The sequence below is a fragment of the Marmota flaviventris genome, chromosome X, assembly GCF_047511675.1.
Source record: "Marmota flaviventris isolate mMarFla1 chromosome X, mMarFla1.hap1, whole genome shotgun sequence".
NCBI classification, from domain to species: Eukaryota; Metazoa; Chordata; class Mammalia; order Rodentia; family Sciuridae; genus Marmota; species Marmota flaviventris.
The window spans coordinates 90,698,432-90,770,520 of record NC_092518.1 but is presented as its reverse complement, the minus strand read 5'-3'; the positions used below and the strand labels follow the sequence as shown (position 1 = coordinate 90,770,520).

Here is a 72,089-nt window from a genome sequence, read left to right as displayed (position 1 = left end):
GAATTGGGTAGCAGAGAGATTGGCAACAAATCATTAGCCTAATCCTTGATAATATTTAACCAAATTGCTTTCCAAATACTTTATCCAGAAGTAGAGAGATTTATTTATCTAGTCTGACATTGCTAGAAAATCACAGCCCTTACCATCTTCCAGCACCACAGTTCATGTTTATTTTAACTTATGGCATACAGAAAGCAAGTTTAAATCCCCATTTGGATATTAAGATCTAAAGACGAAATAAGGGGCTGGGACTGGGCTGGGTGGTAGAATGCTGGCCTACCATATGTGAGGTCCTGGGTTCAGTACCTAGAAAGGAAGGAGGAGGAGAAAAGACTGATCCGGTTTCACTTAATTTTTTTTTTCCTCCAAGCTTATCAAGGTCATCAGACGTCCAGCCCAAGGAAGGGAAGGCCAAGGAGAGAGATCAAGAGTGTCACTCTGGAAATAAGTTTCCAGGGAAATGGATTATCTCCAACCCATTCTTATTCAATGTTCCACTAGGTTTTTGTTCTCTTAACACCATGAATTTAATGTATGGAAAACCAAGTGTGTAGCTGCATCATTCTCTCATCAGATTTTATTAGACGTACTTTTCTTCCCATCCAGCATATTTAAACATTTTACTTGCCAATTGAGCCCTGTTTCTGTCACAAGAGTCATAAACTGACTGTGGACTTTATCTAGCCACCTGCTCTCATAAGCAAGATTTCGCACATATGTGGCAGCCAAGTGTTCATTTACAAACATAGCCTTGCTTTCTCTGTAGTCCTAGCCCTCTGCTGTAAGTTTAATATCTCTTTTATTTCTCATCCCATAATATCCATCTATGTTGCTCAATATAGTACATCACAGGTTCTAAGAATATCACAATATAAGATATACCAATAGCAATAATATAGAGATGCTTTAAATTTAGAAGCAAAACCCTCCTTTTCCTTTATGAATTTCAAATAAATAATAAAAGAAATAAATACAATTATTTTGCTCTTGTGTCAAACTAAATTAAAATTCCCAAAATGTAAAGTCCTGCCCAATGCTTTCTTTTCTTTTTAATTTTGGCCAAAGGGGTTCCTGATGCCTGGATAGTACTGAGCTTATTTCAGCAGCTACCTTCTGGGATGTAGATTGAGTATAGTACTTTCCAAGCCTCAGAAATAATAAGAGTTGAATGTCAATATTTTATAACTCTTACTATTTTCCATGTAAAGAAAGAGCTGTACTTAATAGATTTGATTTCCATAGTTCTCTTTCATTTAGTTCATTCAATAAATACTGGATACTTTGTTTAAGGCACTAGAAATAGAGCAGAAAAAAGAGAAGCAAAAATCATATGGGGTCCTAAGCTTCCATATTCTAGGAAGTTTTCATGGGCATGAATATAAGATAAAAGCAACTTCAAATTTTAAGACAATTATCCTGTCCAATTATGTTCCTATAACAGAGTATATGGTGTTGCCAACATCCATATCAATGATTGAATGATATTTGATGAAAGGAAGGAAAGTGGACAAAATCTTGTCTTACTGTTGTCAATCATTTAATGTAACTTGCTCAGATGATAATGCCTAATCAATAACTGAAAGGGAAAAATCTCATTTCAAGAGGTCAGTTATGGAACCATGTAAATGTATGGATTAATGGGGGAGACCCATTCATGAATACATTTTTTTCCTTTTTCTTACCTAATTGGTGTGGCTAGAATTTTCAGTAAATTGTTGTATAGAATTGATAGAAGCAAACATTATTGTCTGGTTACTGATATTAGAGGGAAATATTTCTGTCTTTCACTAGTGTATATGATATTAGCTCTGAGTTTTCCTTAGATGCCTTTTGTCAGGGTGAGGAAGTTCTTTTCTATTCCTGGATCATTTTTAAAACAATATGAATTTATTATCTTACAGTTCCATCATTCAGAAGTCTGATAAGTGTCTCACTGGACTAAATCAAGATATAGGTAGGGTTTTGCTCTTTTCTGTAGATTCTAGAGGAAATTAATTTCCTTGCCTTCTCCAGATTCACTGTACTTCTTAACTTCCTCTTCCTACATTTTCAAACCAGCAATAGCAGATAGTGTTTCTTACATTGAATCACGCAGACTCATTTTTATGCCTTCCTTTTTCATTTTTTTCTCCCTTAGCTTCATTAAGGTACGGTTCACAAATAGAAATTGTATATATTTCCAGTTTATGATGTGATGTTTTGACACATGTATATATTGTGAAATGATTAAATCAAGGTAGTACATATATTCATCACCTCAGAAATATTTTTTGTGATGAGAACATTTAAGGTAGTTTTTTAAAAATTTCCAAGTATAAAATATATTGTGTTAAGTATAATCACTATATTATTCGATAGATCTCCAGAATTTATTCATTCTGCATAACTTAAACTTTGTGATCTTTGATCAACATCTTCCCTTTGCATGCCTCAGCCCTAACCTCTGGTAACCTCCATTCTATTCTTTACTTTTTTGAGTCAATTATTTTAGTTTTTCCATGAAAGTGAGTTCATGCAGTATTTCTCTTGCTGTGCCTAATTTATTCCACTTACCAAAATGTCCTCCAGGCTCATCCATGTTGTCACAAAAATGATAGGATTTTGTTCTTTGCTATGGCTGAATAGTATTCCATTGTGTACATGTACCAAATTTTCTTTACCCATTCATCATAAATACACTTTTACATTGTTTACATTTATTGGCATTATAAATAATGCTTCAGTGAAACTGGGAGTGCAGATATCTCCTTGAAAGTAATTTTATGTTCTTTGAGTATTTACTATGAAATAAGATTGCTGAATCATATGGTAGTTCTATTTTTAATTTTTTTGAGGAAATCCCATACTGTTTTTCATAATGGTTTATACTAATTTATATTCCCACCAACAGTGTATAAGTGTTATCTTTTCTTTGCATCTTCACCAGAATTTGTTAGATTCTTTGTTTTTTTGTTAATTGTTATACTAATAAGTATCAGATGATATAGCTTTATGGCTTTAATTTGCGTCTTCCTGATCTTTGGTGATGTTAAACCTTCTTTTTAAAAAAGAAATCGTAGTTATAAATGGATAGCATACCTTTGTTTATTTTTATGTGATGCTGAGGATTGAACTCAGTGCCTCACACATGCTAGGCAAGCAGTCTGCCACCGAGCTACAGCCCCAGCCCTGACTGAGCCTTCTTTTCATATACCCATTGGCCATTTGTATGTCTTCTTTGAAGACATGTCTGTTCAGGTCATCTGTCCATTTTTAAATAGAGTTATTTGTTTTCTTGCTATTGAGTTCCATATAAATTTTGGATATTAACCCTTATTAGATGTATGGTTCACAAATATTTTCTTCCATTCCATGAGTTGTCCATTGACTCTGCTGATTGTTTAATTTTCTGTGCATTTCTAGGCAGTTTCTTCCTCTGGTTGTACAATTCCCTTATGTATATTGCTTGTTTAGTGGTTATGAATTCCCTTAGTTTACACTTGATTTGGAGGATCTTTATTTCTTCTTTAATTCTGAAGGATAACTTGACTGAGATAGTAATCTAGGTTGTCAGTTGTTGATTTCTTTCAGAACTTGAAATACATCATTCCATTCTTTCTTGGCTGAATCATATGGTAGTTCTATTTTTAATTTTTTTGAGGATATACCATATGTTACTATGAAGAAAAGATGACACTTATACACTGTTGGTGGGAATGTAAATTAGTGTAAACAATTATGAAAAACGGTATGGAATTTCCTCAAAAAAATTAAAAATAGAACTACCATATGATTCAGCAATCTTATTTCATAGTAAATACCCAATAAACATAAAATCACTTTCAAAGAGATATTTGTACTCCCAGGTTCAAAGCATTATTTATAATGCCAAGAAACCCATTTTGATAGGTTTACCTTTAAATGTGACTTGGCATTCCTATCTTGCAGATTTTAATATTTTTTCTTTGTTCTGTACTTTTGACAGTTTAATGTCATGGAAAGATTCTTTTGGGGCCATGTCTATTTTGGGTTCTCAAGCCTCCTATTCATAGATGTCTATGTCTTTTCCAAAATTCATGAAGCTTTCTGCTATTAATTGGCTGAATAATTTTTCTATGCTTTCAACCTGTAGTTTTTCTACCTTGTCTATTCTTATTATCAGAGATGTGGTCTTTTAATGGTGACTCAGAGATCTTGTAGGTTCTGTTCATACTTTCCTATTTATTTATTTATTGGTATGGGGGACTGAACCCAAGGGTTTATTTTTTTAACCACTGAGCTATATTGACTCTAGCTTGCTGCTGCTGCTGCTGCTGCTGTTGCTGCTGCTCCTGCTCCTCCTCCTCCTCCTCCTCCTCCTCCTCCTCCTCCTCCTCATCATCATCATCATCATCATCATCATCCTCATCATCATGGTATCACTTAATTGCTGACGGTCTTGCTAAATTGCAGAGATGGCTTTAAATTTGAGATCCTCCTGCCTCAGAATCCCAAGTTGCTGGTATTACTATATTTTTCTTTACTGTCTGAATATGATTATTCCTTAACTTTGTCTTCAACCTGGTTATTCTTTCTTTTACTGCTCTAGCCTGTTGGTTAGGTTTTTGACTGAGGTGTTACTATGATTATTAAGCTTTTCATTTCCAATATTTCTGTTTGATTTTTTTGAAAATCTCTATCTCCTTATCTAATTGCTCATTCATATCCTGCATTATATTCCTTAGTTTATCTACCTCTTTATTTGTATCCTCTTGGAATTCATTGAGCTTTTAAAAATCATTATTTTAAACTATTTTTCTAGCATTTCATATATGTTGCTATCTTTGGAATCAGTTACTAGAGAGGTTAGGAGGTGTTACATTGCCTTGTTTTTTTCATATTTCTTATGTTTCTATGTTTATATTTGTGTATCAGTTGTAATGGAGATTTCTTTCACTTTTATATATATTGTGCTGAAGCCTGAGAGACTTTCTTTCTCTGTAGGTCTTGCAAGAGTGGGGTACCTCTAGTAGTTCAGGCAGGTCTGTGGTGTAGCCAACAGAATATATATAGTGAACCCTCTCTGGTTATTCCTCCAGTCTTGACACCAGTGTTTGGTCTGAGAGGGTATGGGAGCAACCTATTCTGAGGATCCTCAGAAATGCAAAGTCTGAAATAGTACTGTCATTTCTCTCTGCTTGTGCCATATGGTGGTGAATGTCCAGGAGTAGTATTTTAGGTCCTCTCTAGCTATAATCTATTTGGGGCCAGGTCTATGGTTTGTGGATTTTATTTCCCCTTTTCTTTAAGTTGAAGTATCCATCAAGGTTTGAGCAGCTGTAGGTCATATTTAGAGTAAAATGGTCCAGATTCTCTGAGCTGTGCTGGGAGTGTAGCTCAGTGACAGTACCCATCTAATGTGCTCAAGGGGCCAGGCTCAAACCTCAGAATTGCATAGGAATATGAAAACAAGAAAACAAAACAAAAAAGCAGATACAGAAATATGTAAAAATCAAATAAAAACAACATCAACCACAACACCACAAACAACAGAAAAGAATGGGGAAAATAATATAGAATAAACTAAAAGGTTAAAAATATGAAAAAAATAATTTAAGAAGGAAAATTAAAAAGTCATAAAGAGAAATAAAAAATAGAACAAGGCAGGATAAATATGAAAAGTGGAATGAAAAGAGAAGAAAATGTTAGATATTAAATATTGAAAGGTTAAATGTTAAATATTAAAAAAAAAACTTTGTTATGCTTATATATGGATATATGACCAGTGTAACTCCACATCATGTGCAATCATAAGAATGGGATCAAAATCATAATGAGTTGCACCCCATGTATGTATGTATGTTAAAACACACCCTAATGTCATGTACATCTAAAAACATCAAATAAATAAATGAAACAGTGTTAACATAAAAAGCAACAAAAGATATAATTTACCTTTCCACCAACATGCTTGATTGTGCAACAAAGTGTTTGCAACTGATTCTGATCAGAGCTTTTTTTTTTTTTTCATTGTTTTCTTAGGCTAAGCAACCCTTGGAGAGAGCAAATTCTGGGGATTATTTGCCCCCTTCTTTCCTTTGTGTGTCAACCAGGTGACTAAAGGGAATAGTTTGTAGCTGAAACCAGTTGGAATGCATCTCAGCTCCCTTGCACACCAGAATGAGCTAGGACAGAATTCAGAGCTCCCCATATAGTTTTACTCTGGATTTATTTTGGTTATATATTCTGAGAGCAGGTCATATTCCAACATTGTAGCATGGAATGTGGAACTTGGCTAGCACTGGTTGCCTCCTGAGTTTTTGTGCTGTGCATTCCAACGGCAGGGCTGATATAGGGTCCTACTTTGTGTCAAGTACTTTGGTGCTTTTTTGGATTGCTTATGCTGAGGACTAGAAGATACTATGGAGTCACAATTATCTGTGCAGAGGGAGTGGTGATAGCTCTGTGCTAGCCAACACCCATGACTTCAGTCTTCTGAGACATAACTCCTTCTTCTTACCCCAGACTCCTGCAACTATCTTCCCAAATCACAAGTTTTATAGGGAAAATGTCCTCTATTCCCTTACATGTCACAGTCTAGTTTCCCAACACACAGAATTCTCAGTAGGTTTGTGTCAGAAGCTTTCTCTCAAAGCTAAACTGACTGCTAAACCCGTGTGTCAACATTGCCACGGGGGCATGGAAACAAGAAAATGCAAGGGCCTTTGATTCCCAGAGCACTAAACTCAGACAAGAGCTTCTCAAGATGGTTCCGTGTTACAGTACTCTGAGACTGCTCTGGAAAGTTCAGAGAACTTCTCCAAAGCCAGTTTGCTATGCAGGCCTATTTTCTAGCAGTTGCTGCTTCCTGTGCTAGTGGTGCTCACTGAACTCTCCCTCTTTCACCTCTGTTCCCATCGTCTGTAGTGCAATAGTGTACAGTAATAACCAAGGCCTAGAAGCAATAGGCTATATATGTATCCTAGGTATGTAGTATCTATCTAGATTTGAATAAGTACACTGTCTACAATGTTTACACAATAATGAAATTGCCTGATGGTGTATTTCTCAGAAGGCATACCTATTGCTAAATGAAGTATGATTTTATATATCACATATTGGTTTTCTATTCATTCTTCCATGGGCAACCTATTTACTGTTGCCAATTTTCATTAGACTCCAAAGTTCCAAATAAGTTAATTCTGACTCTCTTTGCCAACTTGTTTGTTGCATTAGTGGATTGACATATCCTTGAAATTCTCAACTCTATAATTACAGTGACTCCACTCTAATAAATATATTTTTAACATATATTTAATGGTGAAATCAACATTTTAAGTATGCATAATGTACTATAATTTTTCAGTGTTATAATTTTTAATTGCAATTATCTTGGCTGAATGTATGTCTTTCTCTTAAACAATTAACTTACTAAATGAAAATGGGTAGTTACCCATCTGTTATGGTTTGGATATGAGGTGTACCCCAAAAGGTCCTGTTAATGCAGGAATGATCATAGGTAAATGGTTAGATTATGAGAGCTGTTACTTAATCAGTCCATCCTAGTTTAAATTAACTGGGTTAACTATAGCCATGTGGGGTGTGGCTGAAGAAGTTGGGTCCATGGGGGAAGGCCCTAGAATGGTATATCTTCATATGGCTCTCCTTTTTTTCCCTTTTTCTCTCTGCTTCCTGACCCCACTATGAACTGAGCAACTTTCCTCTGCTGTACCCTTCCTACTTGATGTGCTGCCTCAACTTGGGTTCAGAGCAATGGAATTGGCCATCTTTGGACTGAGACCCATGAAACTGTGAGCTCCAAATAAAAATTTCCTCCTTTAAGTTGTTCTTGTTAGGTATTTTGGTCACAGCAATGCAAAAGCTAACTAAAACTTCATCTGATAGAAAATACAATATAATTTTGATTAAGAGAGCTTCTAAAAATGGGGGGAAATCAAGACATAATATCATTCTCCCCATAAAGCCAGGATGATATAACATCAACTACCATAGTCATTACTATGAAAAATATAATTCTTTCACAAATGAGCTGCAGTTGAATCACGTAAGAGGTAAAAATGCAGTCAAGTCCAAAATAAGCACTGAGCATTCGTTTTCATATCATTTTACTAGCTTTTCAAACAGTCCTTCTCACAAAAGTCTCGTTTCAATTTATGATAAGCATTTTTGGCTTCATATTTGAACTTTGAACAGTGTATATTTAACCATATTTGGATAGTCATCTTATTTAGCCAAATGGAGGGTTTTCCCCCTATGTCCCATTTCCAAATTCTCAGATTTTTGTACATTTACCCCTTCTAGCAGATTGGAATGATCACTTACCAGTCAGCATTTGTACTATTGGGACCAACTGGAACTATTCTATGAAATCAGATGTTAAAGCTTGCTTGATTTAAGACAAATGACTATGTATTTGAGATAAAAGTCTCAGAAAAGAGTTCTTGCTTTTTCTTCAGTTTATAACAAACTGGATGAATTCGGCATTTTTCAGCTTTGTGTCACTGTTATGAAACAACTTGTCACAGGCTACTTATGAAAAAAAAGAGAGGTTTATTTTGACCCATTGTTCTGGAGGTTCAAGTATAAACTTGGAGAGCCCCATTCGTTTGGGCCTTTGGTAAGAGCAGCATCACGTTGTGAGCATGTGTCAGATGTGTTAACATCTCATACCAGGAAGCAGAGAGAGAGAGAGGACAGGCCAGGGTCCCAATCTATTTTGGGGATACACCCCCAATGACCTAAGGACTTCCCACTAGGCTTTACTACTTAAAACCACACAGAAACTCCTATTATTCCTGCCACCCTAGGGACCAAGCCTCTACATATGGACGTTTGGGGAACACTCATCCAAACCATAGAAAACAGTAAGAATAGACTCCATAAGTCTAGAGTAGCCAGTTCCTGAATTCAGTGATTCCAGCTGCTTTCCACATGAGAACACATGGCTATATTATGAAGAGTCACTCAATGTTAGTTATGAAAAGCCTGGGTATTTCAAGAAACCATCCAACCACACCACTGATAAATGGGTACTCTAATAAATGCAAGGAAATTCAGGGATTGTATAGAGTGAACAATCTTGTTCAAGGCTGACAAAATTAATTATTGCATACTGAGATTTTATTCTCATATAGACTGAATAAATCTAATGTATTAACTTTCTTTTAATTACAGAAAGTTTTCTTGCAGAAGCAAATGAAGTTGGTTATAATATATAAGTAAGCACAGAAAGTATCTCTGTCATTTGTTTGACATTTCAGTCCTTCTTCCAAAAGTAAATACCCAACATAGGGAAAATTCAGTAATTAGCTTAAGAAAAATCCAAGTTTTTATCAATAAAGCAAAAAATTCAATTGATATTTCTGAAAAACATTAATTTTTAGAATTACTGTTGCTTAATATATGACACTAGTGCCTTTTCATATCAAAATGTGAACTCTGTTTAAATATCAAATGTACTTAAGAGAAACATTATAAAACAAAATGGTATTTATTTACCTTTAATTTTATTTGAAGTGTTGGTCCATTTCATCTAAGAAATAAAAATAATGTGTTTGATGATGTTGATAGCATTTTATTATCCTTTACTGTCCATAGGATTAGTAGTAATATCACATCTTTCATTCCTGATATTGATAACTTATTTCAAGAGAGAAGTTTTTCAACACCTATAACATGAGTCCTTAGAGCCACTGATTTTTGAGTGCCTTCTCTATATAGTCATTCTCTTGACAATTAATATGAAGCACAGGTACGTATGTGACTTGCTTCCATTCCCATAGTTCCATTCACATGCTTCTTATCTAGACTTTCATCTATTCAATTTCTAATCCTTCTCCTTCCAAGACTTTGAACATACCAGCCAAATTAATCTCCACAGTCCAGAATACCACCTCATTAGATCCCCTGCGTTACAAAGTACAGTACCAAGTGTACTGCTCACAATTCAGCTAATTAGGAGTTTTCCCATCAACACTATTCTTTAGGGCTACTTTAACTGATGCTGAAGTGTGGCAGTAGTCAATTTACATATATCATTAACATTTAATGCTGACATCTGTGCATCAGGTTTGATATTTGCCTCTTCCATTTGTTGGTCATAGGTCACCTTCTACTCCATGAGCCCATAGAACTGAAGGGAGGGACATCATTGCAATAATTGTCAGTGTGGGGGCTGAGGTTGTGGCTCAGTGGTAGAGTGCTTGCCTAGCAAGAGTGAGGCACTGGGTTCAATTCTTAGCACCACATATAAATTAATAAATAAATAAAGGTCCATCAACAACTGAAAAAAATTAAAAAAAATAATTATTAGTGTCACAGAGATTTGTGCAACCTGATGATTTTCTTGTGCTATATCAGGCTGGATACCAATAGTATCATTTCTAACATGGGGTGGACTGCTGTTTAGCCTGTTGGACCTTAACACTTGGTGAATTTTAATGTACAGCTTATGATTGGCAGGTTCTATCATATAGTCACTTGCTGTCTATTGGGTTAGACTATTATTTATTAAGACTTAATAGTATACAAGGAGTTATTTTTTAAATGGCACTTAGTTTATAGGACACAGTTTTTCCTCAGAGCCTCAGAATTCTGTGTTGCAATATATTCTAATCCTTATAGATAATACTGGAAAAGATCTTAGCACTATCAGATAATGCTGAGTCATATGGCTTTAGTGCTAGGACAACTTGTACTGTGTATCTTCACCTTGGTAGGGGACCATAATTTTCCACTGCAGCTAACATCAGATTTAGCTGAGCAGGTCACATCTTATTTTTGTACATAAGAAGTAATATACCAGCCACCTGTCCATATACCTAGCCCTGGAATACTACTATCTACCAGTCATTGCTACAGATTTTAGTCAATCAAAATTACCTGATTCTAATCTGATCTTGCCTCCCATTAGGGAAAAGATACTTACCTTGCCTCTCGGGTTTTGTGCTGCCACTTAGGCCCTACAATTCTGGAATCTCATCATCCTCATTGCAATATAGTTTACTTCCAACCATGGTTTGCCAAGGAGAGCCAACACTTGAGATACTAAAAAATGTCAAGTGTTTCTCATCAACACATTTCTTATCATTACTGTGCCTTCTCGTCCCTCCTAGGGAAAATAGTTCAGAGATAGGTTCTGTCTTCTCACACAGTAAATCATTTCTTATACTCCTATCCCCTTGGCGATCTCACCAATTCCTCAGTACTCTGGCAAAAATGTTCCAGTAGGCTGTTTTGGTCCAAGCTTAAAAGATGCCACACCAGTAGTATATTAGGCCAACTCCAGGTCTTTGAACCAAGTTATAGGTGTGTGATCCCATGTTGCTAAGTTCTCCTCTATATTCACTTAGGTTCTGCTCTCCTTCCATACTAGTTTGACATCCTCAAAATGCATTCCACCATATATTATCCTATTTTATTATAGTATATCTTAGCCCATTCCTACTAGTTCTTTCTGAATATAAAGTTCTTCTCCACCTAATTAGAGACTGCAATTTGCCCCCTGTGCTGTGATGATACCTTATCTTTGTTATGAGCTGGAGGCAATGAAAAATATCAGCACTGGTTGTTGACTAATACAGGCAACATCTTTTGAGGTAACTGTATCTGATGAGTTTATTGCATTTTCTCCAGAAAGAGGCTGTCCTCTGATAGCATGGGTTTAGGTGGCTGCAAATGCCAGGCTGAGGGATCAGGGGATTTTAAGTATTCAAGATTCTTACATTAATTTATATTCCATGTCTCAGAGTTCTACTCATCATAGATAGATGATAGGTACCTAGACAAATGGATAGAGATACCTATAAATATTATGGATGCTGTCTCCCTGAAGTCCTACAGACCTTACAAACAGATTCTGGGCCTCATATTCAGCAGTCTTTTATAACTGAAAATGAGAGTCTTCTAAATCCAATGGGTTAGGGTGGATGATGGGTCAGTCTTTCCCATCAGAGATACAAACCTATGCTAGAGACCCAGCTTAGGGCAATCTTAGAGCCTTCCTTAACAACTACTCAGGCTAGAAGTAATCAGAGTCCCCATTCAGTTGGACGCTAAACCCATCTTCTTCCATAACCCAAATACCATTCAGTCACCTACTCAAAGAGAATAGATGTGTCTGAGGCACACCTGCCTCACCTGAACATATGCCACAAGATAAATGACATATCAAGAGAGATCCAATGCTCATTCTTTACCCCAAATCAGATACCCAGGAACTCTCAAATAGGGTGAAACAAGGGTCTTTGGTTTTTGAATACAGGCAGTCAGTCCACAAGGTTAATAAAATATTTCTCATTGTGATGAGGTTGTACATTGTAATCATCTTAAAAATTACATGAATATTTACAGGAATAATATCTTCTGTGTGCCCTGTAATCTAACCTCAGGGCACACCATTAAACCACATTATCACTTTCTCACCTCATAAGGCTATAAATGAGGTAGTAAATATTAAATTAGGTGGTAAAATATTAGAAACAGGAGATAGATAGCTCAATGAAAATGCTGAAGTGGGTAATACATTGGAATCAGAGGGACACAGTATTATAGCATGAATAAGGGTGTTTTCCTAGATTATAAAGTCCACATATTGTGTGGTAATGGTATGTTTTCAAATACTTTTCAAGGCCATGAGGAAACTATTTTGGATTAGTTTAGGCTGGATCCATAGAAGATTTTGTGGGATCTGCAGCACATAAAATTGGGAAGGCTTTTTTCTAAAATAACACAAAATCAACCATGGAAATGAATATTTATTCAGAATCATAACTTATAACAAACATTAAAATGATGGCACCTACAAAAAGCAAAAATTCCAAAAAAACACAACACATCACTTATGTAGCTATATAATCTGGAGTATGGAGTAAATATCCAAAGTGAAGGAAATAATGGTTTTATTACAAATCAAAATACCAAATTTTTAAAAATTTTAGATACACATGTAGCTATGTGAACACATAACAAGAGCCCAAGAATAACAGCTGTCTTACTCGAAGATGTAAAATTGTAGACAGGTTCATGTTAAGTCTTCAGCACTTCTTATCATAACAAGTTTTTAAAAACAATAAACTAGTTTTTCTAAGATGTAGTCTCACAAAAATCTTGTTTTGAGTTAGAATATATTCATCTGCTTCATCCTATCGATTGTCTATATTTAACTATATTTCGGTAATTGCCATATTTAACCAATGGGGGCTTTTTCTGTGATCCATTTCCAAATTCCCAGGTTTTGGTCCATCTACTCCTTCTGATAGTTTGGAATGACTTACTAGTTGACATATTAGTACTGGAATCAATGGGAACTTCTGTACAAATAAGCCGGATGCTAAAGTTTGCTTGATTTGAGACAAATGACTACATATTTTGAAATAAGACTCAGAATGTAGTGCTTGCTTTTTCTACAGTTTGCATCAAACTACATGGGCTCTTAAGCAGTAAGTCTGGACTTTAGAGTGACCAGACTGTGGTTACAATGACTGTAGCTGCCTTTTACATGTGGTCAGACAGCTATAATAAGAAGATCCACTCTTGGTTAGTTATGAAGACAGCCAAAAGCCTGTCTGTTTTAACAAACTATTCAACCATTTTAAGGACAGACACTGAATAAAACTGAATTTCATGGAAGTATAGAATTGGTTATCCTGTTCAAGGCTGCTGAAATATTTTCTGCATGCTGAAATGTTATTCACACAAATATAGACTGCATGCAGATAATCCATTTACTTTATTTTTTAACTTTAGACTATTTTGCAAAAGCAACTGTGGTTAGTTATAATATGCAGCAAAGCTTATCTATCATCTATCTTTGGTTCTATGTCTTAGAGATACTTTTTTTCCAAAAATAAATAGGCATGGCAGGAAAAATAATTCAACTATTTTAAGAGAAAACCCAGTATTTTATAAAAAATTAAGCAAAAAAATATAATCATGTTTCTTTTAGACTTCTTTTCTAACTATCTTGCTTAATATCTAACACCAGTGCAACTTTAATATTGAAATGATTGTGCATACTGCATTTTCTTATACAGCATACACACAAAAATGTCATAAAACCAAAGAGTACTTTCTTTTAAAAATTATTTAGGAATTATGCATTCTAAAAATGTATTTGAAAGTAAAAATTCTGAAATATGCTGATGAAATTGACTCTGAAGAAGCATAAGAAAATAAACATGTAGTGATCTCTGCAGATCCTAGAGATCTTTAAAAAAAAGTGAACATGTTGCTCAAAGTCTTTCCTTTTCAGAAAATATTTACATTGTAGAGAGAACTGTTAAAATGAGATTTTTTTTAAACTAACATCTGTAAAAGCTCCTTGTTATGATTTTGACTCTTGGGATATTTAATGAGCTTCATTTGTTAATGGTTTCCGTCTCTTTTCAAATATGATTTTTGCATCAAATAATTCTCTTTCCCTATAGCCGAGAGAAGGCCCTTTTAGATACTTTGCTTCAGCTGCTTCATAATCTAATCCATCAACAGCAGAAATTGAGAAAATAATTGCTTCTGGCAGGAGAACTTCCAGGATGAATTTAATTTTGTCATGTTTTATCCGAGTCAGCATGCTTTCATCTATTTGTTTGTAGATTTCCTGTAAATATTTCACTACTTCATCCAACTGATCATCATCTTCAAAGTATGTTTCAATACAGGGTGTGAACCTATTTGCATTCAAAAATGATTTCAGCCATCTGGATGCTTTGGTGCCTTTTAAAATGGCCAAAAGATGGTTTTCTGTTCCCTTTGCATTCACAATAAAGTCCACCAGGTTCTTGTTGGCTCGGTCCCGAGCAGCCTTCATCCTGTCAGGGAGAATTTTCTGGAAGGCCATTTTCTTGGTCTGGGAAGTCACAACCATTTGTTCCACAGTATCATCACTCTGGAGCTTTGGAAATCGATTCCTGAAGGTATCCTGTTTGATTGCTTTCCTGATTGGATAACTAATGTCAGCAGCATAGTACTCAAGGAAAGAGCCTGTAAAAGATCCACAACCTATTCTAACTCTGTAGTCACAAATCAATGAAATGCACCAGTCGATACTTTCACTATACTCCTCCCTGGCTTTATCCACTAGTGCTTGTTTCTCCTTACAATCAAACTTTTTTAGTCTTCTGAATGGTACTCTAATGCCTTTCTTCTCAGGATTTATGTTTGCCTCAACAAAAAGCACACTTGCTTTCCTCTCTTTACGCCTGATACTTTTTACCACTGCTGGCCAAAATGGGTATTTTTGATATTTAAACCAGACTATCATTCCTGTTTCAAATGAACGTGGCTCATAATTTAAAATGAAGCGTGGGAGTTCTTCATCTTCCTCATTGTCATCTAGTGCAGAAGCACTAACAGGATTTAGATTCGGTGACTTGTCAGAAGCTTGAATGTCTTCCTCAAGTTCCTCTAAATCCAGCCTCTGAAAACTTCTTTCATTATTCACAAGAAGTGAATAATCCAGGACAGGGTTAGAGGCACTAACTGAAGCCTGGCATTCCCCTGAACAACTTGCAGAGGATGTTGCAGCACCTGTCTCTGATTCCACAGAAGGTTGATCCTGGGTGGCATCTGTGCATGGATTTGGATTTGAAGGACCTTCTCCAGGATCTTCAATATTCTCTGAGAATGTAGAACATTCAGAGGAAACAGCAGGGGTCTCTGAGCATATGTCTTTTTCTTCTTCTTTCAAAGCTTTGGGCATAGTGACAATATCTGATGACAAAGATGGAACAAACTTTTCATCTTTAACAGGTGCATCCTCTTCTTTGACTGTGGAACTTACAGATAAAATTGCTGATGTGTCAATCTTTTTCTTCTCTTTTTCATCATCATCTTCTGAAAGTGAAGGGAAAGTCTGGCAGATGGGGTTCTGTGATGACTTTGTTTCCATTTCACTCGGAGTATCAATAGTTGTGTTCACCTGTGATTTATCATCAGGCAGGGAATTACCACTCTCTGAAGATATTATCAGGGATGTTGGGTCTTTATTTTCCTCAAGAGACTCCTGTAAGTCCTCTTCATGCCTCCGATACTTTTTACGAGGGGGTGAATCAGACAGCTTTTGTGGTTCATTGTCAGATATCACAATGGTCTCTTCTTCATGTGAAATGCTTGCTTGATTCAATTTTTTTCTCTCATTCAGGATATCCAGTGCCACTTTTAGTGATCTTCTGTAAGCTGTTTCCTCTTGAGGTGGGGCATTGTCCTCTGACTGTAGCACAAGAGAGGAGGCAATGGCTTCAACTTGAGATTTCTCAAGAATCTTTGTTTCTGTGATATCCACTTCAATCTTGTCATCTAGTGAGAGTATTTGAACTTCTAGGGAAATTGTCTTTTGTCTCTTACTGTCTGATGAAGTTTCAGATCTGGTCAAAACTTTCGCTGGCCATAACTGGTCTTTCCAATTGCACAGGACATACTCAGCTTCCATGATGATTTTGAGTTGTGTGCCAAGGAGCTCTTATCAGAGGTTGAGGTGGCTTGCTGTCCTTGTTACTGCAAACACAGTTCCTACCAAAACAATACTCTCAACAAAGTCTCTTTTGTTTTAGGACTACAAAGAGTTTATAGCTTTTTTGTCTTCTCCACTACAATAACCCCAGGATTCGTGAACACGTTGTTTGAATAGGACAATACTGAAGATACTGAAATGGAGGGAAAAAAGTATCAGCAAACAAAATTATTTTGTCAAAATAGAATATGAGCAATTGAAAACCAAGAAGAAATAAACTAGAGATAAGAATGCTCAATACAAGATCAGACAGTGAATAATGCAGCACAATTTAAGGGGAGATAGGAACTGGAAAATTGTTTTACAATATGTCAAATTCAAGAACTTGCACATATTTATTAAGGAGTTATGTGTATACATGTAGGCATAGGGGGAGGGCTTATGGTGGTGTTTCAGGAAACTTATAGTATTAGACTCTGATATTTTTATCCCTCTACTATTTGACCTATGGCAGTGGGTCTCCAAACTTAATATGTATCAGAATCATCTGGAAGACTTAGATTTCTAGGCACCCTCCTGAAAGTCTTAATCAGAATGTCTGGGTTGAGCTCAAAAATTCATATTTCTAATAAGTTCTCAAATGATTTCAATGCTACATGTCCAAGAGGAACTTGTTGAGAACTAGTATACTAGCCAAATACACAGCATTATAAATTTTAAGTTCTACCAAAGCATCCAGACAAACAAAACAAGGTCTGTACCTACTGCATCTACACAACAACATACTGACCTTCTAAAAATCATAAGCAGAAGACAGAGACTCAGAATGGCTACTATGGACACTTACTGGATCTAGTGGTTTCAAGTATTTGAGAGCCAGATCATTGTCTGAAAACTTGGGTAGACACCTGAAAAGCCTCTTGCATAATTTTTGCTTAGTGGTTTTATACATTAGATTCTCAAAATGAGAAGTTGAGAAATTTTAACTTCTTACATTAATTACAAATATTATGGCTAGAGAAGAAGGATCAAGTTGAATTATACCTCAGATTTTCAACTGAATGCGATTTTAATATGAAATGTGGTTTTTTTTTTTAGTTTAAAGTACATAGCTGCAAAGCATGAAGCAAAATATTCTTCATGATCTCAATAAGTGTTTAATGTGAAATATTGCATGAAATGGGAATAGTCTTACCCTGCCACAAGAATTGTGGTAGTCTGGTCCTGTAATACAGCTGTCTTGATTCTTACTCCAACTGTTTGTCTAGCACAGCCTTCACCCTGCTGGGCACTTCTGTTGTTGTACTGTCTTTCTGGGGCTCACCTGGAATCACATGCAGATTGCCCAGGTCTCATGGAACTCTGATATTAACCTAGGATATCCAAAAGGAAGACAGGGGATCAAGGCAATAAAATGGAAAAGATGTAAGGAAATTTCCCTACCAAAACACTATCAAGTATGTCATTCTGAAACACAGAGACAAAGTGAAATCTTATCCCTGATGTAGATTTCATGTCCTTATAATATGAAATGTTCTTTGAGACACATTTATATTATTTGGTTCATGATGAAATCATGTCTCTCAGGAAAAGTGTGAGGTCGAAATAGGAAAGAAGGAAGTAACAATTACCTTGTTCTACAAGTCAGAGTATAGATTTTCTATTGAATCCATCAGTTATCATGTATACTTCTTTCTTTTTGATACACAAAATTTTCAATGGAATCACAGTTACACTGTATATACTATCTATTAATACAAAATAATTTCATTGCTTTTTTGCCTACTTCAAAAAAATGATTGCCTGGAAGAAATTTAGGCTGTTTGACAAGCGACATCTTGTGACCAGAACCAGAACTGCAGCCTTCCCATAAGATAGGGAGGACCTGAATCACTACTAGATCTTTCTTATGGGAAGAGTATGGGAACTACTCTAGCCATCCAGGAGCCTGCTAGTGCTTCTAGACTTCTCTATTCTAAACTTAATGGTTCTGTTGTATGGGATTATAACAGGAATATATGTCTTCAAACATAATGTTTCTTATTATCAAAACACCCAGAAACCCTTAAAATTGAAAAGATGCAAAAATATACATGCCAAAGAAATTATAATTCTATACAAACAACCTCTATGACTATTCTGCATGTATCATTCTAGAATTATTTTACATATATAGATAAATATCATTTCAAACTAGCCTTAGATTTCACTCAAGAGCATAAATATTTTCCACATGATGTTTTATAAATTATTTTAAGTGAAATTTTCTCAAGACTACTATATTTTAGCTCAACATTTCCTTTAAGATGTGAAAAATAAATAAGTATATATTATTAATTTTTAAAATAGAGAACAGTAAAGCAATCTCTGTTTCTCCAACTATACAAATAATCCTATTAGTAATTTGGCAGATATGCAATTCCAGATTTGGTTACATAGATGACAGTAACATATATACATATAAACTAGTATATTTATTTATTCTGAGGAGAGATCATATACTATATGCTATTCTATAACTTAATTTTTCATCTTAAACTATTTCTCAGGCATTTTCAACTCACATGTACAGATTCATGTTTGTATTCACCAGATACATAATATTCCATTATGTGGATTTACCATCCCATATAATATTTTAAATTGCTTATACAAATAAACCAAATATTGTGTCTCACTATTAACTTAGGTGATACAGAAAAATGGTTCTTGCTGACCATAACTATATCTGTGGCCTGAAATAATGAGCTGCAAGGAGGATACACACAGGAATATAGTCAACACAGCAACCAGGCTAACTATTTGATCAGGTCCAGGAAAATTTCCACTATTGGCAAAAGGCGGGGGATTATGGGAGCATGTCTGTGTGTTTGTCTATGAATGTTTATGTGTCTGAAACAAAATGGATATTATGTTCTAGCTTAAGTTTTCTTTCATGATTATAAAAACAATCATGAAGAAATCCTTTCTTAAATTATGGAAATAGGTTATAAAATAGTATTTAAATAGTAACCTACTGACCCAGGAATGCTGAATGTTAAAAAGAGCTTATTTTCTCACAGATTTCTTTCTAATCACCCATATATACATGTATATATTATGTGTAAGTATCTTCACTCAACTACATATTTGATCTCCTTTCCATGCTCATGTATATGTGACACACGGTCTTCTTATGTATCAATCAATTTACAGAAGTATTTCCACGCATGCTGTCAAAACATTTGTCAGTTAAATTTTTGTATAAATCAATAAATGTTTAAAACTTCAAACAGAAACATAATGTCTAGCAATATACACATGGAATGCTAACTCAATAAATTAGTATGAACAGCCACGCTGCACTGATTGAAGCCTTAATTTAGAGGCTGTAATCTGATCACCCCTTCTCCCACTGTGGACTTATAAACATTGGGAGATACAAAAATTCCAGAGGACTAATTCCTTCAAAATGCCTGTAATTCTCGCAAAACCACACTCCGTTACTACCACTCCAAGACCATCATCCCTATTTTTCACATCTATACTCTAGGGCCCTCAGAAGTCACTGGAAAATAACTAAATTTAAGACAGCCATTACCTTGAAGCTTCTTGTCAGCTGCAGCCTGGAGAAATGCAGCTCCTCCCCCAAGACTGGCCAGGCACAGCTCACTGCCAAGCAGCTCAGAGAAGGCTCCACCCACTGGCTGAGATGAAGAGCAGAAGGCCCCTCCCTGAATTAAAGGACAGAAACGCCAAGACAAACTGCTGAAATGTTGAAGTATGGAAATGTTCCTTTTAAAAGAACTTTAAAGTGAAATGGCAACAAGTGTCTGTTTAATTTCCATTCAAATGCTTCAGTGGGTGATTTCTCGAAGAAAAGAGGCAGCAAATCACTTTACCATATGATAAAAACCCAGTTAAATATTTTTTTACATTTTTTTCTTGCCTTCTCTAGCATCTTACTGCTACAGGTAAATTTAAAACCCAGCTTTGTCAAACTGCACTAAACACGACTGCTAAGCTATTGATTGTGAGGAAAATAAAAAGGGAGACAGAGAGACAAGGTGCAGAGGCAGGAAAGTGGCTGCTTGACCAAGCAGCCTCATTTATTTATACCAGTAGGCTACATTTGGTCATTAGTACCATAACTACGTTATTGTTTAGAGTATCAGTAAGGTTGCTTATTTGCAGTTCCATTCCAGTTACAAAATGCAATGTCAGGAGCTTTGTGATGCTCTTAAGAAAGTTCATTGTCTAAAATTACTGTTAAGCACACAGATCCAGGAGCACTGGAGCTTGGTGAAACACTGTAGTTATCTAGCAAGCAAGTTTCTCTATTCCCAGGAGTTATGTGCCTAAGATCAAGGTCGAAATTGATAAAACCCTTAACACAGAGCTTCCTCCTGAAGAACATTGCTACAGCGGCCAGGCATCCCGTGTCTTTTACATGGAAGTTCCCAGCAGTCAGGCATTCTGTGCCTTTGCACAGAAACTTCCTAGCCACCAAGCATGCCACAATCACTATGTTTATCAGAGACCCCAATCCCAAACACAGGACGCCTACAATTGATAGGGATTGTATTAAAACTGTCCACTATTTATGGGAGAACTGACTTCTTAAAAATTATTATTTTTATTATTATTTTATTATTTCATGACATATTATGTTTCCCCTTTTACTCAGTTCTCCTCTGGAACCCTTCATGGAGGTTTCAACAAATTCTTCACATACATGCTCATTTTAAAAAAAAAAATAGTTGTAGACAGACACCGTACTTTTATTCTATTTATTTTTTATGCAGTGCTGAGGATTGAACCCAGTGCCTCACGCATGCTAGGCAAGTACTCTACCATTGAGCTAAGCTCCCAGAATACATGTTCATTTTTTATAAGAGGTTGAAAATCATTGTTTTGGCAGGAAAATACCCATTTCATATTTCCTCATCAATAACTGGAAATTTCTCCTTTCTGTTTTGTTGTTGTTTTTCATTTGAGCATTTCAATGTGAGGTGAACTAATTTTGTTTAAATTTACATGTCTTTACTTGTTTCTATATCTGAAACTTTTTTTAGTATTTGTTTTTAGTTGTAGTTGAACACAATACCTTTATTTATTTTTATGTGGTGCTGAGAATTGAACCTAGGGCTTTGCATGTGCTAGGAGATCACTCTACTGCTGAGCCACAACCCCTGAAATATATGTTATGCATCTATTCATCAAAATTCTCCTGCATTAAATTTATATTTCTGATTTAAAGTAGAAATTCAAGTTTTAAGTAACAGTATCGATAATTTGGGGGGGATGAAGTATTTTATTTGGACTTTGTTTCACATAATACATAATATTACTCATATTTATATTATTACATTTTAAAATCTACATTTATATAAACATTAATGTTAGAACAATAAATAGAAATGAATTAATAAAGGTGATCTCTTGGCTGGTATATTTTTTTTTGGCTCTAACAATTAGAGTAGGTAATGTTTGTGCTATAAATAATCCTTAAATCACAGAGGCTCAATCATCAAAAAGTGTATTTTGCTGATGTCAAAGTTCAATGTATGTAATCAAGTGGCCAGAGGGGACTGTTCTAAGTCGTCACTAAGGGACCCAGTTATCTTCCATCCTTATGGCTCTACCATCTTCTTTTGCCATGAAGTCCTTCAGTTCATTCTTTTTAACTGGCTAGCAGTCAACAAAGAGAGGATGGAGAGTCTTATGGATGGTTTGAAGGGACAGGTCTGGCAAACATCACTGCTGGCCACAGTCCACTAGCCAGAACTCGGGTATGAAGCACCAACTGCCTTAAAGGCTGGGGAATATACTGTCCTTGTCTTACCCTGAAGATAATTTAACAGTTTGGTTTTCTCTGCCACAGGACATTTTCTCTTACATTTTTTAAAATATATTTCTGTTATCTGTTTAATGCTTTTCTACAATCAAGTATCATATTTATAATGAACTGGGCATGAATTGCTAGCTGCCTACTTAATATCCACTTTTTTCATTCTTCCTCATGAGCAGAACCCCAGTTATATTCTAGGTGGCAGTATGAGCTCCTAAAATATTATTTTTTCCAGACTTTCTCACTGCACACCATGGAATTTCTTGTTTACAAATACAAACAAATATTGTTGTGAAGATTAGATTCTAATCAAAGGGGGATAAATAATTTTTTTATTTTATATTTATATTTTTAATTTTTTTCACTTCCTTCCATTTTCTTGCTTTCTAGAAATTGCTCATGATAGATACAGTTAGGACAACCATTCTAAACCAAGAAGTGACTTAGAAAAAGGATATAACTCACTAGGGATGGATGATCTTGAGCCCCTGAATAATGGGACCACCTCATTTCAATCTTGATGGGGTGGAACAATGAACTTCTGTGTTATTTAAGTCACTGTGTTTTCCAGTTTGTTTCTAATAGTAGAATGAAGTACTTGATCTTATAATCACCACAAACAAAAAAGTCATTATTATTGTAGAATTAATCCTTTCTAAGTATTTCTATGTAATTTAAATAGGATTATTGGGCCAATGTGAATATGGATTTATTTATTTTTATTTATTATTGCTTTATTTTTGTTCTTTTAAGTTATACATGACAGTAGAGTATAACTTGACTTATTTATGCAAACATGGAGTATATCTTATTCTATTTAGGATCCCAGTCTTGTGGGTGTACATGATGTAGAGATTCATTGATTCTATTTCTACAAGAGTGGGTTAGTGATTATAGGTGTGGGTTGGTGATAAAAGCATGAGTTTGGCGCCCTTCTTCCTTTCTGTGTGCTCCCTCACCATGTGATACTATCTGCCATGCAGTGACACAGCAAGACCATTACCAGATGCACTTCTTTGTTGTGGACTTTCCAGCCTCCAGAACTGTTAGCTAAACAAATATCTATTGTTTATAAATGATACAGCCTCAACTATTACATTATAGCAGCACAAAATCGAATAAAATAGCGGATATTATGAGTATCCTCGTTTTGGAGATGAGGAATTGGAGAGGTTAATGAATTTTTACAAGGATATCCAGAGAGTATTTGGCACATGTCAAATTCTTTGACATCCCTGCTGCTTTGACTCCAGGTTCTATGCTCTTAATCACTAAGATACTTGTATCTTCCTCCTTGTAAATGGAAAATACTCTGTGAATGTGTATGAGATGAATGGATGAAGGAACACATGTATTTAAAATAGTTATATGCCAGGAGCCAGTGGAACTTAGAAAATGCTGTCCCTGATTCTGCATCTAACCTGCCTCCCTCCTCCCTTTCTCTTATTCTCTCCTATTTCTCTATACATTTAGCTATTACAGAGTTTAATATAACCTAACAATCAATGGGATGAGTGGCATTATATCATCTTTGTGAAATTCTATTGATTAGCAAGGCATAGGGCTGGGGTTGTGGCTCAGTGGTAAAGCACTTGCCTCACACATGTGAGGCACTGGGTTGGATCCTCAGCACCACATAGAAACAAATAAATGAATTAAAGGTATTGTGTCCATCTACAAATTAAAGAAAAAATTTAAAAAAAGAATCAAGGTGCAGGTTCTATCCACACTCAAGCAGAAGAGATTATACTAGGAGGTGGGTCTTTTAAGGTTTGTCTGCCACAATGCTCTATGACTGCATTTATATGACTTTTTAAAATGATAAAAGTAGCCACGTGCAGTGGCACATGCCAGAGGCTTGGGAGGCTAAAGCAGGAGGATCATGAGTTCAAGCCAGCGTCAGCAAAAGTGAGGTGCTAAGCAACTCAGTGAGACCTTGTCTCTAAATAAAATACAAAATAAGGCTGGGGATGTGGCTCAGTGGTCGATTGCCTCTGAGTTCAATCACCAGTACAAAAAAAAAAAATGATGAAAGTACAGCAAAAGTAAAAGTTTAGTTTTCCCTGGTGTATATGTGGGGGAGGGTGTAGCTATAGAAGGACAGCAAAAAGAAGTTGTGAGGGTGATGAAACTTTTGTCTTCTGATTACGATATGTTTATATAAACATAGACATGTTAAAATCCAGAAAATTGCATACAAAAAAGTTTGAGTATAGTATATGATACTTTCAAGTATGATTTTACTATATTATATTCAAAAAATAAAAAAAATAATTAGAAATATGGAATAATAACCATTATATAAACCCTTTATATATAAACTTTAGAAATCATCTGTTTTTCCTAAAGCATATTTAGTAGAAACAAAAGTAACACCCATGTATACACTATTGAAAATCACTAGTCCCACTTTCATTTGGTATATAAAAAGGTTTAAGAAAATCTCACCAATAACTTAATAATTATAAATCTCTAGATATCTTACAAAATCATAATTTTCTTTCAGCTTACCAGAGAACTTAATTAAACTGAATACCAAAGAATAACCAGCCCTTTAAAGAGAAGCAGGATGTCTTTCATCTTTGCCAGAGCATGGAGACACAAGGTATCTGCCATACAAGCAGGTAAAAGGAAATCACTTAAAATCTTGGTGATTGGTGAATTTTTAGAGATAAAGCATGGGCTAGCTTTTCAGTTTGGAATATCTGAAGTCTGCAACACTTATTCACTCATTGCCTGGTTCTTTTTTATGTTTCTTAACCAGAAACTCAAAATGATGATTAGGGAATAAACAAGAGGCCTAATGACTCCACTATGAAGGTGATCTGGTTGTCACATCTGTCACCCTACTGATCACCAGGGTTGATATGGCTGATGTGTTTGGCAAGGTAGGTCCCATCCTCCCTCACTGAACCATGTGCATCCTTCCTGAACCTGTGCCTTTGATGGAAAAGGACAACCTTCTCTGATAGAGAAGGACCATTTTTTGGTCAAGTGCAAATGAGTAGATGTGCTCCCCTTGGTAGAACCTCCAAACATTCTCTCAAGTGTCCACTGATTCAGGTTTGTGAGACACAAGCTGCTGTTGTGAAGAGACAGATATCTCAAACACTTAAACTCAAACCCTTCTACAGAGAGCAAAAGTGTTAAACCAGTTGAGGAGAAGCAGCAAATCTCTTCCTGGACAAAGGCAAAAATCTAGTGCTTCTGGGGGAGCAGTGGGGACAAAACTCATCTGCCTGGGGAGGGAAATAACAGGAAACTTTCTCATCCCCAGGACAAAAGCAGATATCCATTGCTGCTGGGAGAAAAGCAGAAGCAAAACCCCTCTACCCTTAAGGAACAGCAGGAAATCCTCTTGGATCCAGGATGTTACAAGAATAAAAATCAGTGGTCAGCTATTGCTGAGGCAGAGGCAAGAAAATACATCTTATAAAAGATACAAATCAGAGGTTAGCTGCCATGGGGGAAAAGACAGATGCCAAGGTAGTCCCAATTCTCAAGGTCCAGGTGCACAGGTCTCTGTAAATTTGAGGCTGGACAGGACAAGATACAAAACTCGTTGCCTTACCAGGCACCTAGTGCCTAATACTCTCAGCAGCCTATTGCTGAGAAATGGGCAAGAGGATGAAGACGGACCCTTCTCTGGTAGCATAGGTGTGAAGGAATTGCTGAAAATTTAGGATGGAAAATCATGGAGAAATAACCTCTGTCACTCCAAGCTCTACTTGAAAAAAAAAAAAACTATGTTATGTAAGCCAGATGATAAAGAAGTGAGAAAAGGAAGGAAAAAACTCCAGAATACTTTATAACACCAACATTAAGATGATAGAAAACCAGAAAAATAACCTCATATGATAAGTATAGAATTACATACCATTATCTTTCATAAACACAGATAAATTGTTAACAAAGTGCTATTAATCAAAGCCAATGATACAGAAAAAGGACAGTATAACTAAGTGGAGTTTACCCTGGAAATGTAAGGACAGTTTATCATAAACAAATCAACTGATATATCTCACAATTATTAGTATACTAAAAAAGAGGAAAAGGCATCTCATTTGATGAAGAAAAAGCATCTAATAACATTTGGTACATGTTTATGATAAACACACTAAACACACCATGAAATACAAGGATCTTCCTCAACCTGATCAAAAGTATCTACAAAAAATCTCTGTAATTAACATTGTATTTAATGGTGAAACATAGAATGCTTTTTAATAAAATCAAGAATATGGCAAGAATTTCTGCTTCTACAACTTTCTTCGACATTATATTTAAGATCCTAGTCAATAAAAAAGGCCTGAAATAAAAAAAAAAAAAGGATTGGAAAGGAAGAAGTAAAACTATTTGTAGACAATATGATGATCTATGTAGAAAATCCTAATGAATCTATCAAAAAAGAAAAAAAAAGATAAAAGCTACTAGACCTAATAAATAAGTTTAATAGTATCACCAAATATAAGTTCAATATAAAACAACTAATTTTATTTTTTACAATAAAATCTGAAAGTTAAAGTTTAAAAAAGTATGCCAATTCAAAACAGGAAATGCTAAGGAAGAAAAAAAAATCCAGCAAATATGTGCCAGACTTCTATGTAGAAAACTTAATATACCAATGAATGAAATTAAACATCTAAATAAACGTAGAAGTATGTTATGTTCACGGACTGAAATACTCACAAATTTTAAGATGTTTTTCCACCCTCTAAATATATTTTTTCGTACCAGAGATTGATCTCAGGGACACTCAACCACTGAGCCACATCCCCAGCCCTAGTTTGTATTTTATTTAGCAATAGGGTCTCACTGAGTTGCTTAGCAATTTGCTATTGCTAAGGCTGGCTTTGAACTCCAGATCCTCCTGACTCAGCCTTCCCAGCTGCTGGGTTTACAGGTGTGTGCTACTGGACCTGGCTCTCTAAATACATCTTATCTACAGAGTCACTGCAATATCAATCAAAACCCCAGCAAATTTTTTGTAAAAATTGAAAAGATAAATAAAATATATATGGAAAACAGAGGAACTATAGGAGCCAAACAAATTCTAGAAGGAAATACAAAAGGTAGAAGACTCACACTAAGACTACAGTATTAAAGACAGTACTGTTAATTAGCATAAGATTGACATACAGATCAACAGAACACAGATCAGCAAATATGGTCAATCAACTTTTGAAAATGGTAGTTAAATGGAGAAATGGTGGTCTTTTCCATAATTGGTACAGGAAAAACTGAACATTATAAGCACAAATATTCAACTTGACCCCTTAACTAAGACCACAGATAAAAATTAACTCAAAAATGGATTACTGAACCAAATACAAGCCCCGAATCTATAAAATTTGCAAAAGAGAACAAGGTAGAAAGTCTTTGAGACCTTAGATGAAGCAAAGGCTTACTGAGATACAAAAAGCATGAACTATTAAAAAACAGACAAATTGAACTTGAAAACTGCTTTTCAAAAAAAATCAAATGAATATCTATGTGCAAAACATATTTCTGATAAAGCACGTGTATCCAGGATATATAAAGTACTCTTAAAATTCAGTAAGATTAGAAGCTCAATTAAAAATAGAAAATAATGTATTTATATTCTATTTAGACACTTCATCAAAGATGATGTATGAAAAAATATGAAACATGAAACATATGAAAAATGTTTAACACTATGAGTAATTAAGGACATTCAAGTAAAACCAGAATGAAATATCATTAACAACTTTATAAGAACAGCTGATATTAAAGAGAAAAGAAAACCTGACAGTATCAACTTCTGGAAATGATGCAGAGCAACTAAAACTCTTATAAAATTTCTGGTGGAAATGTGAAAATGTCAAACTGCCACTTTATAAAACAGTTTGGCAGTTGTTAATGTAGTTAAATATATATTTACCATCCACCCAGAATCCCACTACTAGGTATTTACCCAAAAGAAATGAAAATTAGGTACCCACAAAGATCTGTTTTGGGAATGTTTAAAAACTTTAATCACAATCACCAAAAATGATAAAGCTACTGATAAGTATATACGCAAATTCTAGAACATCCATACTTCTCAGCTACACTACGGAATCAGCTACTGATACATGCAATAGTGTGGGTGAAGAATAACCCCCCCCACACACACACATAAATCCAGATGCAAAAGCCTACCTAATTTATTATTCCATATATATGATATCCTGGAAAATGAAAAACCATAGGGACAAAAATCACATCAGTAGTTGTCAAGGAATTGGGGTGGAGAGAGGGTGCTGACTACAGTGGGGCAGGAAAGAACATTTTTGAGTTAAGGAAATATTTTCTCAATTGCATTAGTAGTTACATGACTGTCAAAGCTCAACAAACTATGCACTGAATAAGCTAGTGAATTTAACTGTATCTAAATCATACCTCAATAAACCCGAGTCTTAAAAAGGCATCTAATTAGAATAGGACCTATAAAAAAGACTTGTATTTTATTCTGAGCGTAATGGGGATACATACAGATATTTTGATTTGTACTTTGGATCAATGACTGCCAAAGAAGGCTGTAGGTAACCACAAGTTATGTGTAAAATATTCCCTGGAATACAGAAAGAATATATTACAGATTCAAATTACTTCAATCTCTTCAATTTTTTATTAACTTCTACTTTTGAATTTGCTTTAAAGTAAAGAGGAGGCATCTAAGACACCTGATTTTTGACATGGTTCTATAACTCCTCCTGTAAGTTCATATTGTCACTATATTTTTTCATGAAAGGTTGGCTAGCACATGATAATTTTCAGGAAACCTGATGATATAAAAATCCTCTAGCTTATGAAATTTATCCACAGTGGCAGAGCTTTTAACTATACTGAAATTATCATATGCCACTTAACTATTTGGATGGAAGCAAAGGAAGGAGGAACATACGAAGGAAACAAAGAATAGATGCTAAATTCTACAATCTGGTGACAGAAATTAGGTTAAAATAAATCCCCAGTGAAAAAACAGAAGCTGAATGAAACACAAGAGATAAACTGGTTATAGAATAAAAGTCAATATTTAGTGCATTAAGTGTAGTTACAACATCACAAACATCATGCAGGGGCCACAGCAAGAAATCTTAGACATTTAACAAATATGCAAAATATTCAATAACACTTAAGGCAGAGGCATACACAAATAACAAAGGAAATTGGCTGTAAACACAGTTCAATCTTATTAATACCCACTGACAGAATATCAAGCTACCTGAAGAGGAAAAATATAAAGGAGAATAAAAACTTACAAAGGATGAATATTCCAAGTGCAAAAAAAGGCAAACCATAGAATGAAACATTACTAGTGTCAAAAGGATTCCATAATCTCTGACCAAATATATGACAGAGAAAGTATAAAAGAAAAAGAAAAGCAACCAGTGACTTAGAGATTTCAAGGGGAAAAAGTTCTCATGTTTGGAACTTTGTATTCTGTAGGCAAGGTAAAAATTAGAGTGCCAATGGATAAAACTATTAGGAGTTAATACTCAAGATGATGGAATGGGAAAATTTCTTAAAGGGATAAAATTAAAGAAAGGTTTATGAGGGCCTTAAAACACCATCATGACAGAGCATATACAAAGCTCTATTATACTCTGGGTATCCAAATACAGTGTTCTTCCTGGCACTAACAAGCAATGAGAAAGACCTTTCTTATATCTGCTTTGAGAAATTTAAAGAAAAAAAAATGAGTACTATCATCAAATCTTGCCAACCTGCAGGAAAACATCCAAGCAAGATCAAAATCATTCTCATCACCACTCTGATAAATGGAATTCATCAGTACCTTTCAGGACGAGACAAGAGATACTATTACATATCAAATTTCAGTCTAAATGTCAGTTTGTCAGGCAGTCATTATGGCAAGATTGCTGTATGTTTCAAGTTCTAAAACAGATACAAAGACATGGATTTGAGATCCAGGTTTAACTTTATTTGTGGACTAAAAGGATAATTGGTGCTACCAGATATCAAAATATATTGTGAAGTTAAAATAATTTTTAAAAGCTTAGTTACAATCTAAGTTTGTAGCAAGAGGTAGATATGGATGTAGAAAGGAAGGGGAAAAGAAAAAAAAAGTTCAAAATGAACACAGAATAACTGGATATGGGTATAATTCATTGGCACATCTGGATATAGACCAGAAATGAATGGATGAGCTCTTAAGTCATCTAGAAAAGTCTTTATGTCACTGTGTTTGACTGCCTAGTTTAACCAGAAAAGTGTTGCTTTTAGAGACCTCTATTGCCATAGGGTTACTTAATAGTTTCTTCCTTCTGTGGCTTATTCATATGCTTCTGCAAATTCACAAATAAGCTTGAATAAATAATTTTGGATAGCTGACACTGAAGGATGCTCATTAAAAAAAGAAAAACAAATAAAAAAGAATACCCAAAGGAATAGCTTCTGTCAGAGCAGAAGGAAAATGGAAAATGGAGAAGACAAAATGCATAAAGGATGAATAAATACTTGGCATCAGACCAAAAAACATATTGTGGTTTTAGAAAATATTTAAAAATTCAAAATAAGAGAAGCAGTTGTATTATGTCCTAGTATTTAGCTCTGAGTACAATTATTACCAAAAGGGAATAAATGTGTATGTTGTGGTTTGATGGGAAGTTGTCAAGGAGAATTGGAAAATACATCAGGGACACCATTTCTGATACTGAGTATTTTGGTACTGTGAGGTGTCTCAAAGTTTATTCTATGGGAATCCTATTTTAACTTGTCTAAGCTGCCAGTGCTGCTCTACCTACTCAAGACAGCCAAACATAGATACTTGGATCTGTGTCTCCTAGACTAGCCCAGGTAACAACACAATAACTTCATTAAGAAATGAGAGATTTTGGATGACTGTCATTGCTATGTATTGTCAGGATTGTTGTCAAGGACTTATTGAGAGTCAGGTAGTTGGCTGGGACATGCAAGTCTGAAGTAAGTGGCCACCATTACAACTACTTGTTTAATTTCTTTATAGGGGTTTAGTATACCCATGTTCCTCAACTTGTGATGGGGCTACATCCCAGTTAACTCATCATAAGTTGAAAATATCATAGTGGAAAATATATTTAATGTGTTCTGTAGACATTATGTGATATGAAAACACAAAACAATATACAGAAAACACTGCCAACAAAGTCTCCTATAGAGCACTGATTGTTTCCCCTCAAGACTCCATGGCTGACTGGGAGCTGTGAATCACTACTGCTGCCTAGCATGAAGAAAATGTTGTCGCAGATGCAAGACACTGCTGCCAAAGACGCCACTGCAGTGCCCGGAGGTCTCTTCTCTGGGCACCCAGTTGCCTCGGTTACCTCAGACGCTACTTCCAAGGCTACCTCCATGGTCTCTGCTGCTGAACTGGAAATATCCTGTCAATCAACTGCTGCCTGCATTACTACCGCCACTGCTGCTCCCTCTGATTCCGCTGCTACCAGCCTGAGGTTGCCTGGGGGGTCTTCTTTCTGGGTGCTGCTGCCACAGAAGACACCACTCCCCTGGATGCAACTGAAGCTGACACTGCTGCTGACACCTGGAGATTGCCTGGTGACGCTGCCCCCACTGCTGCAGCAGCAGCACAGCTGCAGCCGCCACTCTGCCTGCTGACAACCAACCCCCCCCCCCCCCCCGACTACCGCTGATATCCTAGAAGACTGCTTTGGGGGAGACCCCAAGTTAGGTTGCACATGGATGCACCCATTTTGGGACATCAGCCAGAGCCTGGGGTCCAGGTGCCAGCAGGTTTACCACCACAAAAGCCTCTGTCTGGGGACTCCAGCCGGAGCCTGCAGGCCCAGTGGCGGGGGGGGGGGGGGGGGGGGGGCTGTTGGTTTGGAGGAGCATGGGGTATTCCTGCTGGGAGTTCTGGTGGCCCTTGTCTTGCTGCTGCATCTTGGGGTTGCTACTTTGCATGAGTGTATCCCTGGTGGTCTCTCTGCAAGTAGGAACAACACTGAAATCTTGGGACTGCAGTGTGGCTGAGCCTGAGGTATCTGAAACCTAGATTGGTGGGATAGAGACTGGGTCTGTGAGGGGTGATCTGGGTTCAGTGATCCCGAGAGATGTCAGAGATAGGGATGAGAAACTGTTGAACACTTTCAGAGACAGTTCGACTTTCCAGCAAGATTTATTTTATTATTATTATTTTTTTTGATTTGCTAATCTTTCTAACATATTTGGAACAGGATGTTTTTTATGCATCAGTATGTGGAGGACAATGATATATGAATGGTGTTTTGCATTTTTGTTGTATTCTTATGTCTTTAATTTTTTCTCTTTGTTCGTATTCTTCCTCTCTCATCTATTTTCTTGGATTTTCTTTGCAACGTTTCTCCAACCATCAGCCAGTCTCTGTCGGCTCCTTACTCTTCCTATGAATTTTTACTTCTAGCTTCTCTCTTCCTCCCTTGCGAATATCACATACTACACTACCTCTGTTCTGTCATCCACCATTTGAAATTATAAAACATTTAAACAAATTTTCTGTTTGTACTATAGATAGTTATTGAACTCATTATTTTGGTAAATATGAATATCACATACTATACTACCTCTGTTCTGTCATCCACCATTTGAAATTATAAAACATTTAAACAAATTTTCTGTTTGTACTATAGGTAGTTATTGAACTCATTATTTTAGTTTAATATGAGAAAGCAGTAGATGCCTTAGTGGGAACTATTAGGATCAAGGCTATATATTGTATATACTGGGTGCTGTTGATATTGGTTTCAACATTAAAGGCAAAGCACTGGAAACCTTCAGGGACACTATAGTTCTATAGAGTAGGATTTATGCTGCCTTAGATCCATACTTCTAGATGGGAAAACACACTAACAACATGAAAAAACAAGGGAATAAAGTGCCCCAAACAAACCAATCAGATGCTTTAACAAGAGAAGCCACTGATAACAGTAGAAGAAATGCCCAAGAATGAGTTCACATTGTACATAGTTAAATTGATATGTGAAGTAAAGGATAGTATAAGGCAAGAAATCAAAGAAAAAAATACAGGAAGTGAAAGACCACTTCAATAGAGATCGTAAAAAAAAAAAAAAAAAAAAAAAAAGCAGAAATCCTTGAAATGAAAAATTCAGTAAACCAAATTATAAATTAAATAGAAAGCATCACCAACAGATCAGATCACTTGGAAGACAGAACCTCAGACAATGAAGACAAAATATATAATCTTGAATGTAGAGTTGATTATGCAAAGAAGGTGGTAAGAAACCATGATCAGAACATCCACAAATTATGGGATAATATGAAAAGACCAAATTTAAGAGTTATCAGAATAGATGAAGGAGCAGAGATACAGAATAAGGAATGCACAATCTTTTCAATGATACAATAGCAAAAAATTTCCCAAACCTAAAGAATGGAATGGAAAATCAAATACAAGAGCCTTTCAAGACCCCAAATGTACAAAATTACAGCAGACCCACACAAAGACACATTATAATGAGAATGACTAACACAGGATAAAGATAAAATCTTAAAGGCTGTGAGAGAAAAAGAAATTACATATAGGGGGAAACCAATTTGGATCTCAACTGATTTCTCAACCCAGACCCTCAAAGCTAGGAGCTCCAGGAATAATATATTTCAAGCTCTGAAAGAAAATGGATGCCAATCAAGAATTTTATATCCAGCAAAATTAAGTTTTAAGATTTGAAGATGAAATTAAAACCTCCCATGACAAACAAAAATTAAAAGAATTCACAACTAGAAAGCCTATACTACAGAACATTGTCAATAAAATATTCCATGAGGATGAAGTGGAAACTAGCAAAGGGAGGATCTACACTAAAGGGAAATTCAACCAAATGAGAAATTAAGAAAAATAAAAAAAAACAGAAGTAAATAAAAATGACAGGGAATACAAATCATATCTCAATAATAACCTTGAATGTTAACAGCCTAAACTCATCAATCAAAAGACCTAGATTGGCAGACTGGATTAAAAAGCAAGACCTAACATTAGGCTGTCTTCAAAAGACTTATCTCATGGGCAAAGACATCTACAGGCTGAAGGTAAAAGGATGGGAAAAAAACTTATCACTCATATGGATTGTGTAAACAAGCAGGGGTTCCTATTCTCATCTCAGATAAAGTAGACTTCAAACCAAAGTTAATCAGAAGAGACAAAGAAGGACATTTCATACTTCTTAAGGGAAGTATATATAAGGAGGACACAACAATTATAAATATTTATGCCCCAAATAAAGAAGCATCTATGTACATAAAAAAAACCTTTCTTAATTTCAAGAGTCAAATAGACCATAATACAATAATACTGGGTGACTTTATCACACATCTCTCACTACTGGACAGATCTTCCAAACCAGAGCTAAATATGGAAACTATAGAACTAAATAATACAATCAATAATGTAGACTTAATAGACATATATAGAATATTTCATCCATCCACAAGCAAATATACTTTCTTCTCAGCAGCACATGGCTCCTTCTATAAAATAAACCATATCTATGCCACAAAGCAACTCTCAATAAGTACAAAAAACAGAGATAATACCCTTCATTCTATCAAATCAAAATGGAATGAAATTAGAAATCAATGACAAAATAAAAAAATACAAGCTACTGTAACAAATGGAGACTAAATAATATACTATTGAGTGAATAGTAGAAGAAATCAAGGATGAAATAAAAAAATCCTTAGAGGTAAATGAGAACACTGATATATAACATATCAAAATCTCTGGGACACTATGAAAGCAGTACTAAGAGGAAAGTTTATTGTATTAAGTGCATTCATTAAAAGAATAAAAAGTCAACAAATTAATGACCTAACACTACATCTAAAAGCCCTAGGAAAAAGGAGAACAAATCAATATCAAAAGCAATAGAAGACAGGAAATAATTTAAATCAGAGCTGCAATCAATGAAATTGAAATAAAAGAAACAATTGAAAAAAACTGACAAAACAAAAAGTTGGTTCTTTGAACAATAAATAAAATAGATAAACCCCTGACCATGCTAATGAGGAGAAAAAGAGAGAAAACTCAAATTACTACAAGATGAAGAAGGAAATATCACAACAGACATGTCTTAAATACAGAAGATAATGGAAACTATTTTTAAAAAATTATATTCCAATAAAATAGACAATATCGAAGACATAGACCAATTTCTAGAGACATATGACCTTCCCAAAGTGAATGAGGAGGTTATGCATGATTTAAACAGGTAACTTTCAAGTAAAGAAATAGAAAATGCCATCAAAAGACTACCAAGCAAGAAAAGCCCAGGACCAGATTGATTCTCATCCTAGTTCTACAAGACTTTCAAAGAAGAAATAATACTAATACTCTTCAAAGTATTCCAAAAATAGAAAAGGAGGGATCCCTTCCAAACTCATTCTATGAGACTAATATCATCCTGAAACCAAAACCAAATACACATCAAGGAAAGAAAACTTCAGACCAATATCACTGATGAACATAGATGCAAAATTTTCAATAATATTCTGGCAAATCACATACAAAAACATATTAAAAAGATGGTGCACCACAGTCAAGTGGGGTTCATCCCAGGGATACAGGGTTGGTTCAACATGTGGAAATCAATAATCGTTATTCATCATATTAAAATACTTAAAAAACAAGAATCATATGATCATTTCAGTAGATGCAGTAAAAGCATTTGACAAAATACAGCACAACTTCATGTTCAAAAAAACTACAAAAATAGGGATAGTAGGAACATACCTCAATATTATAAAAGCTATATATGCTAAGCCCAAGGCCAGCATAATTCTTAATGGAGAAAAATTGAAAACATTCCCTCTAAAAACTGGAACAAGACAAGGATGTCATTTTTCACCACTTCTATTCAACATCATCCTTGAAACTCTAGCCAGAGCAATTAGACAAAAGAAAGAAATGAAAGGGATACAAATAGGTAAAGAAGAACTCAAACTATCACTATTTGCTGATGACACGATTCTATATCTAGAAGATCCAAAAAAATTCCACCAGACAACTAGAACTAGTAAATGAATTTAGCAAAGTAGCAGGATATAAAATCAATACCCATAAATCAAATGCATTCTTATACATCAGCAATTAATCCTCTGAAAGAGAAATGAGGAAAACTATCCCATTCACAATAGCCTCAAAGAAAATAAAAATAAAATACCTGGGAATCAATCTAACAAAAAAAGTGAAAGACTTCTACAATGAAAACTACAGAACACTAAAGAAATTGAAAGAAACCTCAGAAGAAAGATCTCCCATGCTCCTGGATAGGCAGAATTAATATTGTCAAAATGGCCATATTACCAAAAGCATTATACAGATTTAATGCAATTCCTATTAAAATCCCAATTACATATTCATAGAAATATAAAAAGCAATCATGAAATTTATTTGGAAAAAATAATAGACCCAGAAATGCCAAAGAAATCCTTAGCAAGAAAAGTGAAGCAGGAAGCATCACAATACCAGACAAAAACCATACACTACAGAGCAATAGTAACAAAAATGGCATGGTATTGGTACCAAAATAGACTTGTAGACCAATGGTACCGATTAGAGGACACAGAGACAAACCCACATAAATACAGTTATGTCATACTAGACAAAGGTGCCAAAAACATTCATTAGAGAAAAGATAGCCTATTCAACAAATGGTGCTGCCAAAACTGGAAATCCGTATGCAGCAAAATAAAATTAAACCTGTGTCACTCACCTTGCACAAAAATCAACTCAAAGTGGATCAAAGACTTAGACACTAGAATAGAGATCCTGAACCTAAGAGAGAAAAAAATAGGCCCAAATCTTCACCATGTCAGCCTAGGACCTGACTTCCTTAACAAGACTCCGAAAGCACAAGAAATAAAATCAAGAATCAATAAATGGAATGGATTCAAATTAAAAATCTTTTCTCAGCAAAGGAAATAATCAACAATGTTGTGTATACAGCCTACAGATTGGGAGAAAATCCTTACCAAATGCACCTCCGATAAAGCATTAATCTCTATGATATATAAAGAACTCAAAACACTTAACAGCAACAAAACAAATAACCCAATCAATAAATGGGCTAATGAACTGAACAGACGTTTCACAGAAGAAGAAATACAATCAACAAATATATGAAAAAGTGTTCAATATCTCTAGCAATTAGAGAAATGCAAATCAAAACTATACTAAAATTTCATCTCACTCCTGTCAAAATGGCAATCATCAAGAATACAGAAAAAAATAGATGTTGGCGAGGATGTGGTGAAAAAGGTACACTCATACAATGCTGATGGGACTGCAAATTGGTGCAACCAATATGGAAAGTAGTATGGAGATTCCTCAGAAAACTGGGAATGGAACCACCATTTGACCCAGCTATCCCACTCCTCAGTTTATACTCAAAGAACTTAAAATCAGCATACTGCAGTAATGCAACCGTGTCAATGTTTATAGCAGCTCAATTCACAATAGCTCAACTATGGAACCATCCTAGGTGTCCCTCAATAGATGAATGGATAAAGAAAATGTGGTATGTATACTCAATGAAATATTACTCAGCTTTAAAGAAGAATGAAATTATGACATTCGCCAGTAAATGGATGGAGTTGGAGAATATCATGTTAAGTGAAATAAGCAAATCTCACAAAACCAAAGGCCGAATGTTTCCTCTAATATGCAGATGCTAATTCACAATAAGGCGGAGGGGGCACTAAAGAATAGCCTTATCTAGGATTAGGTAGAGGGAAGTGATGGGAGGGGAAGGTAGGGGATATGGGGATAGAACATTATTTATGTATATATGTGACTACATGATCAATATGATTCTGCAATATGTATACTCAGAAAAATAATAAATTATATCCCATCTATGTATGATATATAAAAGTACATAAATGCATTCTACTCTCATGTATAATTAAAATAAATTTTAAAATTAATTTAAAAAGGAAAAATAATAATTAAAAAGAAAGAAAGTATGTTGTACTTCACATTCAAGCCTGGAAAATACCCAAATTCAAAATACAAAGTATGGATTCTACTGAATATCAATGGATTTGCACTGTTCTAATAGGGGGTGGGGTGGTTTATATGTGTTTGTGTGTGTGTGTTCCATAGGACTTTCTGTATACAAGATGATGTTATGTGTGAATAGAGATAATTTACTTCTTTCTCTTCCAATGTGGGCACTGTACCAATACCACACTTTTTCATTGTTACAGCTTCACCATAGGTCCTACTATCTGATTAAGTTATTTTTCTACCCTTGCTCCTTATAAAGGTGAAAAATTATAAGTTGAAGCATTGCAAGCTGAGGACCAGCACTAGAATGTGTAGTTTTAACTTAGAATGTTATGGCACTAAACCAGAAACAAAGTACATTTTATTCCATATTCTCAATATATTTTTAATATAAAAAGTTTTATAAAATGGGGAATAGTCTTACTCTCTGTCACAAGGATTGTGGTGGGTCTGGCACTGTGATCCAGCTGTCTTGATTCTCACTCCAACTGCTTGTCCAGCACAGTCTTCACCCTGCTGGGTATTTTTGTGGTTGTACTGCCTTTATGGGGCTCAACTGGTATCACATGCAGATTCTCAGGTCCTATGCAACCCTGATATTAACCTCAGCTGTCCAACAGAAAGAGAGGGAATTAAGGCAATAAAATGGAGAAAGTTTAAGGAAATTTCCCTACCAAAAACACTAGCAGGTATATTATTCTGAAACACAGGGATGAAGTGAAATCCTATCCCTGATGTAGATATTATATCTATTTTTCTCTCATGTTCTTATAATGAGACAAACAATTATAATATGAAATGCTCTCAGTGACACAGTTATGTTATGCTGAAATCATCTCCCTTTGGAAAATAATGAGGTGAAGACAGAAGAGAAGGAAAATAACATCTGCCTTATGTCTATTTTGGCCAGACTTTATGAAGCAGCATTTTTTGGTTGTTGTTTTCTGTTTGAATCCTTGGGTTGGGGCTTTATCTCTTAGACACACACACATTTTTCAATGTAATTTCAATCACACTCTTCATGCTTATTGTCCACTAATACAAAATATGTTTCATTACTCTGTTGGCTCACTTTCATAAAAACAGTTGTCTGGAGAAAATTTAGGCTATCTGATAAGCGCCATCTTGTGACCAAAACCAGAACTATCACTAACACATGCTTGTGGGAGACGGGTGGGAATTATATCCTGCTAGCCAGCAGATTTCTCAGGCTTCTAGAATATACTATGTTCAAATTTAGAGCTTTGTTATTCACTACACAAAAACAGAATCCAAATATCTTCACCTGCAATGGTCTTATTTTTTTAAAAAAAGAAACACTGAATGCTTACTGAAAATGAGAAAAATATAAAAATTATACTTTGAGAAAGAACACTATTATTTCTTGTATATCTTTCCAGAGTTTTCATTACATATGTACATTAATGCATATCATTTCAAGCCAGTTTTTTACCCTGCTTAAGCTCACAGTTTGAATATTTTTCCATATTAGTAAGTATTCTCAACATGATTCTTCAATGAATCAGTTCAAATGCAATTCTCCCCTCCCAACTTTGAAGCATTTTATCTCAATCTTTTTTTTATGGTTATTGTTGGAAAATGTCTAAATATATATTTAAAATCATTGAAAAACAGAGATAGTAAAGCTTGTTATATGTCAACTACACAAATAAAAAACTCCATAAGTTAGTTGCTTGTCTGTGCACAGTCAAATGAACACTGCACTCTTCATTTATTTGTGTGTGTGTGTGTGTGTGTGTGTGTGTGTAGTATCAGGGATTTAACCCAGGGGCATTTAACCACTGACCCACATCCCCAGCTCTTTTTAAAATTTTGAAACAGGGTCTTGTTAAGTTGCTGAGGGCCTAAGTTGCTGAAGCTGGCTTTAGAACTTGCCATCTTTCTGCCTCAGCCTCAAAGCTATGCCTTATATATATTTTTTCTGATTTGCTTATGCATACTTTATTGACTTAGTTTTTTCTCCTTAAACAACATACAATGCTGCTTTCCATTTTGAAATTTAATTTGTTTCACCTAATACTACTTCACAGACACCTTTTCTTCTTCCTTTTTTTTGGGGGGGGCCAGGGATTGAACTCAGGGGTACCTGACCACTGAGACACATCCCCAGCCCTATTCTGTACTTTATTTAGAGGCATTTAGAGACAGGGTTTCACTGAGTTGCTTAGTGCCTCGCTTTTGTTGATGCTGGCTTTGAACTTGTGCTCCTCCTGCCTCAGCCTCTGGAGCTGCTGGGATTATAGGAGTGCCATACCATGCCTGGCCACAGACATCTTCTGGAATCACTGAGTTCATACGTTTTGTCTTTATGTTCCATTCAATGGAAGTATCATGCCACATAGTAACTTTTAAAACTGCTAATAGAAATAAACCAAATCCTCTTTCAATCTCACTTTTAAACTTAGATGATATAAGAAAAATGATTCTTGCTGACCACAGCTATACCTGTGGCCTGAAAGGATGATTTGCAGTGAGGACACAGGCAGGACATGAAACAGCAACCAGGATACCTATTTGACCAGGTCCAGGAAAAATTCCACTAATGGCAAAAAAAAGGGGGGGGGGGGGGCAGAAAGGAGAACATATCTGGGTACCTGTGAATATTTATGTGTCTGACACATAATGTGTATGTTGTTTCAGCAAAATTTTATTCTTCTAATTATAAAAATGATCATAGAAAAAAGCAGTTCTAAAAAATGCTGAAACCAATTAAAATACATTTTTAAAAACTTAGCAATCTGAACACTGAGAGATACTGTTAACACCAGAGCCTAGTTCCCCCAATAAAAATGCAGATTTTTACAAGTTTTATCACTCAAAAGCACATCTGAATCCCTTTCCATGTATATGTACATTTATCTTTGTGTTTGTATATGTCATTCATTTTCAATGTTTACATTTTTCTATCAGTTATTTTTGGGTAGAATATTAATGTTTAAAAATGTAATAAAATGTGTAATAAAGATAGAAACATGAAATTCCATGTAAAAATTAACATGTACAGTATGCCTCACTGAAGTCTTAATTTTAGAAGCTGTAATCTGATCACCTATTCCCACACTGTGGACTTTAAAAATATCGGGAGAAACAAAAATTTCAGAGGATTAATTCTGTGCCAGTAACAGCAATTCGACCAAAACCATGTTTCATTCCCACCTCTCCCAGGCAACAATCTCTAATTTGTTTTTCACCTTAACACCAAGGCCCGAGAAATTCCCAGAAAATAACTAGCTTAAAGACAGCCATTACCTTGAAGCTTCTTGTCAGCTGCAGCCTCCTGAAATGCAGCCCCTCCCCCAAGACTGGCCAGGCACAGCTCACTTCCCAGCTGCTTGGAGAAGGCTCCACCCCCTCCTGTGATGGGGAAAGCAAGGGGCCTTTCCCTCAATTAGAGGGAAGAGAATCACCAAGTTAAACTGAAATTCACTTAAAGGGAAAAAATGTTCATTTTTAAAGCACTTGAAAGCGGAATGGCAACACGTGTCTCTGTAATTTACATTCAAACCACAAGGGTGGGTGATTTCCTTAAAAAAAAGTAGAAATGTCTTTAGCATATAATAAAGACCTCGCAAAGAATATGTTTTGTGTATTATCTGATTAGTTTGGCACCTAATTTCTACAAATGATTTTAAGACCCAGCTGGTCAAGCTCCATTTATAAGACCCACTAGGTCCTTATTTCTGATTGCAGTAAATTAACACATTATTTTGTGGGGAATTAATTCTCTACAAATTCTTTTGGTACTGGGCTATGCTACTTCTCTTTTTTATTCAGGTCTTCCTATTTATCTTTCAGAAAGTTTCATAGATTTTACAACTATAATGAATTCTAGATATAAAAAATCAACCAGAAGTCCTTAATGAGGTATATATCTGAACATAACTGAAATTTTAAAAAAAAATGCTAGGGTAAAACAATGTTGAAAACAGAATAGCTTGCTAAGACTGTTTTCAATGCAAAAATATCACTATCCTAAAGCAGTTTTTACATATTACTAAGAAATAAATAGCAAAGTAAAATGGGCAAAGAACAATATGTTGAGGGAATAATTCTGTTTACTTTCTTGTGAGCAAGATAATCTAATGCAACCACAGGTATCTTTGTCCTCCTTGTGTAGTTACAAGTCTGCAAGCTGTTTGATTAGATGTGCTTAAATTACAGGTTTATAAAGCCCATGATTTTTATAATAGTCAATGCCCTGCAACTTTTCCCTTGTTCTAAAACTGGCATTTGTCTTCCATTTGCAATTCCATTTACTTTATATAAATTTGTTCAGTAGAGAAAAGGAGATGCTGTTTATTATGGCTTCTCAAAATTCAAAATAAAAATTAAAACTGACCAATATATAAAAGATATTCACTTTCCCTAATAAAGAGATGTAAATGTAAATAGACCTTAAATAGAACTTTCCCTAATAAAGAGATGTAAATGTAAATAGACCTTAAATAGACCTGAGATGTCATTTTTCTGCCTAGTTTGACTGAAAAGAAGCAAAGAAATGACACAGTGAACAGTCAGCAAGAAAATGGACGCTTTCACACTCATGCCCAAGACAACAAATTTGGGAAGAAGGCAAGATAAAATCAGAGCCAAAGTCTATCTGACCCCCAAACATGAGGATGTTCACTTTCTTCACCAGTAGTCACCATCTCCTGGGCCTGGAATTCTGTCTCTTCAGCAAAAACAAAGATGATGTTATTTACTTTGAGATTGTGAGGAAAATGGTGAATATAACCCCAGAGTGAGTGCGGCTTAATTTCATGTTCCTGCTGGGTAACACATGGTGAACTATGACCATCTTCAGTAACTTACCATACTCATTCATGAACTCTTTCCATCTCTTACATTCTCACACAAACTTAAAAATATTTTGGTGGACTATGCTTCTGCAGTGAGTGTATCTACACGACAGCACTCACTTGGCCTTAAAACAGTTATGACATGTCTTTTTTTCTGTTGCTTGGTCTTGGCAATAACTTCCTTTTCAGATATGCCTATTCCTGGACAAGCAATGAAAATCATTTTTCATGCAATAAAGTGCCCATTTCATTTCACCCTTATTAACAATTGGCAATTCTTTGTTCCTGTGCTTTGTTGTTTATAATTACCGATTCAATATGGGAAACTGTGTTTCTATCATCTTTTGCTGAGCTTTTCCACAAAATCCTTGAGATTAAGACAAAAATTAAGATTTTTATTCCTTTAACTTTAAGGTTATTTCCTAGGAAATGCTAAAACTTACACACTGATGATTCTGAGGTTTAGGTCTCTTAAGAAAATGCTTGCTAAATTTCAAAACATAAATTCTAAAATTTTCAAACAACCCCATCCATGATCACAGCGAACAGGTAAATGTATCTCCTGCCACATTCTACCAATTCAATTTAGAGAAACGGTTGTATTATGACATAACTTTTCCTGTAATGAACAGAGGAAAAAAACCTATTTGCATTGGGGACTCTAAAGAAAGAAGAAGCCATCATTTTTCCAGAGTTCTATAACAGAAGGGTCAGGCTGGGACAACATTATTCTATAATCACTCTAAAAGGGACATCAAGGGTTCTTTAAACAGTCAGGCAAGAAGTCAGACAGTTGTGGGTTTGAAGACTTTATTAGCGCTGTAGAAAGAAAACTTCTAAATCCCTGACAAGTATTTAGGTGGTCATATCTACATTCTATTACAAAGATGCATGGACACAAAGATTCATAGATAATGTGCATCTCTGATATTACCCTAGGTTATGGAAATATCAAATATTAAACTACATTTATGATATAGTAATAAAAAACTGTAGATACCTGGTTTTCTAGAAAGCAGTGGTTTTTGAAGACATCTTACTTAAGAGCCTTTAGAGTAAGCAAATGGTTCTTACTTGCTGTAGCCTTTTCATTATTCCCTGAAACTTCACAGTAGCTTGAATGAGGTGTTTTCAGTGAATGATAACTGGATTAGATTAAAACATGGTGAAAAAAAGATGAGATAAAATGTTTACTTGGCTATGCTTAAAGAAGGCTGACCAACAATGGGGAATAGAGATAAGATACAAGTCAGAACAATAAATTGAATTGACAAAAGAGTTTTGAGACATACTTTGGGGGCCAGAAACAAAAACAGTTAAGCACTACACAACACAAACCCATGTTTATTTTTTGTTTTGTATAAGAAGAAGAGAATGTGTATAGGAGAGTATTTGGCAATTAGGGATGTTATTTGTGTGCCTGGGATATCAGATCCTTTTGGATCCCTCTGAGTTATCATAAGTAATGCTGGATTTTAATGTTTTACAAGCTGCTACTTCTTCCTGTTTTTCCAAGGCAACCAGACAGTGGTATTCAATACCAACAACTTCAATAAAAGCACAACCTTAGGAGTCAGAGTTTTATGATGGTTGCTGGAAAATAATTAAATGTGTTAAACCATTGCAAATGTTATTCTAGAGAGTGCACAGATATCTAGGGAAGGTCATAAGACTTTAAGAAGTCTTAGGAAATCTCTGTAACTACATTGTCTAGTACTTGGTGATGACAATCTAGCATAGTTGTTAAGGTTCTGAGAGTAAGCCATGGGCTGGAACCTCAAGTAAACACCTCAAAAGCCTCTTGCATGATTTCTTCATAGTGGTTTAATACTTTCTCAAAATGAGAAGTTATAACTTTTAATTAAAAACACTGTGGATGCAGAATGGGGAGCCAAATGAATTATACCTCAAATTCTCAATCAAGCATAATTTAAAATAAAATGATATTTCAAATTTAAGATGCTATGACTGTGGGTTGGGAGTATAGCTCAGTGGTAGAGCACTTGCTAATATGTGCAAGGCCCAGTGTTGGATTTCCAGCTCCACACATACACAAAAAAGATGCTACAACTGCAAAGCAGGAAGCAAAATAAATTATCCTTCATGATCTCAAAATGTTTTCACTGTGCTCTTTTATGAAATGGGAAGAGACTTACCCTCTGTCACCTGGATTGTAGTTGGTCTGGTCCTGTGATCCAGCTGCCTGATTTTCACTCTAACTGCTTACACAGCAGAGCTTTTACCCTGCTGGGCACTTTGGTTGCCCTGCTGCTTTTCTGGGGCTTAACTGGATTCACAGGCAGATTGTTCAAGTTGTGTACACCTCTGGTATTAACCTAGACTGTCCAAAAGAAAGACAGTAAACAATAAAATGGGAAAAGCATAAGAAGGGAAAAGCATAAGAAAATTTGCTTACCAAAACTCTAACAGGTAGTCATTATGAAACACAGAATCTCTGATGTAGATGTCATGTTTATTTTCCTTTGTGCTGTTTGAGTGTGTGAAATTCTTTCTGTTTACACATTTATTATTAAGTTCATGCTAAAATCATCTCCCTCAGGAAAATTAGGAGGTGGAGACATGACAGAAGGGAAGTAAAAACTTCTTTGTGTCTACTATGAGCAAAATGCTGTGTAGCTACTTTTAATACGTTATGTGTGATTCCTCACATCAGTCCTTGTGTGGAGGTTTTTCTAGTATACACATATAACTTTCAACAGATTTTCAATCACACTCTACATACTGTCTCAAAGTAGGCTAAAACAAAATATGTTTCATAGCTTTGTTTATCCATTCCATAAAAATGGTTGCCTGGAGAAAGTTTAGGAAACCAGGCAAGCGCCATCTTGTGGCCAGAACAAGAACTGCAGAATCTTCCTTAGAAAGGGAACTAGACAGTAGCCTTCTCTGGCTTCTGGAATTTTTCATTCAGCTTAAGAAGTTGTGTGCATGTGTTATACAAAAATAGGATCATAACGTCATAATTTTAGTATCTATCATTATAATATCTCTTGTGCACATTGCATATCTTCCATCTTTTGAATTTCCAAAGACAAAAGCAAATCCCTATAACAATGGTTAAAATATGTATCGAAACTCTATATATAATTTCTATATTTTTCCTACAAATACTTATAAATGTGTATGGTTTTTGAAACCAGAACTTGTATTCCTTCAATAATATATCTGGTCATCTTCAATATCAATAGCTATTTTATTATCTTTTTATGAATTACTTTACAATAATTTTCTATATTTCTAAAATATTATCTCATTTTCTCATAATGCAAGTAATTCCAGCTTTTTAAAAAATTTTTTAGTTTTATTTTTTAGTTGTTGATAGTCCTTTATTTATATGTGGTGCTGAGAATCGAACCCAGTGCCTCACAGGTGACAGGCAAGTTCACTACCTCTGAGCCACAGCTGCAACTCCTCAAGCTTGTTTTTTAAAAATGAAGAAATAAGCCTAAAGTGTTCTGTCTCTCCAACTCCACTTATATTTACAATTTAAAAAGTAGCATTATATTTCCAGATTTCGCTTGCATACACTATATGTATTCTTTTTTGGAAAAGGTGGGATTGTATGATGCAGGCCATTCTGCAATTTGCTTTTAAAAAATATACACTGGATACCTTTTCTTCATTGAATTTAGATATAGTTCTTTCTTTTTATGGGTAAGTAATATTCAACATTAAGGGTTTACTATCCTACATCACTATTCCACAGTACACTTTAAAATTTTTCTTAATTTTCAATAGTATATAGATGAATAGCTTCTGCTTGAATGAATAGTCTAACATTTAAATTGTAACAACAGAACAACAACCAGGTAACTAGCCTTCTCAGATCTACAGAAAAAACAAACTTCAGTTAAACACAGTGGAATGTGTGTGGGTATTTCTTCAGGTATTTTAACATAATTTATTATTTCCCTTTCAGCTCCATTGATATACACAGAGAGTCTGGAAGTTCATAAAATTTAAATAAGAAAATACACTTCATCAGAACTCCAGTCCCTGCATTATACACTACTTATATTTTAACTTAATCCCTTTGATTTTTTTCCTTCATCACACACATATACAAATATTCAAAGTTCTTTATTCAATTACATATTTTAACATCTTTTCATTTTTTAAAATAAATTTATACCATTTTGGAGAAGGTAGCCCCCCCCCAAGACTTTAAATCCTCACTGCAGTTTTTTTTATGCTGATACAGATACTACACATTTAGTGAAATAGTGAAGGAGAAAATTTATTGTTTCCCCCCTTGATAGCCTTTATTACTAGACATCCTTTATTACTAGATATAATTTGCTTTATTGTATTCAGATATATGAATTACTTATGGTCTCTCAGGTATGTTTCATATTATCATACAAATAGGAACATACCATTCTCTCCATAGGTAGAGATGTAGACAAAGATCACCTTTTGCACATCATTAAACAAAACAACTCTTAAAATACTGCGTATCCACTGAACAAATAACCGAACTCCCAATTCTCTTAGGTACTTGAAACTGCGCAATTATACGTTACTTCAGGTCACTATACAAACTCCGACAAAACAATGATTTGCTTGAAACACAATCAACACGATCAAAGACATATAAAAAACAAAACATCCCTAACAAACAACTTCATTTTCATTTAGGATTATCATAACTGTTTTTTTTCAAAATAAGGAAAATTGATTTCCCAAGTTTTGTTTCATCGTTTATTCTAGCCAGTACCGGTTTTTAATTGAAACAAAATGCCTTCTTCAAAAGTTAGGTTTGGCAACCGCATGAAAAAAATTTTCCCCCCCGCAGGTGTAATCTGATCACTACCTCCCCCACTGTGGACTTCTAAAATATTTTAAGGAATACAAAATCCAGATATTAATTCCCTCACAGAAATAACGACTCACACGTGGTAGTGATACCCTTACAGAATCAACGACTCACACAAAAACCGACTCTCCTTTCCCATTACGCCACATCAACACTCTCTTCTCTTTTCACCTTTACACCAAATCTTCTAGAAGTCTCTGAAAATAACCAGCTTTTACGACAGCCGTTACCTCCAAGCTCCTTCTCTTCAACGGAAGCCTGCGAAGCCTGTATGTAACTCGGCTCCTCCCCCAGGACTGGCCAGGCTCCGCTTGCTTTCAAGCCTCTAGAAGAGGCTCCGCCCCCTCCCTGTGATGGGAAAAGCGGGAGGTCGTTCCTTCATTCAGAGCGAGGAGAGTCATTAAGTCAAACCAAAACACAGTTAAAAGAAAGAAATGTTGTTTAAAACGAACTTTAAAGTGCAATCACAAGATATGTCTGTTCAATATCAATTCAGACCCCCTAGAGCGAGTGATTTCCTTGGGGGGGGCGGAGAGATTGCATGTCTCTTACTTATATTTTACAGAAGCCATTAAAATATTCCTAACGTTTTTTGTGACCCTTTCGCCCTTTATTTTTGGTAAATGTAAGATCTATTGGTTAAACTACCAACCAAAGGATGCTAAGGATCTTGGGATTTTAGTGAATTAATACTTATTTTAGGTACAATAGATTCTTTACACTTTTTAATTTGAGCCTTGGACACAGTATATCTTTCTTTTTGTTGAAGTTTTTTAAAAAAACAATTCCCTTGGTCATTTCTAAAGAGAAACCCTCAAAGGCTGATTATACTGAATCCTAAAAACATAATATGTATCTGTAAGACCATAATAAGCCAAAGTAAAAAATCAGTAAATATGGAACTCCTTTTCAATGCAAATGATTGGATACAGTAAAAATATCACTGAGCTAGTTCCTTTATTTCAATAAGAAAGAAATTCACAACACAGGGAAGAAAGTGGCAAAAAGTCTGGGAAGAAAGGGAAGAAAGTCTGCAGTGACTCAAGCAGACAATTCCCAACTTTCTTCCTTATTCTTGTGCAACTTTAAGATTCTCGGCTACTACACTAGAGAGAGGTTTCTTCATTAATGAATTATTTTGCTTAAATGTGGAGTTCTGTTACTCTCATTTCACTCCCACAATAAGCTATATCCTGCAATTTCCCTTCCTCTCTTAACCCATTATGTCCCATCATCACATTTATGGAACACCTATAAAACTTAAATTGAACAACAAATATACCATCTAGGGTAACTTTAAAATAGTTAGGTTTTTGGAGTTCTGTACTTCTGAGAAAAGTAATAGATGAATGATTTCTGATAATATTCATTAATATTATGAATTACATGTTGATAATAAATTATATATGAACCTCTAGATTATTTTCAGCCTATTTTAACATACTTGTGTCAGTGTCATTGCAATATTCACAAAGTTGAAAACTTGAAACTTAATGGATTAATAAAGCCAATATTTGGTTTGTTTTATTCCAACTTGTTCATCATTTTTTGATCACTGTACAATTTTATGTTCCCACTAAATTACCTCAAAATGTTTATCATTTTTTGATCACTGAACAATTTTATGTTCCCACTAAATTACCTCAAAATGTGATAATGAAAACAATGAATAGAAATAAATCATTTGACAAGAAAAGTTTAATTAGCTCTAACGAAAGTTGTGTGAAATAGTGGTCAGTTCCTCCTGAGGCTCTTTTAACATACAAAGCATTTTGATTCTCCCAGATGAAAGTCTATTTATTTTTCTCCTCTTGTATTGTCTACTATAATTTATTTTCCCCATCTTATTGAAGTGTAATAGACAAAAGTGTATATATTCAAGATGTACAATCTGATGATTTGTTATATGTATAAAATTTGAAGTGATTATTACAAGGCAATGAACATATCCATGACCTTACATAGTTCCTGTTGTGTGTGTGTGGTATGGTAATAATACTAAGATCTATAGTCTGTGGAGTTTTGTTAGTCTGATTTCACTCTCACAATAAGTTCTATCCTGCAATTTCCCTTCCTCTCTTAACAAATTTCAAATATATACTATATTATTATTAAAAACATCCACCATACTGTACATTAACCTTCCAGAATTAATTCATCTTATAACTGAAAGTTTGTACCCTTTGACCAAAAAACTCCCTGTTTTCCTCAACCTTGATCCCTGGTAACACCATTCTACTCCATTTTAGTGACTTTAAATTTTTTAGACCTCGCATATAAGTGAGGACATGTAATATTTATCTTTCTGTGTTTGGCTTATTTTACTTAGCATGATATTCACATCATCTGTGTTGATGAAAATGGCAAGATTTCTTTCTTCTTTAAGGCTTAATAATATTCCATTACACATATACCACTTTTACTTTATTCATTCATCATGGATGGACACTTAGATTCCTTAAATTTCTTGACTATTTGAATAGCACTGCAGTAAACCTGGGAGTACAGATGTCTCTTCAGCATACTGATTTCATTACCTATGGATATATACCCAGTAGTGGGATTTCCCAATCATATATTAGTTTTGTTTTTAATTTTTTTGAGGAAACTCATGAAAGAGATGTACCAATTTATATTCACATCAACTATGAATAATGGTTCCCTTTTCTCCACATCCTTGTCAAAACTTTTTACCATTTGCATTTTAGATAATAGCCATCCTAACAGGTATGAAATGATATGTTTCTTTTAATATGCTTTTTAGTTGTAGATGGATATAATATCTTTATTTGTTTACTTTTATGTGGTGCTGAGGATTGAACCCAGTGCCTCATGCGTACAAGGCAAGTGTTCTACTAATGAGCCACAATGCTGGCCCTGAGATGATAAGGTGGTTTTGATTTACTTTATGTTTACCTGATGATTACTGATATCAAGCACCTTTGTCCATTTATATATTGTGTAACTTGTTTGATTTTTTTACTATTTAATTTTATCCATACCTATATATTTTGGGTATTGATATTTCATCAAATATATAGCTTGCAAATATTTTCTCCTATGATTGTCTTTTCATCTGATTGATCATTTCCTTTGCTGTGCAAAAACTCTTTAGTTTCATATAGTCCCACTTGTTCATTCTTATGACTTATAAGTTTTCTTATGACTTATAAGTTCCCTCAAGAGCTTTGATATAATTTAAAAAATGAAAGCTTCTCAATACTGAAATTCTATAAAACAGTTTGTATTCACAGCAATCTCTACAAGATTGTCAAAGCAGTTCTTCTCATGTGTATCAAGGACATAAGACTAGGGATCATTGTTTATTAAAACATAGTCTTCAAGATCGGAGAACTTAAATTAAAGAGACTTTCAGAAATGTTGCTATTTAGAACAAAAAGATTCTTATCTGACGTGTTTCTTTTTTTATTATTGTTGATATTATTTTTATTTTCTTTGCTATTTAAAAACTACTTTAAAAGCAGCAAACATAAACATGTCAAAATATAAAATATTGACAATGCAAATGTTGGTAAAGATGAAGAGCACTTGGAAGGTTTATAAAATGGTGATAAGATTGTAAATTGGAACTAATATTTCAGGAAATGTTTTGATCTTATTGCCTAAAGCTGAACATTATGGAGGACACAGAGAACCATTTAGAGGTTTAAGTAGAAGAGCAGCATGTCTAAATTGACAGTAGAGAAATAGTTCCCAGAGAAAGCTATGAATACTTCACGGCATATATAAGACCATCCAGTGTGCATAGGAAGTCAGTGTTCTAAATTCTTTGTTTTTCATTTTGATTTATTTTATAAAAATCTGCTTAAACACGTTCTTAAATGCACACAATAAAGTATTCATACTATGACACATTATAAATGTTGTAACAAACTATTGGGGGTGAATATCAATATTTTTCAAGTCATGGTAGGTTAATATGTGGCAAAGTAAGATTTACAACCCACATGGGTCTCCCACTTCTCCATGATTTGCATGGTTTGGCATTATCGTCTTATAAAAAAGACTAATTAGTCTAAATGTACTAAATTTCCTACTGCTCAGAGAAGCTAACATTACTCCCATTAAATATTTAAGATAATAATGAGAAATTGAATTAGAAAAGGATTGGTTCTTGCAGTTTAGAATAAGCTACAAAATATGTTGACATACAGTTACTCTATTTGTACTGCAGTAATAATAACAACAATAATTGTGATTTTTAAAATATCAACCTAAATTTAATTTTTATGTTATGTATTTGAATTTGATATATTGAAAATAATGTATATACCTCAGAATTTGACATATTGAAAATAATGGATATACATATTGAAAATAATGAATATAACTCAGAGGTATAGTGCTTGCCTCACATTCACAGCATCCTGGGTTCCATCCCCAGCACCACACACACACACACAATTTATGTTTGAATGCCTGGAAAATTCCTAAGAAAATCTGAATCTGTGAAGACAAAGTATCAAGCATATCAAGTTGTGGCACAAAAATCTTTGTTTAAATTCTTACTTAAACATAAAATTATTTAATTTTTTAAAGATAAAAATAAAATTATAAAATAAATATTGTATGTGTATTATATTCTAATGTTAAGAGGTTAACTATATTTAGTTTCAATTAAACCTTTCTCATATGTGTTTATGTATGTCCATATATTTATGTGGTTCTGTATATTTCAATACAATATACAATGTGATGTTAATTTAAATAGTAGTTTAGGAGCAATAAAAATAAAAGAGTTAAACAATTAAACTGAAAAATAATCTTAGAATATGCAATAAACTGAAAAGCTTCTTCTCAGCAAAAGGAAACAATCAATTACATGAATAGAGAGCTTACAGAAGGGGAGAAAATCTTTACCACATGCTCAGATAGAGCACTCATCTCTAGGATGTATAAAGAACTCAAAAAACTTAACACCAAAAAACCCAAATAACCCAATCAATAAATGGGCTAAGGAACTGAACAGACAGTTCACAGAAGAAGAAATACAATCGATCAACAAACATGAAAAAAATTCATCATCTTGAGCAATTGGAGAAATGCAAATAAAAACTACTCTAAGATTTCATCTCACTCCAGTGAGAATGGCAATTATCAAGAATACAAACAATAATAAGTTTTGGTGAGAATGTGGGAAGAAAGGTACACTTATACATTGTTGGTAGGACTGCAAATTGGTGCAACCACTATGGAAAGCAGTATAGAGATTCCTTAGAAAACTTGGAATGGAATCACCATTTGAGCCAGCCATCGCACTTCTTGGTTTATAACCAAAGAACTTAAAATCAGCATATTATAGTGACACAGCCACATCAATGTTTATAACAGCTTAATTCACAATAGCTAAACTATGGAACCAAACTAGATGCCCTTCAACAAATGAATGGATAAAGAAAACGTGGTACATATACACAATGGAATATTAATCAGCCTTAAAGAAGAATGAAATTAGGGCATCTGCAGGTAAATGGATAGAACTGGAGGATATTATGCTAAGTGAAATAAGCCAATAACAAAAAATTAAAGGCCTAACGTTTTCTCTGATAAGGGGATGCTGATTCATAGTGTGGGGAGGGTACGCAAGAATGAGGAACTTTGGATTGTGCAGAGGGAAGTAAGTGAGGGGTGGGCTAGGGTTAGGGTTAGGGTTGGGGTGGGTTAGGGTTAGGGTTAGGGTTAGGGTTAGCAGAATGAGAAGGTGTGCTCCATTTGTGTACAATGAGAAGGTGTGCTCCATTTGTGTACAATGTGTCATGTACAACTAATTAGAACAAATTAAGATATTTTTACAAAATTGGATAGAATAAAATTCAGTTTAAAAAGGTAACTTGTATTCTTTATGTTGCTCTTAGATTCTTCATTTTAACAAAAGTGGCAATTTTTATTTGTTGTACTTCATTCTGTTGAGTTTGTTTTAAATATTGCATTGTCTCTACAAGTAATTAAGTATCCATGGATATAACTGTTCCTTGCTGTAAGGAACCTATTTTCTAATTTTATTGGATCAGTCAGTTTTCCCTGATAGCCTCTTTTATTTTCTTCCCCAAAATCTGACCCTAAATTTAGAATAATAAAACCATCAAGGTATCTTGTACACTGAAATTATTTTTGGCAGCTTTCAGATGGCTAGAAAATAATAGAAAAAGCATGCTCCTTCACATTATAAAAGGAAGAATGAAAACTAAGCATATTTAATGTGCACCATATTTTATGATGCAGTCCGCAATACTGGAAGAACTATTATTTTTCAGATACATGTTGTGGAAAATGGTCAAATCAAAAAAGAGAAAATAGAGCTCTCCTACATTAATTTTGTATAGCTAACTGGATATTGATATAAAGATATTTCAGTATGTCTTGTGTGGTGTCACAAACCTGTAATTTCAGCTACTTGAGAGGCTGAGGGAGGAGGACCACAAGTTCAAAGCCAGCCTCAGCAACTTAGCGAAACCCTATCTCAAAATAAAAAATAATTTTTAAAAGGGGTTGGAAACATAGCTTACTGGTATATCACCCCTGGGCATGTATATGTGTGTGTGTGTGTGTGTGTGTGTGTGTTTCAATGACTGTATCTTTTTAGAATAGTTAAAAGCATGCTATTATCCATGTGTAGGAAGGTACAATAACATAAATTTATGTACAAGATTTCATTTTGGGTTATTGTTTATGATAATTGTGAGCCACACTTTATGGGAATTTTCAAAAGCCTGGATATTTGGCAATCAAATTCATAAAGTTTTCTTATACTTGCTTATAACAATTATTGTCTAAGCCCTTAACAAAAGGTCATGTTAGGCCCATGTGTTTATGTATTATACCCATCAGGGAAGTCAGTGCTCCTCCATTCTGATATATTTAATTATTTTACTAAGTTAACCCAAGCCCATTTACTTTGCATCCCTCACCCCATATAAGCTTAATGTCACCTGTCATCACTGACAGGTCAGGGTGTAGGCTTCATGGAAGAAAGTCATAAGAAACTCAGTCTTAGAGCCTCAGCGAAACAGATTGAACACAGGATCTGAGATTCAAAATTTCCCAGGCCATTTCAGTCCAGAAACAGAGAACTTCAAGAATTCAACTGTTAATCTCAAGACAAATTGAACAAGAATTGGTTACATGTGACTAAAGGAGACTGAATGAAAGGAATGAGAAAAATCTGATTGTGATTGTTTACATTGGTATGTTTAAGGTATTGTGCATAGCATTCTTTATTCTGACAATTTTATGCCATAAAGCTTTTCTCTTTATCCATTTACCCTCCAATTCTTCTTCCTCTTTCTTTTTAAACGCTAACTCTCAAAATCACAGAGTAAAAGGAATATCTTGCCTTTGACATCATTTAAAATTTAAGTGACCCCCCCCAAATTCACAGGAAGAATATTATGGTGTAGCTCATGTCATCACATTTTAATTTAAGATGCAATAGTGCAAATTCTTCAGATATTACTTGTGTTACCATACATCAGAATCCAAAGCCCAACAAAGTTTCCTATGCTTGCATTAAGAAATTTTAATGTAAAAAGACTATAAATATGAATTTTAAGGGGAATAAAAAACTAAGATGATGACTCTACTTATGTAGGACACTACTCATTAGGCCTAATGCTTAAAATTTATATATTACTAGGGAAGTATATGATAAGATAGTTGTTTAATATATTCAATACAACAGGCAATCTGATGGATATTAATTTATTCCCCATATCTTCCATTTACTATTTGCATAATCTTAAATAAGTTCCCTTTCTACCATGTGCTTCAGTTTCCTCATATGTAAAATGTATGAATTATAACACCTACTATTAGAATTAACAGAAGTAACCAAAACAATGTAGTAGCTCACTTGAAATCAAATTTGTAACTAATCCTAACAAAAATATCAAATATAAAGGTACAACTCTCAATGAAAATTGATAAGCCTACCACAAAGAAATACACTTGATAACAATGCCTAAAAAAACCTCCCAGCAAACCATCTAATACTTGCTCTAATTTTCAAAGAGTACCTGTTTTAAAAGTAGTAAATAATGCCTATTTTCTGCCAAGTCAGAGAACTTGGAAATTTGGGGGCAACCTCTCAAAGTTTGGGATTGCCCCACAGTAATTAGTATGCAAAATTGATGAAGGAGTATTTCTTAGTCTTTATATTCTGGATTTGGAGAGTGTAAGGTCATAAAATAGTAAAGCACACTTTTGGAGGAATAAGAACCACTTAAAATAGAGCTTTGGATTCTTTTCATAAACTTTCCATAAATATTATCAGGGTGTGCTAGTTTCACATCATGAAAAGGCTGCTAATGATAAATTAAGGAGGTGTGTGTATATTTAGTAGCACTTGATATACTTATGTAAATATATCAGCATATATAGGAAAAGGACACACAGCTTCCTGGACAACATTAAGATTGATTTACTGGACTGCGGTTGTAACTCAGTGGTAGAGGACTTGTCTGGCATGTGTAAAGCACTGGGTTTGATCCTCAGCATCACGTAAAAATAAATAAATAAAATAAAGGTATTGTGTCCATATACAACTAAATATATAAATACAAATATCGATATATAGATTGATTTACTTTGTGATTTTATTTGGAAATTTGTCCCAGATGTTAAGAACTAAGAAATAATTTATGTAAATTAGTACAAACCTTGCTGGTAATTGTGATTCTTATAATAGTTTATTTTAAAGTAAGCCTGTATATAAGTTTCCCTATATGTAAAATTTTTAAAAATATTCAATCAAATGATAAGTTAAAATGCAAATGAGTATTGTCATTTTAAGGAGGATACTAAAAACTATGGTCAAAGGAAAATAAACAACATGTAAACAAACTAAGAAATGGACAAAGTATATATTTCTCATTTCATTTTTCACCTTGAAAAAATATTCACTAGCAATTATTTGTTTTTGGTTTTTGCTCTGCTTCCAATCTCTATTGACTTTGTTTCATGCTTTCTCTTGAGATGTTCCTATTACACATTATTTCTGGAGAATGAAAACTTTTAATCTCAAGCAGACATATTCTTAACATTTGCTACTTAAATATGCTGTTTTTTTTAAATCTTCTAGCTGATATCTAACATTTACTGTACTGCCCTTATCTTCATTTTTAACAACTGGCAGGAACATTACAGGCTTAGTTACTATAAAAACCTACTTGTTTATGTAGGCATTCTTTGTCTCTAAATTTCTGATCATTCCATTTCAACATCCTTTCTGACCTGAGACACAAATGTTTTTGTTATTTTGTTGGTTTCCAGGCTGGTAAATTAATAACATCTGATAATGCTAGAGATAAAGCATGTTTAAAGCAAAATTTTATACAAAGTATGTAACAACCCCTAAGGCAGAGACCTTGAGCAATACTCCAAACTGGCTATAAACAAACAGCATGACTATGAAAATGCATATTAACTGTATGTCAGCCTACTTTAAGTGCAAAAACAAAAAATAATTCAGTGGAGTTGAACGCCTGGATACTGAGAAAGGAAAAAATAATCATTGTGTCACTGCCAGGGCCAAAGGAGGCCAAAAAATGTCTGTTTAAATGTATTGAAGCAGGAGGAGTAGGCAAAAGTGCTCCCAGTGGAAAGAGATGAGCTCCCATAGAGAATCCACAAACTCATGATCCATAGGAATACAAGTGTGAGTTTGCTGCATTTGGGGATTTTGTGCTCCCAAGTCAATACTAAAACCTGCACATTGCCAATGGGTAATAATTCTATGAGTTAAACTGCTTAGAGTGATATTATACTAAGATTATTTTCAATGTAAACAAGGCTGCTGAAGACCTGACAATTGCATCATCATAGTGCATAGATAACTATCAAAATATCCTAATTCTTGCCATACTCAGATCACAGGTGGGGCAAAACAGTTCTTCTTAGGATTAACAAGGAAAGAGCAGGTCTTATGTGATCAGTCTTGGGAATTATAATGCAAAAAGTCATCTTATTCCCTTGGTGACTCATAAAAGAAAGGCCAGTCTGGATTAAAATTTTTTCCTGTATCTACTCTTAGTAGAGGTCATGATAAATTTCAAGTAAGGATGTATAGAAGACCATTCACAAGGCCCACTGTTTAGCTCTTATAAATTGTCAGGGATGCATATGCCCCAGATGCTTACATATTTGATATTTTCAATATGACAGGCAATCTAGTAGATGTAAATGTATTTCCCAGATCTATCCTAGTTGAGTCATCTTAAGTACGTTCCTTATCTTCTACATACTTCAGTTTCTTCATCTTTAATATGTGGCAAATCTTAATGTCTACCTGTAGAGTTGACAGAAGTAATCAAAACTATACTGTAGCTTACCTGAAATAAAAAATCTGTGAATCTCCAGGAAGTTTCTGAAAATAAGTGTTAAGTAAGAAAAATCAGGACTACTACATATGAATCCATAAAAACAAAGTTCCAATGATTAAAAGTTTTTACTATTAACCTACCTAATCATGTAGCACGCAGCTAATGAAGACATAGCAAAAAAAGGGAGACAGGGAAAATGAAGCCCAAATGAACCGCAGAGTATTTGAAGATTACATTTAGTTCATTGATAAACCAGAAATCTAGCCTGGATTCTCTATACTGTGAAAGAATTCTTAGGCCATTGATCTGTTTTTAATTTCTGATTATCTATGAAAGCTGTGTTTTTAATAAGGTTCTTCTGGTTTTGAATTACTAATTGCTGTCACTTTGATGACATCGCCTTTTCCTCCTAAAACTTTAAGGGGATTTGCACACTTGTTTTGAATGGACAGTGCTTAAAGATACTAGAGTATATACAAGAGACAAAAGAAGAACCATCAAAGAAATGTCTTATGTTGAAGAAGGAATCCTGTCCATGAGAATACAGTAAAAATACAAACATAAAGAAAAAAGAGTGGGGATTTTACAAAGGAGATCACCTACATGGAATATACTTTAAAAATAAACTGAGTGCTATCACATCATTTTATGACCAAGATATTCTTATTATTGTTAATTTATTTAAATTGGTAAGTATGTATATCACACACACACACACTGTATTCATATGTGTGTGAGCAACACTGATGTTACGGAAGCCTGCATGTTCAAAGTCACCTACACTATTGTCATCGGAGCCAAAGCCCATGAGTTCTCTGAGGCTATGGGAATAAAATCATACAAGTGCTGTGCTACCAAGACTGCTAGAATTACCATTACCTCTATTAGAGTGAAAGTCAGGAGCACCCTACTCCCTAGGCTGCCATGGCATCTGAGAATTACCACCACAGCAATCACCTAGGAAATCACAATTTTACTAAGGAACCTACACCACTACTGAGGAGTCTACCTCCTTACAGCTATTGCCACTATTGTAGGAAGCACTGAGACAAAAGAAAAACAAAGAATGAAGATAAAGAACAATAGCTTCTCTTTCTTTCACCTTCCAATATCCTATCAATGTCTCCTATTGAAATAATCTAATAAATATCAAGCTGGCAAAGGATTCAGGGGAAAAGTAGTCTATGGGTTTCCTTTACTTATAATACTGAACTATGGGAAAGAAACTGAAAGCACCAGACATAAAAATATTGTAATGTCTTTATTGTCATTTTTTCTAAAAAATAATTACACATAGAACATTTAAAAATACAGTAAGATGATTCTTAGATTATTCAATTTACAATGATGTGAAATTGATATTCATTAATTAAATCTCACTTTGAGCTTTGAATTTTAATCTTTCTGAAACTATGGATATGATAGAGTACAGTCCTCCCTTACAATGTTGGGCAACAGCAGCAAGCCATATCTCCCAATCAGCCATAGGATCACAAGGGAAACAACTCTACTGTGTACTGTGTTTCCAGCATTATTTTGGGTTTTGCTATAGAATCATGTCTACAAATGTCCCTCTGTGTACTCTGCTTCTGGTGAGAAGAATAAGGCAATTCACTCTTGAGATGAAATTCAAGGTAATTGCTCAGCATGAAGGCAGTAAGCCACTAATGTCCATTGCAAGCAAGGACCCTTGAATTGATTATCCCAACCATTCCAAAGGATAAACAGTGGATCAGATGTGCAATGAAATTGTCAGCATCAGTTAAATCCATGGTCATCAAAAGTAAAAGAGCTGGCTTAATCAATGACGTGGAAAAATTACTTGTCACATGGATGAAAACCAGATACATAAGTGTGTACCTTTCATCTTGCTGATGATGTGGGATAAAGTAAAATGTCTTTCAATATGCCAAAAGAGTATGCCAATGATCCTATGCATACACGTATCATGTGTGGTTCCAGTGCTTCAAAAGGCATCATAATTTTCAGAATTTTAAAATCAGCAGTGAAGCTGCATATGCCAGTACTGAAGGAACTGAAGATTTTAAGGAAGAATTGTGAGTTAGAACTATTTATCAAAATTATTTAATGTTGATGAAAAGACAGTGTTCTGGAAGTGTTTGCCAGAGTGTACATATCTTAATCAAGACTGAAAAATTCAGGATCAAGGCATTCAAAGACGATATAACACTGGAGGTGTTGTTGTTGTAGGATTTTAATTAAAATATTTTTGAGTCTACCCCTCAAAGAACTTGAGAGCATTTGAGGATGTGAACTAGCATGCACTTCCTGTTTACTATTGCCACAACAAGAAAGTGTGCATGACATCAGTATTGATTAAAGATTGATTTTTTTATTTCCACATTTTATTGGAGCATTATGTTGTACATATTGATGGGATTTGTTGTTACATATTTGTACATGCCCCAAATATAACAATATAATTTGGCCAATATCACTTACCAGCAGTTCCTCCTCCATCCCTGTCTCCAACCCCTTGTTCCCTTTCTTATACTGAACTCCCTTTAAATTTTAGGAGTTACACCCCTACCTTTGTTTTCCTTTCTCCTCTCTAGCTTCTGCATATGAGAGAAAACAAAGGACCCTTGACCTGAGTTTGACCTATTTTGCTTAACATGATGGTCTCTAGTTCCATATATTTTCTGCAAATGCCATAATTCAGTTTTTCTTTATACCCTTTTATCAATAAGTCAAAGTAGGTTTTTTCCTCTCATACAGATCCCTGAACAGTCAAAGATTTGAATTGATAAGTTTTATGTAAGTTAAAATCTTAGTTTGGTACTTGTAAATAGGACTAGGTAGGGTCTTACTCTTTGAGAATTAAGGCAGCAGATAGATTTAGAAAAATTATTTTAAATCAGTCAATTTACATGTAAAGACTGATTTTTGAAATGTTTTATTTCATAGGAAATAGAATATTCTAGGAAAAACAACATCCCATTCAATATTCTTCTGAACTTGATGCTTCAGGACATCCACAGCATATCAGTGGCATGCATCCCGATGTAAAGGTTGTGCATTTGCAACCAAACACAACTGCAGTCATTCAACCAAAGACCTAGACACAATGACTATGTCTAAAGTGTTCTATTTACATCAAACATTTCTGGAGGCTGTTGAGATAAATGAATCTACTCAAATCATCTTAGATATTTGGGAAGGTTTTAACATTGTAAATGCTATCTGGAATTTTGCTGCAGCATGGGAAGAAGGCACACAGCCTTCATGAATAGCATTTGGAAGAAAGTTTTAAAGAAGTGAACACATTTAAAGATTTTTAAAAAGATACTGCTGTTGATAAAATACTAAGTAAGTAAAAAGATATTAGTGCTTGGAACACAGCATTTAACATCAGTGAAGAGGATATTCATGAGTTTATTAGCATTGAAGCTAAAAAGGTTTTCAATGAGTAGCTGATAAAACTGAAGGAAGAAAGAAGCACAGAATTGAGACAGAGGAAGTATAATTTTCATAAAGAAAATTTACAGCAAATAAATTGAAGGTGCCAGGCATGGTGGTGCATACCTGTAATCCAAGTGACTTGGGAGGCTGAGGCAGGAGGATTGCAAGTTCAAAGCCAGCCTCAGCAATTTAGTGAAGCCTTAAGCAACTTAGTGATATGCTGGCTCAAAAATAAAACATATAAAAAAGGAATGGAGATGTGGTTCATTGTATAAGTGACCCTGGGTTAAATCCCTCATAGCCCCCCACCACCAAAAAATGAAAGAAACTGGAAGAGACATTACAATCAGCAGTGGCATACAGATATTGGAAGACATGGACATTCGTTATAAGAGATTAACAGGTGATGACTGTCATGTACAGGATTTTGCTTGAGATACAGAAATGTGTAATGCAAAGAAGAACCACAATGTAAGAGCAAAATAACATCCTGAAGAACACTATGCCTGCTAAGCAATCAACAAGTGTTAATTTCCCTGTGCCTTTTAATAGCTTTTCTTACACTTCATCAGAAGAGAGAAATGGATGACCCTCTCACTGTAGCATTCATATCAAACAGCAATTAATTTTAGTTCAATGCATCAAACATGCTTCAGGTCTAGTATGCCTTTAGCTGTGTGATTAATGGTGAGTTCCCATATAACCATGCTATTTTTCACTTTCAGAACATTATTCAATGCATTATATGAGATATTCAATACTTTATTATAAGCGTAAGTTTTGTATTAGATGATTTTGGAGCATATTTAAGTTAGGCTAGGCTGTTATGATGTTTAGTAGGTCAGATGCATTAAATGTAGTTTTTAAAAATATCATGTTTTAGTTGGAGTTGGACACAATATCTTTATTTTATTTTTATGTGATACTGAGGATTGAACCCAATGTCCTGCACATGCCAGGTGAATGCTCTACCTCTGAGCCAAAACCCCAGCCCTCATTAAATGTATTTTTGACACAATATTTTCAATTTATTATTGGCTTATTAGGCTCCAACTCCATAGTGAGTCAAGGAACATTTACATAAAGAAGACAATGTAACGCACCAGAGATATTCACTGCTAATATGTATAGATTTTACCCTTCATATGTTTTTACACATATATGCAAATGTTATTTGAAAGGTAGGGCTTTTAAAATTCAACAATATATTTGAACATTTTTATATAAAACACTTTTCAGCATTTAAAATATGATTGTGAGCAAAATATTTCTTTTGTTTCAAAAATATCTCTTTTTTTCTGGTAGCACAAATATATTATTTTTTAAAAAATGAAGTGAGAGAATTACATAACATAGAAGTAATTTGGTATAATACTATATCACCACCCCCCCCTAACTTATCTGATTTTTCTTCCTAGATATGCTCTGATAATTACTCAAATAAATTTTTGAGATTTTAAAATCATTTATTATAATTATTAGATTATTAATTGTACAAGATAATGAATTTCTTTGTTACATTTTCATACATACATATAATGTACTTTGATTGTTTTCACCTTCCCTATTTCTCTTTCTTAACCATTTCCTCCTTGTGGTCCTCTTCCCCTTTCTTAATCATCCCCCTTATATTTTTATGTTTTTTTTTTCTATATTCCACATATGAGAGAAAACATGTGATACTTGTCTGAGTTGGACTTATTTTGCTTAACATGATGATTTCCAGTTCCATCCATTTCTTGCAAATGACATGATTTGGTTTTTCATGTCAGAATAATCCTCCATTGTATATTTATTACACATTTTCTTTGTCTATCCATTTGCTGATGGGCATTTAGGCTGAGCCCATTACTTGGTTATTGTGAATAGTGCCACAATAAACATGGCTTTATACGTCTCTCTTGCCATGCAAGGACCTGGACACAGGATTTGTCAATGTTGCCCTTTGTGCTATATGGGGTTGCAGCAAGAAGGCACAGATCCTCACTAGACACATATGTTTGTGCCTTGATTAGGAGTGTGAAAAATAAATTTATATATGTAAATATTCTGTCTAAGAAATTTATTTTGTAGCATTAGGAAAGGACATAGAAATAAACCATGTTTCATAACTTGCTTTTTAAAAATAGCTTTATTGCAGTATAAATAGCATATGATAAAATGCATATATTTAAATATCATAATTTAACAATAATGTTAGTATATATGAACTATTGAAATTATCAGTACAATCAAGATTATTAAGTTTTCCATACCCCTTCATAATACTCCTCCCCCACTCAATTCCTATTTCCAGTCAACTACCAATCTGCTTTTTGTCACTACAGATTTGTTTAGTTTTTTCTAGAGTTAATGCACTTGTACAGTAAGCAATCTCTTAATCTCTTTTACTCAGAATAGTCATTTTGAGATTCATTTTTCTTATTTTATCTTTTAAGAGTTTATTCCTTTCTATTGCTGATTAAGTATTGCATTTAACAGATATACCACAATTTTTCATCCACTCAACAGTTAATGGGCATTGTGGTTGTTTCTAGTATGGAGCTATTGTAAATAAAGCTGTTACAATTATTAATGTGCAAATCTTTGTAGGGACTCCCTTTTTTCATGTTGTGTAATTACCTAGGAGTAGAATGGCTGGATTATACAGTAAGTATATGTATAACATTTTAAGAAACTGCCAAACTATTTTTCACAGTGGTTGGACCATTTTACATTTCCATCAGAGGCACAAGAAAATTCAGTCCTCTGCATCCTTAACAACATTAGTATACGAAGATTTTTTTAAAGAGCCCTGTTAAGTATGTAGTGGTTTTGATTTGCATTTCCTTAATTACTAATGATGCTGAACATCTTTTATATGCTTATTTGTTATTTTTAAATCTTCCTTGTTGAAGAATTGATTGAAAAAAAAATTGCCTATTATTTAACTTAAATTGATTTTTAACTGATACATAAAGACATAAACATTATACCTATTTATGGAATACTATGTGGCATTTCAACATGTGCATTATATAATGTTCAGATCAAGGTATCTACTCAAATTTTTATTATTTTTTATGGTGAAAAAATTCAAAACCATTTCTTCCTGCTTTTTGAAATACACGGTACATTTTCATTATTCATAGTCATTCTATTGTATATAACAACATAACTTCTCATTCCTATCTAACTATAATTAGCACACATTGATCACCCCTTCTCTGCCCCTCTCCTTACTGTCCCCAGCCTCTTATTACCACTATTCTACTTCAACTTCTATGAAATGAACTATTTTTTAGATTCTACATGTAAGATCGTGTAGTTTTCTTTCTTTCTTTAAAAATTTTTACTTTGTTCTAATTTGTTATACATGACAGTAGAATTCATTTGACACATCATACATAAATGGAGTATAACTTCTCATTCTTCTGGTTGTACATGATGTAGAGTTACACAGGTTGTATAATCATGTATACACATAGGATAATAATGCCCGATTCATTCTACTATCATTCCTACCCCTTCCCCTCCCTTCACTCCCCTTTCTCTAATCCAAAGTATCTCTATCACCCACCCCCCTTATTGTGAATTAGCCTCTGTGTATCAGAGAAAACATCTCTGGTTCTTAGGGATTGGCTTATTTTGCTTAGCATAATATTCTCCAGTTCCATCCAATTACTAATATTCCATTGTGTATATATGTCACAATTTCTTTTTTTATTTGTAAATGGATCTTTAATTTAATTTATTTATTTATATGTGGTGCTGAGGATTGAACCCAGGGCCTCCTCACACAGGCCAGGCAAACACTCTTCCACTGAGCCAAAACTCCAGCCCATCACAATTTCTTTATCCATTAATCTGTTGAAGGGCACCTAGGTTGGTTCCACTATTTAGCTATTATGAATTGAGCAGCTATAAACATTGATGTGTCTGTGTCACTGTACTATGTTTATTTTAAGTCCTTTGAATATAAATCAAAGAGTGGGATCACCAGCTCAAATGGTGGTTCCATTCCAAGTGTTCTAAGGAATCTCCAAATTGCTTTCCATATTGGTTGCACAAATTTGTAGTCCCATCAGCAATGTATGAGTGTGCCTTTATTTCCCTACATCCTTGCCAACATTTATTGTTGCTTGTATTCTTGATAGTTGCCATTCTGATAGTTGCTTAGGGCCTCACTAAATTGCTGAGCCTGCCTTTGAACTTGTGATCCTCTTGCCTCAGCCTCCTGAGCTACTGGGATTACAGGCCTGTGCCATAGCATCTGGGCACTATGTATCTTTCTGCGTCTGACTTAGGTCATGAAATATGGTGATTTCCATTTCCATCCATGTTGTTACAAATGACAGGATTTCAAACTTTTTATCACTGGATATTATTATGGCTCGATATTATTTATATGTACCACATTAACTAAGGGTAGCACAATGTAGTAAGTATAGGACTTTGTCTTGAAACTCAGTGTTGGGCTGATGAGACCTAACACTGTGTAGATGGCAACCTCTCCATGCCAGTGCCCTCAAATGGAGCTCCTGGAACAGCCCAGTGTTAGAGTCTCTGATCTATCAGATTTCTATTTCATCCAGCCTTATACCTGGATGGTTGTAGTGGTCTTGTGCCACAAGTCTAACTCTACAATAGGCAGCCCATAGGAAGATGGGCCTTGTTCTCTTTCTATTGCTGTTCTGTCCTTGGATGGCTGTGGCCTGAGAATGTGACATGGTACTGCAGAGTTGGTGGACTCTGGCAAGGCATCAGAGCCTAGGGCTGGTCCCTTCGTGGTTATTCTCCCCAGAGTCCAGCAGAATCCTGCAGTGCCTAACCATAGAACAGTAACTCTGGGTAAGGCATCAGGGCTTACTCCAGTTCCTAGAAGAGGCCTGAAGAACCCTATTACTACTTTTAAGTACTCCACCAGTTCAAGCAATTTGATTATGACATAGGACATAACTTGCCATTTTTCCCCATTCTGTTCTTTCTCATAGCCACACTCAACTCACTCTTGTACATCATCCTTGACCACAGGAGATTACTAAATCATACTCCATTTTTTATAATTTCATTACAATGATCTTGACAAAGAGAGAGAGAGAGAGAGAGAGAGAGAGAGAGAGAGAGAGAGAGAGAGAAGTGTCACAGTAGTATGGGTAGACAATACGGATGGGATGGGAGTGTCATTGGTTTTAAATCTAACAAGTTTGCCTATCCCTGAATCCTGAAGATTTTTTCCTAAAAGTTTATTTTTAATATTTGTAGATTAAATTAATTTTCAACTGATACATAAACATACAAGTTTTACATATTAATGGTATAACATGTTATATTTCAATATGGGCATACATAGTATAATGTTTTCAAACAGTTTTCTAGATTTACACTTTACCTTTAAGTCCACAACTTATTTTGAATTAATTTTTGTATAAAATGTGAGCCTTAGGGTGAATTTTACTTTGTTGCCTATGGTTGTCCTATACTTCCAGGACCATTTGTTGTAAAAGATTATCCTTCCTTTATTGAATTGCTTTTACTTGTCAAAATTTAGGTAAGTATATTTGTGTGGATATATTTCTGTCTTCTCCATTCTGTTTCATTGATCTATGTTTCTATCCATTCACTAATACCACGCTGTCTAGATTACTGTACTGTAGGTATTAATGCCAAAAAAAAATGACTGAACTATTTTGTTCCCTTGCCTTTTCATGCAAATTTTAGAATAAACTGGTGTATGTCTGCAAAATCATTCTGGGATATTGATAGGGAATTCATTACCTATGAATTTGGGAGAAATGACGTCTTATTATGTTTACACTTCCATTCCACAAACACAGTAAGACTTTTTAAGTATTCAGGTGTTTAATTTATTGTAGTATTTTGTGATTTTAAGCATACAGTATCTACACAAGATTTGTCGAATGTATACCTATATATTTCATTTTTTGGAATGGTTGCAAATGATACTGTTCTCTAAAATTTTATTTCCATATGTTCATTGTTAACATGTAGAAATTGTGTTGATTTTTGTATGGTATTTTTTGTATATATTTTTTTTAGTTGTAGGTGGACATGATACCTTTATTTTATTTATTTATTTGTGGGGCTGAGGATTGAACAGAGGGCCTCACACATGCTAGATGAGCATACTACCACTGAGCCAAAACCCCAGCCCATTGTGTGCTATTTTTTATACTAAAACATTACCTGATTAAGTATAGGAGTATTTTATACATTCACTGTAAATTTCTATTTTGATAATCAGGTCATCTACAAACAGGCCTAGTTTTGTTTCTTCCTTTAAAATATATATGCTTTTGTATCCCTTGCCTTATTGCAGTGGTTAGAATTTCCAGTAATATATTGAATAGGAATTGTGAGAGCAGAACCTGTCTTTGAGGTAAAGAATTGCCTCTGGTGATCAAATATGATATTAGTTGTAAGTTGTTTGTGGGTATCTCATCAAATTGAGGTAATTTCTTTGTATTCTTAAATTTGTTGAAAATTTTGTCACGATTAAGTAGTGGATTTTCTGCATCAATTAGGATAATTATGGTTTTCATTTTGGCTTGTTGATATGGTACATTATATTGATTAATTCCCATAAATTTGCAGAATTTAAATAAATTCCACTTGGTCATGTAGTATAGAACTTATTACATATTGTTTGATTCAGTTTACTAGTATTTTTTGTTGTTTATTTTTACTGTTTTTAATTTTGGTAGTGGGGTAATACTGGCCTTATGGAGTGAATTAGAAAGTATTTTCTCCTCTTGTTTTTTGGGCAAAAATATTTTGAAATATTCATTTTAATTCTTTGAATGTTTGATAGACTTTTGAGTAAAACTAGCTAGGCCTAGGGTTTTGTTTAATTTGTGCTTTTTAAAAAAATTTTAAACACAACTTATTGAATAGTCATAGGACTTTTTTGAGTGCATTTTTCATCAGAATTGAATTTTATTATTTTGTGTTTTTGGAGAATTGGTCCACTTTTTCTAAGTAATATGGGCATAAAGTTGTTCATGATATTCCTTTATCATCCTTTAAATAGATATAGGATCTATAGTGATAACTCACATTTTTTCCTGATATTGTTGAATTATATCTTCTCTCTTTCTATGTTTGTCAGTCTTTCTAGAGGTTTTTCATCTATTTTATTGATTTTATACCTGTTTTTTGTTTCATTTATATTTTCATTGTTTTTCTTTTTTATTTCATTGATTCTTATTCTTATCTTTATTATTTATTTCCCTATATTTGTTTTTATTTATTTTTCTCTTTTTAAGGTATACTGAAGTGGGAAATTATTCATTTGAGTCATCTCATATTTTTTAATGAAAGCACTTTATGGATTCCAGCTCATCTGTACCTTAGTTCACATATTTTTTAGATTGTTTTCTTTTCTTTTTTTTTTAATGAAAATAAGCTTTATTACATCAAGTAATAAATACATACAAAGATGCAAACAGTTTTAGTCATTTTCTTCCAGATGTTTTGATCAACTTACAGTAAACACAAACTGAAATCTAAATACAGTCTTAGTATGAAAATTTTCGGGGTCCTTATTAGATTTGGTAGGTTGCTCTTTCTTCTGTATTTATAACTTGTGCACTCTTAAAATTGACTTCAAAGCACTAAGAGTCATGCAAATGCTTAAGCAAAAAAGAATTGCCAGTAAGCAGAATCTACACTGTATGGCACATGGGACCAGCTAAGTGAAGCAGGTCTTATTCAATCTAATGAATTATTTCAATAAATATATTTGCCTAATATCCAAATTATTGAGCTTTTTCTATTGTCTGTCTGCTTTGATTACTAGTTTGATTTGATTATGATCAAGGAACTTTTCATGTATTTGTTGATTAATTGTTCATCCTCTTCTGAGAAATGTCTGTTCATGTCCTTGGCCCATTTATTGATTGAGTTATTTGGGGTTTTTTGGTGTTTAGCTTTTTGAGTTCTTTATATAACCTAGAGATTAGTGCTCTAGCTAACGTTTGAGGGGTAATGATTTGCTCCCAAGATGTATACTCTCTGTTTACCTCACAGATTGTTTCTTTGCTGAGAAGAAATTTTTTAGTTTGAATCCATCCCATTTATTGATTCTTGATTTAAAATCTTGCCCCAAAGGAATCTTATTAAGGAAGTTGGGGCCTAAACCCACATGATGGAGAATAGGGCCTACTTTTTCTTCTATAGACACAGGGTCTCTGGTTTTATTCCTAGTTTCTTGATCCATTTTGAGTTCAGTTTTTTGCATGGTGAGAGATATGGGTTTAATTTCATTAGAGAAATGCAAATCAAAACTACTGTAAGATTTCATCTCACTCTAGTCAGAATGGTAGCTATTATGAAGACAAGCAACAATAAGTGTTGGCTAGGATGTGGGGAAAAAGGGACACTCATACAGTGTTGGTGGGACTGCAAATTGGTGTAGCCAATATGGAAAGCAGTATGGAGATTTCTTGGAAAATTGGGAATGGAACTACCATTTGACCCAGCTATCCCTCTCCTTGGTCTATACCCAAAGGACTTAAAAACAGCATACTACAGGGACACAGCCACCAATGTTTATAGCAGCACAATTCACAATTGCTAAACTGTGAAACTAAACTAGATGCCCTTCAATAGATGAATGGATAAAAAATGTAGCATAGATACACAATGGAATATTACTCATCAATAAAAGAGAATAAAATCATGGTATTTGCAGGTAAATGGATGGAATTAGAGAAGATAATGGCTAAGTTAGCCAATCCCAAAAAAACAAATGCTGAATGTTTTCTCCAACATAAGGATGCTGACTCATAGTGGGGTAGGAATAGACAAACTCTAAATAGGCCAGAGGGGTGGGAAGGGAAGGGAGGGGGCATGGGGTTATAAATGATGGTGGAATATGATGATCATTATTATCCAAAGTACATGTATGAAGACACGAATTGGAGTGAATATACTTTGTATACAACCAGAGATATGAAAAATTGTGCTCTATATGTGTAATAAGAATTGTAGTGCTGTCATATATAAAAAATAATTTAAATAAATAAAAAAAATTAAAAGTAAAGCTTTAAAAAATGACCAGGAAACATATCATATATGGTTATAATTCTTTTAAATTTGTTGAGATTTTTTTTAATGGCCCAGGGTATAGTCTATCTTGGTGAATGCTAAACGGACACTTGAAAAAAATATGTAATTTGCTCTTATTGGGTGAAGTGTTATATAAATGTAAGTTAGAGTCTATCAATATTATTTTGTTCTGTTCTTCTATTCCTTGCTGATTTTCTATCAATTTCTGAGAGTAGGGATTGAACTCCCAAAGTATAATTGTGTATTTCTCTATTTATCCATTAGCTTTTGCTTCAAGTATTATGAGGGCCTGAGTTTTGGGATGATCTCATTTAGGATTGCTGTTTTCCAAGTGAACTCATCCTTTTTTCATTGTATACTCTTCTTCTTTATCACTAGTAATCATCATTGCTGTGAAGTCTTCTATATCTAATAGCAATACAGCCACTTCTGCTGTTTTTGTATAATGCTGGCATGATATATCTATTTCTGTTTCTTAATCTTTTTACCTCAACTACATTTTAGGAAGTAAGCAGATTGTGGGATTATTTATTGGAAAATCCATCCACCAAAACCTTTATTTTAGTTGGTGTGTTTAGGCTATTTACATTTAAGCTAATTAATATACCTTGTCATTTATTTTATTCTTGTTTTCACTGATTCTTGTCAACTGCCTATCTTTTCTTACCTTCTGTGGATTATTAGAACAATTTTTAAAAATATTCCATCTCGATTTCTTTGTAGTATTTTACGATACAACACTTCTTATAGTTTTCTTAGTAGTAGATTCTCCAGGTATTATAATATGCATATGTGACCTATTATATTTTACTGGTAAGAACATTTTACCACTTTGAGTAAAGTGACAAATTTTACTCTTATTTTGGTCTCATTTCCCTATACATTTAAAAATATAATTGGGTTAAATATTTCTTTTACATATATTAACTACCACATCAAATGGTATTATAGCTTTTGTTTCAACTATCAAATGATATTAAAGGAATGCAATTTAACCCCTATTTTACCCACTAAAATGCTCTTTTGTAACGTTCCACTCCTTCTATTATCATTGCATTTTTGTTTAGATAATTTTCTTCAGTCATATTTAAGTTACAAGCTTCCTAAGGACACATTCTCTTAGTTTTCCTTCATTTGGGAATGTCTTTATTTTCCCTTCAATTATAAAGTAAATTTTCTGCAGATATAAAATTTGCAGCAGAAAATACTTTTCTTTCAGTGTATGGAAAATATTGTGCCACTTCTTTCTGGTCTCCAGGATTTCGGATGAAATGTTATTTTAATTGTATTCTTTCTGGCTACTTTCATTTTTTTTTCTTTCTT

At 34.4% G+C, this 72,089-nt stretch overlaps 1 protein-coding gene across 4 annotated transcripts; it reads right to left on the bottom strand.

Annotated features, from left to right (window-relative positions):
- Positions 1 to 12,778: 12,778 nt before the first annotated feature.
- Positions 12,779 to 48,167, bottom strand: Pwwp3b (PWWP domain containing 3B). 4 transcript variants are annotated; one of them, XM_071606462.1, is made up of 5 exons: positions 48,015 to 48,167; positions 45,257 to 45,441; positions 20,007 to 20,139; positions 17,622 to 17,799; positions 12,779 to 16,619 (listed from the first exon to the last, which is right to left on the bottom strand). In XM_071606462.1, the coding sequence occupies exon 5, from the start codon at positions 16,403 to 16,405 to the stop codon at positions 14,327 to 14,329; it is 2,079 nt and encodes a 692-aa protein (XP_071462563.1). In that variant the 5' UTR covers positions 16,406 to 16,619; positions 17,622 to 17,799; positions 20,007 to 20,139; positions 45,257 to 45,441; positions 48,015 to 48,167; the 3' UTR covers positions 12,779 to 14,326. The 4 variants fall into 4 exon arrangements, with proteins under 4 accessions (XP_071462563.1, XP_071462562.1, XP_027787323.1 ...); XM_071606461.1 differs by having other exon boundaries at positions 48,052 to 48,167; XM_027931522.2 differs by lacking the exons at positions 45,257 to 45,441; positions 48,015 to 48,167 and adding exons at positions 38,705 to 38,889; positions 41,551 to 41,672.
- Positions 48,168 to 72,089: the final 23,922 nt, after the last annotated feature.

Excerpts from the sequence above, each read along its gene's own strand:
- Pwwp3b (XM_071606462.1), bottom strand. The coding sequence starts at position 16,405 with ATGGAAGCTGAGTATGTCCTGTGCAATTGGAAAGACCAGTTATGGCCA.